General features: G+C 38.7%; 1 long non-coding RNA gene, 1 pseudogene and 3 gene segments (V, D, J or C); 4 read left to right on the forward strand and 1 right to left on the reverse strand.

Annotated features, from left to right (window-relative positions):
* Window positions 1-17,928: 17,928 nt before the first annotated feature.
* On the forward strand, window positions 17,929-18,534 carry LOC138822038 (T cell receptor alpha variable 9-1-like). The segment is given in 2 exon segments: window positions 17,929-18,000; window positions 18,149-18,534. Coding segments are annotated over 2 exon segments (432 nt in total).
* A 1,719-nt stretch (window positions 18,535-20,253) lies between these two features.
* Window positions 20,254-23,094, forward strand: LOC138840956 (uncharacterized). Its single transcript, XR_011376292.1, has 3 exons — window positions 20,254-20,437; window positions 20,541-20,797; window positions 23,011-23,094. It is a non-coding gene; the product is annotated as an uncharacterized lncRNA (long non-coding RNA).
* Window positions 23,095-32,058: 8,964 nt separating this feature from the next.
* Window positions 32,059-32,777, forward strand: LOC138841024 (T cell receptor alpha variable 13-1-like). The segment is given in 2 exon segments: window positions 32,059-32,182; window positions 32,339-32,777. Coding segments are annotated over 2 exon segments (456 nt in total).
* Window positions 32,778-55,271: 22,494 nt separating this feature from the next.
* On the reverse strand, window positions 55,272-56,925 carry LOC138822224 (mitochondrial nicotinamide adenine dinucleotide transporter SLC25A51-like; annotated as a pseudogene).
* Window positions 56,926-62,095: 5,170 nt separating this feature from the next.
* LOC138822275 (T cell receptor alpha variable 9-2-like) lies at window positions 62,096-62,658 on the forward strand. The segment is given in 2 exon segments: window positions 62,096-62,141; window positions 62,261-62,658. Coding segments are annotated over 2 exon segments (444 nt in total).
* Window positions 62,659-72,089: the final 9,431 nt, after the last annotated feature.

The following is a 72,089-nucleotide window of genomic DNA, read 5'->3' on the forward strand; positions in this document are numbered from 1 at the left end:
AGGGGAAAAACAAGTCACTTAAATAAGAATACAGGTGGACCTGTTGCAACAAGGAGAAGTACAAGTTGTCATGTGGAAAACGAACTTTACAACTTTGGTGTGGGGGAGGGGAGGAGTGGGTTGGGGAGAGGGGGGAGAGGCTGGGAAGGGATGGGAAGGGGAAACAAAGGAGGAGGCTACAATGCTTGATAAGAAATGTACTCATTATCTTGCCCATGTACTTGTAACCCCTCTGTACAGTATTTTCACAATAAAAAATAAACAAAAATTAAAAAAAAAAAAAAAAAGAATTTAACCTAAAAAAAAAAAGTCAGGGTCAGCCATACTGTCTTGCAGTTTTCCAGAAAATCACCAGAAGGCGCTGCACTCTCAAATGTAGGTCGCATTTGCATTCAGGTGGTATAACACCCCTATTCCTTTTGTGGTCACAAGTCAGAGTGATGTGCAGAAAGAAGGTCTTATTCATGAGTGAGGAGTTTCAATACAATCCTGCTAGAAAAGAGCTCTGTATGACTGGGTGTATCACAAGGAGCAAGAATCATTTCCTTCTAACAACATGCTTTCTGTCACCTGCTCAGTTCTTGTGATCCTTTTAATGTACAGTAAGTAATAGTTTATACTACATATTAATAATATGTCCTTGTCCTACAATTACGATAATATTTAGCCTTTTTCCTCATATAACAATGTTACTTATTTTTTCAGGGAGGACCAGTGGAGACTCAGTGACCCAGTCAGAAGGCTTGGTTACTTTCACAGAGGGGGCACCTCTGATCCTCAACTGTACTTACCAGAGCACTTACTCAATTGCCTTTATTTTCTGGTATGTCCAATATCTCAATAAAGCCCCTCAGCTACTTCTGAAGAGCTCAACACAAAGCCCGAGGTCAGAGAACCAGGGTTTCCAGGCAACTCTTGTTAAGAGTGACAACACCTTCCACCTGCAGAAATCTTCACTCCAGCTGTCAGACTCAGCTCTGTACTACTGTGCTCTGGGAGACACAGTGAGAAAGCTGTAGGTTCAGCTGTTCACAAACCAGGGTGCTGATAGGCACAGTCCTGGGAAGAGAAAACTCTCCCCAGGCAGAGTTGATGTAGCTTCCTCCAGAATGAGATCCAATCTCAGGTGGAATTCATAGACTCCTAGGAGCTTATGAATCACACTGAGGCAAGATAGGATGACTGTCACAAGCTTGTGATCTCCAGAAGTGTCAATGCTCAGTCCAAAAGGCCCCACTCCTTCCCAAGGAAGAGGAAATCCCAGCCAACATTTCCCATGACATGGGTCAAATCACCAAAGTGAACTATTTCAAATATCCAGATATTTTGTGATCTTCATGCAGGCATTAATAAACTGAATGAGGTATTCAGAATCTGGTCTGTCTTCTACAGACAACACAAATGAATTTTGCATTGCTTCTTTTTGGTCCATGCTTCTAATAGCTCATCACAACTCCTCACCAGCCCTATGTTTCATGGAGCCACTCAGGGGACACTGCAGTAGGAACATTTCAAGATCATGTCCTGCGGGGAAGCTCCATGCTCTTGCTCAGGACATGCAGGCAGGAAGAAAGGCACTTAGTAAGGAAAGACAGAGTCCAAGAAGTCCCTCTTCTCTGCTATCATGTGACATTAACACCCCAGAGGGAGAGGAAGGCACAGGAAGAGCAAGGGAAGGAGGGAGAGAAAGAAAAAGAAGAAAGAAAGAAAGGAAGGAAGAAAGAAAGAAAGAAAGAAGGAAAGAAAGAAGGAAAGAAAGAAAGAAAGAAAGAAAGAAAGAAAGAAAGAAAGAAAGAAAGAAAGAAAGAAAGAAAGAAAGAAAGAAAGACAGGAAGGAAGGAAGGAAGGAAGGAAGGAAGGAAGGAAGGAAGGAAGGAAGGAAGGAAGGAAGGAAGGAAGGGAGAGATGAGAGATAGAAAAGGAGAAAGAAAGAGAAAGAGGAGAGGGAAAATTGAAATAAAGGAGAAGAACTCTCCGGATCTCCAATTCTAATGTTCAAGTATGCTTCTCTCTCTCTCTCTCTCTCTCTCTCTCTCTCTCTCTCTCTCTCTCTCTCTCTCTCTCTCTCTCTCTCTCTCTCTCTCTCTCTTTCTCTCTCTGTCTCTGTCTCTCTCTGTCTCTCTCTCTTTCTCTCTCTCTCTCTCTGTCTCTCTCTCTCTCTGTCTCTCTCTCTCTCTCTCTCTGTGTGTGTGTGTGTGTGTGTGTGTGTGTGTGTGTGTGTGTGTGTGATGTCTCCCTTGTAATTTTAAAGTCATAGAAGGCAAGCAAGAGGCATTCTTGGCTATACCACCCCTGCCAGAACCTATCCCATATTTTTACATGCAGGAGCCTGAGAATGGAGCATAAGAGGTAGAGGCCAGCCAACACAGAAATGTTCAGAGACTCTATCTCAGTGGAAGAACCTGGGCACATAAGTGCATACCATCATGTCAGGAACAGTAGGAATCATTGATAGACTCGAACTCAAGACCCCCCAAAGACCACCAGAGACCAAGATCAATGTAAGTGACAGTAGAGTCGTTTATTTGCAAGTTCAGGCTTGGACTCACAATCGTTGCCGATGCAGTGGGTCAGAGTTGTGAGCCCCGACCACATGTTCAACAGTGTTTTTATGTAGCAGTGGGAAGGATGTCAAGCTCATTGGTTAGGGGTATGATCATTTCCAGTATGGGCAGGAACTTTCTAGCTTAGTGGCTACAGGATAGGTTAAATCATACATCATTGGATGGATAAGTGGGGCTAACCACAGAAATGCTGAATTATATCTTGTCCTAACTGTTTTCTTGACAGAGTTTTGGGGGAGAGACTGCCCAAATTCCTGGACTGGTCAGGGAAGCCTGATTCCTTAATAATTCTACTGTTATCTTGCTTTGGTGCAGGATCTAATTTTTACTGGAAAGTAAGACAAATGTTTTAGTTTTGTCTTAAATTACTGCTAAACTTATTTTTGGTCTCTCAGTCATAAAGTAGGAGGATTCCAAATATAACCACTGCCAAAAAAGCCTAGTCATGTACCTGAATGCCTGCCTACCATATGTCAAAAACGAACTTTACAACTTTGGTGTGTGTGTGGGCAGGATTGGGGGGGGGGGGGTTGGGGGGGCTGGGGGAGGCTGGGAAGGGATGGTAAGGGGAAACAAAGGAGGAGGCTACAATGCTTGATAAAAATGTACTCATTATCTTGCCCATGTAATTGTAACCCCTCTGTGCAGTATTTTCACAATAAAAAATAAATAAAAATTAAAAAAATAAAAATGGCTATTCACCCAAAATCAATGTTAAAATGTGTTGCATTGCCAATAAGTATCCCTCTATCATTCCTCACAAATAACAGTTATCAATCCGAAAGTTTGTATGGTAGAAAAGGGGAGTTTGAATCCCAAAAGTAAGTCTAAGTAGTAAGAGCACCACTTGAGATATCACAGTATCATATTTCAAATTATATTATAGAGACATAATAACAAAAACACCATGGTCCTGGCACACAGACCAGACCAATGAATAGCCTAGAATATTCAGTAACAAAACCACATACCTACAGCCAACTAATTTGCAACAAAGGAACCAAGAACATTCAATAAGAAAAAAAATAGCAATTTCAACTAATTGTGCTGGGGAAACAAGGTATCCAGATACATAAAACCAAAACTGGATATCTGTTTGTCACCTACAAATGGATTACAATCTTGTTCACAATAGCCAAATAATGAAATCAAACTAGCTCTTCCTCAACAGATAAGTGGATAAAGAAGCTGTGATGTGATATATATATATATATATATATATATATATATATACACACATATGTAATGACATATTACCCAGTCATAAAGAAAATGATTATGTAATTTTCAGAAAAATGGATGTTACTAGAGGATGTCATACTGAGTGAGAATAGCAAGTTCTAAAAAATAGTGTTTTTTAACTCATATATAGAAGCTACATCTAAAGATATACAAACTCACAGACATGTACATAAGCATACATATAAATAATTACTTAGACAGGTAAAGATAGAACAAGCTAAAAGACTACTCAGGATAAAAGGGGAGAGAATAGGAAAAGAAAGAGGCTAAATAACTATGTAAGACATTGCAAGGATATATGAGGACAGCATAGAGAAACTAAGCAAAATATATGATGAATAATGGAATGGATAGAGAGAAATAGATTGCAGTTGGGTGGAAAAAAGTGGAGAAGGTTTATACTGGCCTTTTTCATCTCTTAAATTAAGACAGGAAAGTTACTAAGGTAATATGTTGAAGAGGGAGTGGCGAGGTGAACACTGACACATTTGTTCAATTATAAATGCATTATGTCATCTGTCATAGTTTTTATACAGAAGGCTATTGTTTTGTACACTAGTAAGGCTATATCATTGGATTAATCTGCTTTCATGAAGCTTATATTTCATGGGGAAACAGAATGAACAAACCTGAAACAAGTAATTCATTGCACAGTGTTATGAACTTCATGCAAATTAGATCAGGGTAATTGAATGGGAGCTGGAGTGCCGTTGGCTGCACTTGTAATGTTAAACATGGGGAAAGAATTCTATGTACACATTGTAAATACTTCAGGAAGCCCAGAAGGCTCCATACACTGGCCTGGAGGAGGTGTCAACCACGGCAGAGGGGAGTGACATTGGGATTTTGGAAAAGATTACTTCCTATCACTTATTTTATTTTATTTATTTCCATTAAAGATATGCAAACCTTTAACAACTCTCAATTTTTCACAATTTCTCAATTTCTCTGTGAGGCATATTTTCACAAAAGTAACTGACAATACAGCAATTTAAACACAAATGCCAATGACTCGGGACTGGCTGAAAGTTGTTCCACACCAAGTGAGTTGTGTAATAAGCATGAGAGGTTAAATTTTTTGTTTCCAAAATTTCATTTTTGTTATTTATTATTTTTAGTTGCTGTTGATCAAAACCGTGTGCTATAAATCTTACTGTAATAAAGCTTACTGTACAGTTGTTGTTCCCAGGAGCCACCATTCTAACAAAATATATAGCCAATGGAGAGCCTTTTATTAGCCAGAAGGCAACCACAGTCAGGTGTTGGGTACCCAACACCTGACTCTCAACCAAGTCAGGGTAACATACCTCTCACCCCAAGTTTGGAAGTTCCCTTTTTCCTAATCTACAGGTACAAGTAAGCAAACAGGAACCAACAGAACCAGAAGTCAGCATTAGGCAAGTAGCACCTTCCCTAATTTATTGGTACACTGTGCATTGTGTTCATCCACCTGAGTCAAGCCATCTTCTGATACTAGACTCTTTCTGAAGCAAACAGCAACTAGACTCTCTCTGAAGTTTATCAGTCCCAAGCAAATGGAAGCTAAACTAACTATTTCCTGAAGCTTATGGTCCCCGAGCAAGCAGGAACTAGTTGGGGAGGAAGAAGCAACATATATGTGACAGGATGCGGAAGAAGCCTACCAGGGAAACGCTCGATAGGGATGGTGCTGGGGAGGAAGTAAAGTGTATGGGACCGAATGGGAAGGGTGCCTGCCAGGAAGGCAATGGGGATGGGGCCCTGGAGGCACTCTAGTTAGATACCCTATTATGTTGAAATGGAGATTTAGAATGTAAATGTGCGGGTATCAAATTGAGAATGCTAGTGATGACACTCAAAATAGACCTGTAGCCCACTGACAGCCACAGTTGAGGCTCCCAGCATGGAGTCCCATAACTTCCAACACACTCCCCTGCAGATTTCCATTCATGTTGTGGGGAGAGTGGAGTCTAAGGAGATAAGGTCCTGGTGCAGGCTGCAGGTGCTCAGAAAAACCACAAGAGGGGGCGACGTCTTTAAAATGAAGTTTATTCTCCCATTGACCCTATTTTTCCTTGGCATGTCATGGTTTCTTTTCACTTACTCTTCAGTTGCTGCATGACCCGAAGGCACTCTTTCAAAGGATCAAGGCTCTTCAGAAGGTCCTGACCAGAACCCAGATCTAAGACAGGACATCAGCCTGTGTATCTTGATGAATACAACTTAGTTGTCATGCTCTCTTCTTTCTGTTCAATGTTGATTCTGGTCCTGCTGCTAATTCTCCATAAGTGATATTTCAATTTTTAATGACTCTCTTCTAGTCTGGATGTTGATAATTTGAGGACTTGTGTCTCTGATGTCTGTTTCTTTCTATTTTCCAAAAAAGAACCCACAAAATAAGAACAACAAAACCCACCTTAATTATTTCAGGAAGAACCAGTAGAGATCCAGTGACTGAGGCAAAAAGCATAATTGTTCTTCCCAAAGGAGCTCTGACCCTGAACTCTCCAGCTACTCAGTTTTGTTTTTGTTTTTTAATTGTGAAAATACCATACAGAGGGGTTACAATTACATGGACAAGGTAATGAGTACATTTCTTATCAAGCATTGTTGCCTCCTCCTGTTTCCCTTTCACATCCCTTCCCATCCTTTCCCATCTCCCTCCTCCCCTCCTCCCATCCCCCAGTCCCCCTTCACACCCCCAACCAAAATTGTAAAGTTCGTTTTTCTACATAACGTTTTGTACATCTCATTGTTGCAATGGGTCCACTAGTATCCCTATCTAAACAATGTTTTTCCCTTCCCCTCCACAAATTATACTAACATCAAATACAGTGAAAGCAGGGGTTATACCGTGGGGAGGGAAATACAAAGCAACAAAGAAATCACCTTATAAATATGTTAGAAACAATCAGAAGAAAGGAAAAACATTTGAGTCTTTATCTTGGGATTCATTTAGCCTAACATCAACTTATCTGACCATTTCTGCTTGTCTCAGACATATACTAGTAATTGCAAATAAGGGAAACCATGGGACCTATGTTTCTTTGGGCCTGGTTTACTTGTTAGGAAATGGAAAGACTCAGCTACTCAGCTTTGTTATCTGGTATATTCAGTATCCTGATAAATCTCATCTTCTCCTGAATAGCTCAGAGGAAAGCCAGAAGACAGAGCACCCAGATTGCTAGGCCAGTGATTTTAAGGGTTACCTCCTTCCGGTTGAAGAAATGCTCAGCAAAAATGTCAGATTCATCTGTGTACTACTATGCTTCGCAAAGTAGAGTGATGGGGCTGCAGGGATGCCCAGCACAGTCCCAGAGGGGTGAAGGTGCCACTCCCAGCGAGCAGCCCAAGGAGCTTCAACTAGCTTCATTTCCCAGTATTGGAGACCACATTAAATAAAGTGCCACATGGCTGTCTCTTAAGAGAATCTGTGGATTTGTCTTTCTGGATACACCTCCACTTCTGTGTCAGGGAAAATATCTTAAGGATTAATGAGAAATGAGGGATCCAGCTTCACTGATTTTTACACGTGTAGCTCCAAATTCTCCTGGGTATTGTCATCCTCATAGCTCATGGTTTGAGACCCCAGCTCTTGGTCTCTATTTCTTTGTTCCGTTTCTTCACTATTTCCATCTCTCCTGTACAGGCATTCAAAAACACTGTAGGAAAGGAGAGCTTTCAGGAAAGGACTTTTCAGAGTCTTCCTATATTCTAGTTGTTACAGCCAATGAGGAAAGGAGATGAGGGAAGTCACTCATGACTCTTTCTTTGAATTCCAAATATGCCTTGTGCCTGGAGATGTGGATTCTTGGATTGAGGCTCAAATGTATTCACAATGATTTCCAATAGAAAGTCTTAGTCTGGAGACAATTTTTGTACACTTCTCTGTATAACAAGAAAAAATGATCCCTTTTAGAGTGCTGTTCAAATCCAACTGTGAGTGCTTCTCCAAGGAAAGAAGCTTTGGTGTCTAGGTAAATAAGAAACATATAGTATGAACTTTCATAGTGGGTAATGAGGCCAATAAATATGATGATTCTGTTTCCTAACACCTGGAAATTGAGAAGTAAGAGTCCCTTACTTGCCACATGTAAGTGAAACCAGAAAAGATTCTGGGGGCTGCAGGAGTCCTATGATTTCAGCTGGAGTATGAAATGCTGTAACGAGCAGTATGAAGAAAATGAGAGAATTACTTCTCACTACACCCCACAATGTTTTATATGCAAACTTTGAAGGCTTCAGGGTGCCACCAGGGAGCTATAGTAAATTCTAGAGACTCTACAATGTTTCCAGTCTTGATGTTATGAACATCATTATGTTGATGACTTAATTCCAAAAGTGATTGCATTTGGAGGCCAGCCTCTACAGATATAATAAAGGTGAAATAAAGGTCAAAAGAGGGATTCTTACAGTGAAAAAACTTATTAATAAAAAAGGGACTCTAATCCAATCGTACTAGTTCACTTGTAGTAATAGGATTTCTAAAGATAGGCCTCTGTGTGTTTCTCTCTTTCTCTCCCTCCCTGCCTCCCCTTTTTCTTTTCTTCCTTTCCTTCCTTTCCTTCCTCCCTCCTCCTCCCTTACTGGGTGATCTGAGAGGAAATGATATATAAGGCTTCAGGAAGAAGGTTGCTGTTTACAAGTCAAAAGTGAGCCATCACCAGAAATACATTTCACTGCACTTTGATTATGGGCTTCTTTCCAGAAACAAGTCTGATGTTGGACTAGTTAGTAATAGCATAGTTCTGTTATCTGATTAAGCCTTTATGAAGATAAAGAGAAAGGTACTTCAGGATGGGACTTTTGGGATCAAAGAGTGGAAAGGAGGGTTGCCTTCTAAATTAGTTTATGCACTAAACTGTAGTACAACTTTCAGAGGTATAAATAAAGCTACAAGACTTGAATATTTCCTTTCTCTGTCAAACCTATGGTTTCTCCAGGGTATAGTCTTTGTATCTAAATTTAATACAGAAAAAGGAATGATTGTAAGTCACAGATGCCCTCCATTTTTATAAATAAGGACCTGGCTTGATTTCTGCCTTTAAACCTTTCCTATTGAGACCAAATAAGTGGAGACATAGATTTCTCATTAATACTGCATTCTTGATTGAGTAAAATGTATTTTCATATTTTACTTCCCTCATATGAATTTCTATTTGTCTTTAGCACCACCAAGACTCATCCTGTAGAAAGGAGTTTATGACTTATAAGAAAATAATATAATGAATATTATTGAATATTGATTCTTTTCAGTTCTTGGACATATTTAGGTAAACCTGTGTGTGTGTGTGAGTGTGTGTGTGTGTGTTTAGTACCTATGAGCCTCTCTGTTCGTCCTTGTTTGTCATCATCAGCTATGATTATGGTTACCTTTTGTAAAAATTCTTGCCTAATTCTTCCTGTTTTGCCCACCTGTTCTGTCAATCCTTCTGAGGGCTTTGCTCTAAGTCCAGTTTCATGGAATGGATTAGTAAAAGAAAAATAAAAACAAGAAAGTTTTGAGGATCATATTTTAAAGGCTTATCAGACTTAAAATCCACCAGTAGGAGTAGGAATCCCCTTCCATTTCCACATCACATGTCATGGAAGAGACCCACATCAGGTAGTTTCTGGTAATCTGTTGTGGCCGCTAGGTGGCAGAAGTTTTCATTCCCTTTATAAACTGGCCCTCCCTTACATGAAAGTAACTAGAAAATAAGTTTCTATGAGAGGAGCTTATCCTATGTCCCTCCCCCACAGTATAACTCAGATTTTCTGATCCTCCTATCATGTTTTTTGTGCTTCCACACGAGCCGATAAACAGAATGTTGAATTCATCAGTTAATCACCTATGTTAGGTGGCCTGAGGTCTGGTCAAGATATAATTTTATAGGACAAAATCCCTAGATGGGAATATCTTAATGAATTTTGGAATTATTAAAAGTAAAAACAGCTGGGCTTATGTTCGTTTAGTTACTTTTTTTAATTTTTATTTTTTTTTATTGTGAAAATACTGTACAGAGGGGTTACAATTAGATGGGCAAGATAATGCATACATTTCTTATCAAGCATTGTAGCCTCCTCCTTTGTTTCCCCTTCCCATCCCTTCCCAGCCTCCACCAGCCCCCCCCCCAATCCTCCCCCACCCCCTATCAAAGTTGTAAAGTTCGTTTTCGACATGATAACTTGTACTTCTCATTGTTGCAACGGGTGTTTAGTTACTTTTATTCTCTGTGTTGCTCTTGGAACTTGAACTTAGGGTCTAGGCACTGTACCTGAGATTATTTGCTAAAGGCTAACACTCAACCACTGAGTGACAGCTCCACTTCTGGCTTTTTGGTAGTTAATTAGAAATATGAGTCTAACAGAGTTTCCCCTCCAGGCTTGTGATCCTTCTGGCTTTGAATTGCAATCCAGAGATCTTAGCCTTTTGAGTAACTAGAATTACAGATTAGAACCACCATGCTCTTGCATGATAACCATTATTAAGCACATACTCAAGAGAAGCATGGTAAATGTCTTTAGGTCACCAAATCAGTCCTTGTTCAGTGAGGCAAATATTATTAACTTACTTGACTTAATGAGAAGTATGTCCATGATAAGTCCTTGCCTAGGGCCAAGGACTTGCAAATGGAAGAGGTGATATCAGAACCTATGTCATTTCATGGTCCAGGTGGTATAAACACGTCTCAAAGCTTTGCAGGCCATAGGGGTTTGTAGTATGCTCCTCACACACAGGTTTTTGTTTATATTTCCCAATGAAACGTCTGCTTAGAATAAAAATGGACTAATGGCAAACCCCTCAAAACCTATTTCTATTAATAGCATTTCAGTCTATTTTAATTTCTGTTGTGTTTTCATAGGAATTTTTTCTGTACACAGTTTCTCATTTTTCAATATAAATTTAAGAGTTACCATGTGTTGTTGTGTTTTATAAAACCTCAAATGCAAGCCTGGTGTGGTCTACACACTTTTAATCCCAGAACTTGACATTATAAGGCAGAAGGATCACAAGTTTAAAACCAGGTTGGGTTACATAGTGAGTACTAGGTCAGTCTGAGATTGTGTCTAGCTCTAACCTGAGATTCTCTTATAAAACCAAAATTAACAACCTCAGACCGCAATTGTATTGCCATTGGAATCATGATAAATGTTAGATTCACAACAGAGGATGATCTTTCCCCATAATTTATGGTTTGTTCTTTACATAACTTTTTCCTCTCCTTCTCCCATATCAAGTGTTCAGATGTGAGAAATCAAGACAAATAGGACACCCAGACTAAGAAGTGACAAGTCCCAAATAGGATCCAGCATATGTCATAATAGTTACAAAATCACAGCTCCAAACCTATGAATCTTACTATATCACTCAGGTATCTTGTGTTAGTGTTATACCTTTATGCAAGGCCCTAGAGCTATTTCCTGTTAAAGCTTATGCATAGATGTGGGGCCATTTATCTGCCCTCTCAGCCTTCATGAAGGATGACATTTCCAGAAAGCATTGAAAAAGGTGTTTATGTTCAAGGAGAAACATTAGTAAGGCTTGTTCAGAAAAACCCATCCTTTGTACACACTATGTCCATTGGTTACGTTGCCTTGCAATAACATTACCTTTTCAATGAGAAGGTTTCTACAAACACCTGAACCCGACAATGTGTCATTGTGCTCACTGCTTGGTCTTTCAAGGAAAATCTTTATTTTGTAATTATTACATTCTGTGACAATAAAATTATATTGAATTATGTTTATCAATAATACTGCCAGAAGGAAATATGTACAGATAACATGTAGTAAAGCAAAATTTTAGAAAGTCTTGTACCAGAAAAGCAACCAAAGAAGAATTACTCTGAGAAAGAAGATGGAAGGTTAGAGACAGGGCAATATCAGAGATCTGTTTGCTCAACCAAAAATACAACAATTTTTATTGGGAAACATTTTTTTATTTTTTTAGAGCTCAAAAATGCACATGAGGAAGATCCTGGCTTCATTAAAACTTATACCTCAGAAGGAGGAGAAAAAGCAACTAAATATACTGCTGCAAGGTCTGCAGCAGCTAGGTGTACTGCTCCACTTGGCACAGCATGTCACAAGAGACAGGCCTCTTTTAGGCACAGTGAACTGCTCACAGCTGATCATCACAAAGGACAAACAGGCAGAACCAATGCACCCCTCACCACTGTAGTTTCAGTGAAGCACAGAAAGTTCCTTTGCAGGAGAAACTTAGAAAGAAGGCCACCCCAGCACCACATACCATGAGTCACACAGACAACTACCAGGTGACCTGGAAGAAGGGTGGGGATAGAACCAAGTCTCAAGCTCAGAAGCAGGCACAGAACATAGGAAGGCGTGTGCGGGTGCAGAAGCAAGGAACAAAATTCTGTGCTCAGAACTTAAAAGGACACAAATCTCAGCCTTCACAGGAAAGAGGGAACCTTGCCTCCTGCTGACCACATCATAGATCGGCACTTAAGAAAACCTGGGACAAGGGACAAAGATTTGTGCTCAAGACCCAAAGATTGCTGATCTCAGACCACAATGGTAACTAGAGGGCCCCACTTTCCATCAGTCCTGGACATAGAAGTAGGATATGGTTTCCAGCAAGCCTAACACAGAGACAGACAAGAACTGATTGAGTTAGGAACCAAAGGGAGGGGCTCCAAATCAGAGTTTCACCTCAACAGCTTAGCCCTCAGTACTGAATTAGTGCTGACCTGTAACCAAGTCTCATACTAACAGGGACAAGGACTAAACGGTGCCTCAAACGAGAGCCCCACACCTACTGTAGTCCCCAGCACTGAGTGAGAGCCAACCTGTAGCCAAGACCTATGCCAACAGGGACAGGGACTGAATGGTTCTCTAAACCATACTCTAGGTACCACCTTAGCACTCAGTGCTGAGTGAAGGCCAGCCTCCAATGGAGCTTTATGCACACAGGGATTGAAGGACTCAAACTTCAGTGTCCCAACCCTGATCTCAGGGCCTAGACAGAGCTATTTGAAGCATAAGCTTCCAGCCTCCAGCCTTGTGGTGCACATTACAGGGACAGGAACCAAAGGCAGTGCCAAAATCAGAGACCTGTCTGGGACACAGAAGAGAATTAGAGACCTTTTCCAGCTGTGATCCATGCAAGCAGGTGCAGAGGCTAATGGTCTGATTTTCATCCATCAAGTGACTGACTCTCCCCCACTCATAAAGAAGTAGGAGAACTCCTCCAATCCTAGAAACATACAAGACTGGTGATATAGAAAAGGTGAACCAAGACACTTTAGGATATGTAAGATTTCAACCATTTAGGCTGGGATGAGATACCAAAGCTGACATATATGCTACACCAGTAAAGAGACACACCCCATAAAAACATTGACTGCCTTGCTAATCAAGAATACAAAGACCAGGGCTGGGAAGGTGGCTCAGTGGTAGAGCACTTGCCTTGCATGCTCAAGGCCCTGGGTTCGATTCCTCAGCACCACATAAGAAAAAAGCCAGAAGTGGCGCTGTGGCTCAAGTGGTAGAGTGCTAGCCTTGAGCTGAAGAGCTGAGGGACAGCACACAGGTCCAGAGTTCAGGCCCCATGACCGGACCCAAAAAAAAGAAAAAAGAATACAAAGACCAATCTGTTTGGAAGATATTAGATATCTCCAAATGTGCAAAGCCCATCACAGAAATATGAGAAATCAAGGAAGCACAACACCCCCAGAAAACAACAACTATTTAACAATAGAATACAAATATAATAATCTAGAAAAACCTCTACACATAGGGCTAAAAGATCTACTGGTAAAAATGGTACACAAAATGTCAGCAAATCTATATGACATTTTGTGAATGCAACAAGACTAACCCAAAATAATGAAAGAATTCATGGGGAATACAATAGAAAGCTAAATGGATTCAAAGCGATGGCAAGGGAGTCCAGTGGTTAAAAATGACCACTTAGTTAAAATAGATGAAAGAAGGCACAGATAAATCAGTGAAGAAAAGAAGTCAATATAAGAGGTAAACAAAGACTTCCATAAACATATAGAAACCTTTTAAATGACCAAAAAGAAAGCAGAGAAATAAAAACTAAAGTTGAAAATCTCTATGGCAGTATAGATGTTGTAGATCAGAGTCTTAGGGGGTGAAGATAAAGTAGATAGAATAAAGGAGAGGAGATAATCATACAGAACAAATCCAAGATATAGGAAGGGAGCTTGCAAGAACTTCAAGACTCAATTAGAAGATTTAATTTGCAGCTAATAGGTATTGAGGAAATAGAAAAGGCAGCAGCTTAGTGACTATAAAATATATTTGATAGAATTTAGCAGAGAATTTCCAAAATGAGAACTTCAAAAAGAGAACTTTCCAAAACTTCCAAAAAGAGTGATATTCAGATACAAGAGATCTTAAGAACCCCAGCAGACCAGACTAGAAAAGCACCTCATACTACTGCCACATCATGACCCAAACTGGATCAATAGAGAACAAGGAGAGGATATTTAAAGTTGTCAGAGTGAAAAGATTTGATTATTTATAAAGGAAAACCTGTCAGAATAACTGCATCTTTCTCACTAAAAACAAGGAAGGCTTGACATGATGTATGTCAAGTATTGAAATCAAACAATTAACACCTAAGAATACTGTATCCAGCCAAGCTTTCCTCCATTACTGAAGGGCAAATAAAAAATCATTTTATAAAAATTAAAACTAAAACAATTTTTCTCCACTGAACCAACAGAGATATTCAAAGGCATCTGGTTTCCCTGCCTAGTTCATGTCAATTTCATGTTTCAGACCCTGCCAGATAAGCAGATAGATATGGTAAGAATAGCATAGGCACAACTTCTAAAAATGGGAGTTAAAACTACAGGAGCTATCACTTACCTCTCAGTTCTAATACTCAATATCAACAGGATGAATTCTCTTATCAAAAGACATAGAATGGCTGATTGGATAAAGAAACACCCATTCACATCTTCTGCCTACAGGAGAAACATAGAACTGACAAAAAAAAATCCCACAAATGTCTACTTAAGGTGAAAGGCTGGAACAAAGGTTTTCAAGCAAATGATCTTCATAAACAGGTCACACTGCAGTACTAAATAATAAGCACTACAATAATAATATCAAATAAAATAGATAAATTTCATTGGAAATGACACAGGATATTACATATTTATAAAGGGAACTTTCTAACAGAAGGATGTAGCAATTCTAATTATCGATATACTGAATGCTGGCAACCCCAACTTCATCAAACAAATACTAAATGACCTAAAAACACACATAAATCCAAACTAATTAATTATTGGTGACTTCAACACATCATTATCACCTTTGGATAGATCATCCATGCAGAAATTCAGGAAAGAAACCTCAGACCTATGTAACCATAGTGAACAGGTAGATCTAACAGGTATCTACAGAATCTTTCACCCAGCAGTGTCACATTCTCCTTGGTCACAAAACAAATCTGTATAAATTCAAAAAAAATTGAGATTACTCCCTGCATCCTGTTAGACAACAGCAGAATACAATTAGAGCTCAACAACAAAAGCGATCACAGAAAATTCCTAAACTCAGAGAAATGCAGTACTATATTGTTATTCAACAATTAGAGGGTCATTGAAGAGATAAGAACAAAATTCAAATATTTCTAGAATTCAATATAAAATAACATGAAATATTAGCTCCTCTGAGACACAGCAAAGACAGTACTCAGAGGAGAGTGTATAACTACGAGTGTAACATCAACCAATGACAGAAATCTCAAATCAATACTCAAACAATGCACATCAAGCTCCTAGAAGAATAAGAACAAGCTAAACCTAAAAACTAATAGATGGAAAGAAATATAAAACTTTGATCAGAAATAAATGAATTAGAGACTATTAATAAAAACACACAAAAAATCAACAAAATAATTAAGCTGGTTCTTTAAAAAAAAAAAAAGAAAATTTATAGTTCCATGGAAAATTGTCTAAAAGAATGAGAAATCAAATAAATAATATCAGAAATGAAAGAGGAAGCATCACAACAGATTAAAGCAATATTCAGAATATTATCAGGGAATACTTGAAAAACCTTTGCCTATTGGAGAATCTAGTAGAAATGTTTATATTCCTAAATAACATAAATATATCTAAATTGAGACAAGAAGATATAAACCAATACACTCATAACAAGCAATGAAATTTAAATATATTAAAAGATTTTCTATTCAAGAAAATCCCAAGGACTTGATGATGGCTTTATAGAAGTCTATAAGCTCTTTAAGGGAAAACTAACACCAGTATTCCTCAAAATCTCCAATTGAAGTAGAAAAGGGACATTACTCCCAAATTCACTCTATAAAACCAGCATTACACTCATCCATCATTCTCTGGCCATAAAGCAAATGCAAATTTAAGCAACACAGATTCTACCTCAGTCCAGTTAGATGGCCAGATGCCCCTCAATGGATGAATGTTGTATATATACAAAATGGAATTTTACTCATTCATTAGAATGATATTGTACCATTTGTAAAGAAATGGGAAGACTTGGGGGAAAAAACTTACACTAAGTGAAGTAAATCAGACCCAGAAAGACAAATTTTGCAAATTTTCCTCATATATAGCAGCTAGAATTAGCTTATAAACTAATCAGAAAATACATTAGGTGGGATGCAATATATTCAAATAATATAACTCCTTAGAATGGCAAAGTAAAAGTTCCACAAAATCAACACCAGGAAACAGGTACTTGAAAGTGGTGAGGTAAGATCATGGGGAGAGGAGCAGAAAAAAAAGAGGTGAGCAGTAGAATGCAGTCAACAATTCAATGTGCATTCTACAAAATTAAGAAAAGTGGAGGAAGGGTCATTTGGGAGGGATGAGTGAGTATGTTGAAAGGTGTGACATTAATCAATATGCATTATATTCATAAATTGCTTTATTGAATGGTAATTCCTCGTACAACTACTTATAGATATTTTTTAAAAAATTATTCTGAGTGCAATATATCAGTTTCACTATCCAGAAATCATTTAAAGTCCTAGATCAAAAGATACTGATTCCTGGCAATTTTGTAAAGGTTTAATAACATTAATTAATGTGTTCTTTGAACTAAGAGTTACATTATCTGTGGTGCTAAACTCAGGGTCTCTTGCATATTAGGCAGTCACTCTATCCATGACCCATCTCCCAGTTATATGAAAAGTTTTAATAATTATACCTACCCACAATATAAATGTTTCCTTTTTTTTAAGAATCTTTATTAAATTATGTCTCTCATAAATGATGTCTTAAATGTGAATCTGTATGATATTAAAAGCAGTGGTATTTTCTCAACCAAAGACTAATTGTTTATTCTGAAGAGTGTTTAAAAACAAATGTATTCATTACCTGTCTTATGTAACTGTAACTCCCTGCTCATCACCTTTTCAATAAAGATTATTATTTTTTAAAAAAAGAAGGAAACATTTGTTAACCATTTCCTAGGATTTAGGTGGGAAAATAGTGAAAAAGGGGGAAAAAACCCTGTAAGACTGTGTAACACAAAGTCTTCTAATAATGATTAAACATGCATTAGCATTCCTATGACTGTATGCCAGAGTAGATTCTTATGACATTTCCATGGGTCAGAATGGTCAAAAATGTCTAATCAAGAAAAAGTAAATTAAATGCTTCTTAGATATGTTATGACATGGAGTTTCCCAAACAGGCCACATTCACGGAAAAAATAAACACAAGAAAAAGATCAAGTTTCCTTTAGAATTTCAAAGTACAATCAGTAGACTGTCAGATATCTTAGTAAAAGAGAGAAGTGGATGCTCAATCCACTTTTTTTGCTGGTCCTGGAGCCTGAACTCTGGGCCTGGGGGCTGTCCCTCAGCATTTCAGTTCAAGGCTAGTGCTCTACCACTTGAGCCACAGTGCCACTTCTGGCTTTTTCTGTCTATGTGGTGCTGAGGAATCAAACCCAGGGCCTCATGTATGCAAGACAAGCGCTCTGCCACTGAGCCACCTTCTGTGCCCCTCAACATAGACTTCTGAGAAAAAAGATAACCATCATCTAACTTTATTTCCTGTCCTCAAGGGGGAGGCACATCTTCCTAACACACCCACTTCCTGTTGTCATCTTCATCTCACCTTTATCTTTTCCCTGTGAACTTCACCTTTCCTTACAGTAAGAAGTTAAGATTCACAGACTGCAGAAGCTCTAGAAATGAGCTGTTCTCAAGGACCAGTGATTGCACTGCTCTTAATGCTTGGTGAGGAAAATTGCATATCAGCTTTGATTCTTCCACCATTAATTTTTGACAAAAATCTCTAACCAGTTTGTTCTAAGAGACAGAACCCAGATCATACCAAGGAGACCAAGATAACTCACACTGGATTCTCATATTTTTGTGTTTTCAGGGGGAAGCCATGGAGACTCGGTGACCCAGACACAAGGCCATGTGACCCTCTCTGAAGGGGCTTCCCTGACTGTGAACTGTTCCTATGAAGCAACATATTACCCAACTCTCTTCTGGTACATCCAGTATCCTGGAGAAGGTCCCCAGCTCCTCTTTAAAGTCGCCAAGGCCAATGACAAGGGAAACCACAAAGGATTTGAAGCCATATATGACAGAGAAAGCACCTCCTTCCACTTGAAGAAAGCTGCAGTCCTAGAGTCAGACACAGCTGTGTACTACTGTGCTCTGAGAGACACAGTGGCAGAAACCACAGAGGAAGCTGAGCACAAACTGAGTAACAACAGGGGCTTGGCTGCTGAGCTTCTGCTTCTCAGATGGCTCTCTTGAGGAAGAACCAGAAAACCCAGCACTTTTGTGGTATAACAACCAACCAAAGCAACAACTAGGAACACAGTAGGAAGACTTGAAGTAAATGTGCTTCACTCAAGTGCTTTTACAATGGGAGTGTAACAGCACGAGCTCTAGTTCCCCAACAAGGCCTAATGTTTGTGATATTAAAAGTATAAAACTTCAAGATTAATGAACTGGTCCTTATATTCACCTTACATAGAGTTTTATCCTCTTAACCATGAAACAGTTCATGCAAGGAAATTTGTTTTGAGAGACAGAGACACAGTTATAACATATTGTAGGTGAAATGCTTACTGTACAGTCCCTGATAAGTTGATGATGAAAAATGTCACATATTCCTGCAAAATATTTTATTTTGAAATAGAAAAGAATGACAAATTGACAAACCAAAATACACTTAAACATGGATGAACTCTGAATTAACAGAAATAAGTGAAAGATGTACCCAAAAATTATCAGGTGATGCAGGACTTTATATGCACTGGTCAGGTAAGTGACTTACAAAGACACCAGTTTGTCTGTCTACCTGGATTTCTTTTTTTTATTGACACATCAGAAGGCTTTCATTACTAAATCCATCATGTATCATGTTGTTAGAGGTACACAAAATGCATGATTGAAGAGCCACTAAAAATAGTCCAAGAAATGTGACATTATTTGAAATAATAAAACATATCCATGAAAAATATAAAATGTTGCATATGTATATATACACAACGTATTTATAATATATATAACATACATGAAAACAGTAAATAGGAAATTCAAACTCTTAATCTGATTTTTCACTCATTGTCTAATATTCTACCACCTACGCCATGCTTCTAGACCCTCTAATCTGGATTTTTATTTGCCTAGGTTGGAGGGAAATATTGGCGATTTTTTATGGATACAGAGTTTCTTTCTGTGATGATGAGAATGTTTAAATGTTGATTTGGGTGATGTTGTCAGGAATCAGAAATACACATCTACAAAATACACAGTCACAATTTAATAGTAGCCATAAATCTTCCACCAGCAAGACAATCTTTCCAGGAAGAACAATGAAAGAAGGTGATTTCATCTCCTGGAATCAAAGGAAAGAAGTTTTCTAACTTTGTCAATCATTTCACTAGCTGCAGAGGAAGCTGTGAATTTCTCTGTTTTCTTTTCAAATTCCTCTCTTTGGGATGTCAGTTTCTTGGATTCAGATGTCATAGCACATTTATTTCATCCTCCTTTAGAAACAAAGTCTTCTTGTCCACAGTTACATCTTGTAGTTAAAGCACAGAGGCACTACTCTTTTCAGAGTCCCTTCCTCAGCCATGGGAAATACATCCACCAGCATCTATCACCACCATGGCTGTACTGGGCCATCCAAACTCAGCCTGAAGCAGCAAATCTGAATCAAGATATTTGTGAACTAAGACCAGATATTTGATGTACTTTTCATAAACTGGCTTCTCCATGAAGTAACATATATTTCAATATATCTCAATATTCACTAGAGTTCAACTTGAACTCTAGGACTAAAATACCATCACAGATTTGGGAATAAAGAGTGTTGTGTGAACTTGAGTATACATCCTGTAACCTACACACAGTAAGGGGCAACTACTGGCATGCATAACCTGTGGTTCCTAATCTGGCCTCCAGAGGGCGGTGCTACCTACCCCAGAAAACATATCTGTTAGAGAGCATCTGCTTAGTTTTTCCTTCCTGCAGCTTACAGATAAGAATAAGAGGGGGTAAAAAGCCTCCAGGGTGATTGCAGCCGTCCAGCCGAACTTTCCACACACCTCCCTTTTCCAAGTTCTTGCTTTCTGTAGCCACTTGCAACATCTCGACTGCTCAGCCATGCTTGTGCTCCTTTCAGCACTAGGGATGCATTTATTCCTGAGTGAGTACTTTTCCTATTGTATTCCACCCTCAAGGTCTAAGTAAGTATGCTTAAGTTCCATAGTCAAGTTTGTGCTGATTTAAAGACCTGTCTGATTTTCCAGGACATGCTACAGCCCAGTCGGTGACCCAGCCTGATGTCCACATCACTGTCTCAGAAGGAAATTCTCTGGAGCTGAGGTGCAACTATTCCTATGGTGCTCCAGTTTTTCTCTTCTGGTTCATCCAGTATCCCAGCCAGGGCCTCCAGCTTCTTCTCAAGTATAATTCAGGAGACCACCTGGTTCAAGGCCTCAAAGGCTTTGAGGCTGAATTTAAGAGGAGCGACTCTTCCTTCCACCTGAGGAAACACTCTGCGCATGTGAGTGACTCAGCTGCATACTTCTGTGCCTTGAGTGTCACAGTGCCTGGGGCTGCAGTAGCAGCTGAACAAAAACCAGCCACAGAGAGGACATTCCACAAGCTCAAGGTCTCTCTGTGGTGTTTTGAACACTTGCTTTGTAAAGGTCAATGAGGAAAGGGGGGATGAGCAGAAACCACTCCCTTTTACAGGATTCTGCAATTCTTGCTGCAATATCCCATGTCTGGTGAGCCTTCTTAGACAATTTAACTTGCACACATTCCATACACCGTAGTCTATGATGAAAAACACACAATGTAAATTGCGTAGTCATAATGCTCTGCTACACTGATTCTTGCTGGGTGAAGATACTCCACAACTTATAGGTTATAGTTCTTGCAAGGTTTCAAATTGTTATAAACAATGATTATTAAAATATAAGAAGCCTTGGTAGGCAACACTAAAACATTCACTAATTTGTTATTTAATATCAAATTTGTTATTTAATATCATTATATATCACACAGTCCATATATTTGTAAGTCATTATACATACATGTATATGTATATTTCTAGTCATCTGAATGTTGGGAAGATAATTAGACATCATTTTGGTAGAATATCAAAGGTAAGGGAATGCTTTTATTTGGGAAACAGACTAGAACATGAATTTAAAAAGTAAAATTTAGAAGTTGAAGATTTTTTCATTTATAGTTATGACTCCAAATTGTTTTTGTGATTGATTTCATATACATCTTGTGTTAGTTTTCTTATGGTGACATAATAAACTATGACTGGATGACTTAAACTTAGCAGACATGTACTTTCTCATTACTAAGGAGCCTGGAAACCATGGTCAAAGAGTCAACAGGATTCTCCTGAAGCCTCACTTTGGCTTGCAGATGGCTGCATTTTCGATCAGTTCCACTCATTCTTTCTGAGGATATACATGATTATGTCCATATAAGACTAGATGTATTTAGTAAGAGCCCATTAATTGCCTTTTTATGCCCTATATTCAAATACAGTCATATTCTCAGATTCTCAGTGTCAGTGCTACAACATATAAATTTTGGGTGGGTGTATGCAGCCCTCCAACTAAATAAATGCAATGTTCATAAAGACCCTGGAAGTCTTCATCAGCCTACATGCTATGGGTTTCCAGAGTATCCAAGGCTCCTTTTTTGTAATTCTGATGATGGATTTTTCACATTTTCCCTACAAGGCTTTTAAGGGGGATGAGAGCCATGTTATCACAAGTAATTCCTAAATATTCCAAACTGTAGAGCAAAGAATAAAAAAATTTTACTTTGTGGTTATACTTGTATTCTTTCTCCTTAGCTATACCAGAGTATGAAATGTTCTCATGTTTAGTTTTATCCTTTTGTAAAGACAAATCATCATTCATTTTTGGCATTTCATCTCTGCACCTTTTTCCTTTCCCAATTTTCTTTTCTATCAGAAGGTTATTTATTTATTTATTTGCCTTGGGACCCCTTCTATTCATCTCTCAGTTCTCCTGTGCATGAGCTGATTCAACTAGCATGCTATTCTCCTTTTGCCTACCATCTTTCTGCACTCCTGGCTCTTACTAGAGCTAAGAATTCTCTTTGAAGGGTGCAATGTGCTTGATGTTGAGGGAGGGGTTGAAGAAGCAGGCTCAGCTTTAAATATATTTTTATATATGTAAATATACAAAAGTCATTTGCATATATCCACAAACTTGTTGACTGGAGTGTAGTATATGCAGAGAAAGATTCAAACTGTGACCAACATACACTTTGACAAAAATGAATAGTAAGAGGCTGGAATATAGGATATGCAAGACGAGGGAAGATGACTGAAGAGGGTGAACAAATGCACTCATAATATTCAGTGTATATATGTTAAGAGGAAACTAGAAGTGATTTTTTGAGGATCCCAGAGGATTGAATAGTTGAGAGGTCAGACAATAAGGTGAAGCACACACACACACACACACACACACACACACACACACACACACACACACATGTAAATCAGTAATTTTCATGTTAGTTCATCCTTTCTGTCATTCATTATGAAACCTCAGAATGCTGCCTGAATCTCTATTCATTGGACCCCATAAGTTTTAAAAGAATTCCAAAAATGATTCTAAATGGAAATAATGAAAGTGGGATTGTGCTGGGATTGTAAGCAGGGAAGTTCAAAAGAAAGTGTCTTAATTACATTTTTTAATTTTTTTTATGTTCTAGAACTATATTATGCAAAGTTCACTGACCTGGATATTCTTCAATAGCATCAGTACTCAAGCTTTCACATATCTTCTCTAAGACTGAAAGGAAAAATGAATAAAAGAAGAAAATGAGGTATAAAAATAGAAAAAGAACAGGTTGAGGGCTGTACTCAACATGTCCAGCAATGTGAGGCCTGGGAAGAGTTGCTGTGTGGCCTGCAGACAGTAGGACAAAGGGCTGGACAGAAAAGAGGAGAGGAGAGTAGGAAATCAGACGGAACAGCTTATGTCTGTCCTAATTTCTCTTAATCAACCAAACTAATGTTGAAACAATTTATGTGCAGTCAGTGTCCTCGTAATTTTACACAACTGTGTTTATATTAAGGCACATTGCATGTTATCAAAACTGTCCTTTTTCAGGATTTTCATGTGAATTATTTCTCAACTTCTCTGACAATCTTGTATTAAAGAAATGGGATTGCTATTCCTGTAACTCCTCAAGGCCCTACTCAACAGAGTTTTCCAGAGGTCCTTCCCCGAGGCATCAACCTCCAGCACACAGCCTTCCCCACAAGCTTCTCTCTAGGTGGACTCTGTCAAGATAAGACCAATCCTTTCCTCCTCACACATTGGAAGCTCTGACTGGGACCCTTACACTGCCCTCACAGCAGGGGCTGCTGTGCATCTTCAGGCTGTGAGGCTAGTTTCCTGTTAGATGAAGGTCAGAGCTCAGAGTTGACTGGCTCTGGTGAGTCAGGTGGAACCGGTTGCCTGTGGGAAGAAGTGTGTGTGGGCTGACGACTTGGCTGCCTCCAGAGCTGGGGAAATCACCCCAGCAAACATTTCAGGATCCATGGGGAAGAGGCTGAGGACTGCTCTGGGACTACTGTGGGTGCAGATTTGCTGTGAGTTGAGGCCATCACAAGCGGGGTCAGGGAGCTCCAGAGCTGACAGGGGGACAGCTGCCACATAGCTCCTATGCTGTCCTCCCCATCCTGGGCATTTCCTGGGGTGTCCTCAGGCTTGGCAGCTGCCTTGGTGATTTCCCTGTGACACATCTGTGCCTGCTGTCCTCTTTCCACCAGGGTTGAGAGGGCTACAGGTGGAGCAAAGCCCTTCAGTCCAGAGACTCCAGGATGGAGCCAGCTCGACCCTGAGGTGCAATTTCTCTACCACGGTGTCCAATGTGCAGTGGCTCCGACAGAATCCTGGCGGCGGCCTCCTCAGCCTGTTCTTCATGACTCCAGGGACAAAGCAGAAGGGAAGGCTGCAGTCAACACTGGATTCTAAGGAATGCTACAGCAGCCTGCACATCTCTGTCTCCCAGCTGGAAGACTCGGGCACCTACCTGTGTGCAGCAGAGGCACAGTGCTCCCAGACACCCTGCAGCCTGGCCCAAAGTGCAGCTGGGCTGCAGCCCCAGCCTCTGCCTCAGGGAGGGTGCACAGCAGCATTCCCCAGCTGTGGGTTCCTGATTCACCTCGAGTCGCTGTCAGCTCTTCTGATCTGAGGACTGTCATTCATTTGATTCATTCCATTTACCATCCGGGAATTCTTTTATAAGAAAAATCCCTCATGGAACCAGTGACTGAAAGTAATGGGAAAATAGGTCTCCTGACAGACTTCATCAATTACACAGGAATTACTGTTATGGAACACTTTTTAAAAATAGATGATTATCCAGGACCCAGTGGCACACACCTATAATCCTTGCTACTGAAGAGGCTGAAATCTGTGCACCACCAATTGAGCCTGCTGAGATTAGAAAGTTCATGAGACTTGCCTCCAATTAATCACCAAAGAGCCAGAAATGAAGCTCTAGTTCAAGTGTTCGAGGGCTAACCTTAATTTAAAAAAAAATACTCAAGGGACTGCAGGCAGGCCCTGACTTCAATCCCTAGTACCAGCACTGAATATGAGGGTGGGGGGGGAAGGTTCTTTTTGCCAGTCATGTGACATGAACTTGGAGCCTGGGTGTTGTCTCTCAGCTTTTCCACTTAGGGTAGCACTCTACCACTTTGAACCACAGCACAACTTCCAGTTTTCTAGTGATTATTTGGAGATAATTATCTCACAGATTCTCCTTTCCCAGTCTGGCTTTGAATCACTATCCTCAGATCTCAGTCTCCTGAGTAGCTAAGATTGTAGGTCTGAGCTACTGCATCCATCAATATATATGTAATATACAATACATGTACATCACATATAGTATCTTTGATCTAGTATTTCAGCTCATTATCGGTATATTTTTAATATTACCCAGAAATGAAAACATTATACCACATCATCCACACTTTTTATTCAGATTTTTTCAGCCATGGACCCATAACAGATGTATTGATATATACAATATATACACTGATACACACTCTTGTGTGTTTATATACATATATATATATATATACACATACATACAGATATGCTATCATTAAGTGTTAAGACTTCAGGTGATTACATACATGACTTATGCACTGACAATATTTCACACTTTGCACAAGAAGATACTGAGGAATGCAGAGTAAAGGATCTTCCCTAAGAAGTTATTGTTCTATCTAGGAGGGCTGGATTTGTAAAACCAGAGCTGGACACTGAGTCAGGCTTGTAGAACATGCCAGAATATAAATGATACTTTTTGGTAACTTTCTATAATGTGATTATATATATATGTATATATAATCACATTATATATATATAATGTGATTTCTATAATGTGATTATATATATATTATATAATATATATTATATATATATTATATATATATGATTAAATATATATATTATATATATGCACACACATATATATAATATCCATTTTGTCCTTTTCTTTTTTTCAAGCACCATCAACACCCTATTATGATTTTTTCAGATTTTTTATTGTTATTATAAATGTGATATATAGAGGGATTACAGTTATGTAAGTCAGTTCATGAGTACATTTCTTTTGAGACAATGTCACTCTGTCCCTCACTGTTTCCCAGTTTTTCCTTCCCATTCCTACCCATAAGTTATATAGTTCATGTTCAACATACTATCTAGTGAGTACCACTGCTGCATTTGTTCACTCTTTGTCCCTCCACTTCTTTGCCCTCCCTTATCCTCCCAAAACAGATAAACGCACAAACAAGACAAACAGAAAATAAAACAAAAATAGTAATAAAGGGAAAAAACCTCATTTCTAAGTCGTGGAGTTAATTTCTATAAATATTATTTTATATGATCAGATGTACATAAGCATTGCATCTTTGTGATCCCCAATTGAGTACCCTCTTTTGCTCTCACTGTGTGTGAATGTCTACAGTTTTGTATAATTCATCATTTCCAGCATATATTAGTTCTAGCATCCACATATGAGAGAAAAATGCAAGCTTTCAATCTCTGAGGTGGGCTTACCTCATTTAACATGATTATTGTAGGTCTATCCATTTCCCTGAAAATGACATAACATTATTCTTTCTAATTACTGCGTAAAATTTAATTGTGTACAGATACTACACTTTTTATCCATTTGTCTATTTAAGGCACGTGAACAGTTACCATGACATGGCAATTGTGAATAGTGTTGCAATGAACATGGGTGTACAAGTGTCTTTACAATATCCTGGTTTGTGATGTTCTGGGTAGATGCCCAGGAGTGGTATGGTGGGTGGTAGGGAAGATCTAAGTTTAGTTTTTTGAGGAACCTCCAGACTGCTGTCCAGAGTGGTTGTAGTAGATTTCATTCCCACCATCATTGCAATAGGGTTTCTTTTTTCCCACATTTCACCAACATTTGTTATTGTTCCAATTCAGTGTTGGAAGGTGGAACAAGCAAATGAGCAGAGAAGATTCACAGGCTTGAAGACAGGAACAAGGGCAAGCTCAGGTTCAATGGCACGAGGTGAATTCAATGAATTGAGTAGTTGTGTGGACCAGTCCAAGTGCATAGGCGAGGAGGGACATAAAACACATATATGGACATTACACTAAATAATTTGGAATAATTAATAGAATCCATAGAAGAAAACCTTCAAGTTTTAATCCTGAAAATAGATATGATGTAGCACAGCAGAGTGCCTAGTAGCAGGCATAAATTAGTAATTGATAATAAAAATAGCAATTTGATAGGAAAGACCACTATTTTTATGTGAAGTTCAAATGAACAAATTGTTAACACAGAGGAGAATTTAATTTTAATTTTCCTTGCAACTGAAGGCATAGTAAGAAGATACTTGCATCAGAATTCTGAATTATATGCAAATGATGACACCATTGTCAGTTGATCAAATCTTGAGAAGTAAAAGAAAATGTTATAGGAATTAAAATAATGCTGTGAATTACATTTATTTAATTAGTTATTTTACTTGTTTATTTATTTATTTATTTGCTTGACTGTTATCCCTTAATGTTTTTGCTCTAGGTTGATGCCATACCATTTGAACTGCTCCACCTCTGGCTTTTTAAAATTATTATTGTAGAGTTAATATACAGAAGGGTTACAGTTACCTGAATCAGGTAATGAGTATGAGTACAATTATTTTCTAACCCTGTGTCTCCTTCCATTGCTCTTTCCCAGCCTTTCCCTCCCATCTCCACCCACAACATATCCAGTTCATTTTCCACATAGTGTCTAGTGAATATCAATGTTGTATTTGTCATCATTGTTCCACTTTTATGTGCCTTCTTTTACCCTCCCAAATACAAACACACAAACAAGATAAAAGTAAAATAAAGCAAAAACAGCAACAATGGCAATTAAAATGTCTCCTGTTCCCTTTTCTTTGATTTTATTTCATACAATATTATTTCATATGATCATCTGTTCATAGCTACTGAGCCTTTCTCCACCAGTCTTATGCATATCCTCCTTTGGCATCTGTATGTTAATGACTATGGTCCTATACAATTTATCATGTCCCAGAATGTGTGCATATTTATTTATTTACTTATTTATTTATTTTAGTCATTCTGTGTATGTACTTGTAGATTGATAGGCACATTCCAGATGCCACAAATGAGAAAAGAACATGCAGCCTACGTTTATTTGGCTATGGCTTACTTTGCCTGCTATGATTTTTTTTCCCAAGCCTTTCTTTTCCTTACAAATGGTACAATATCATTCTTTTTGAAGGATGAATAGAATTCCATTGTGTGTGGGGGGGGGTTATCACATTGTCTTGATTCATTCATCCACTGAGGTAGGTGGATTCCATATTTTGGCTATGGTAAACAGTGCTGCAATGAACATGACTGTGATGGTGGCTTTAGTTTGGCCTGGTTTGTTGGTCATTGGATAAATGCACAGGAGTTGAGTTGCTGGGTCATAGGAAAGCTCTATGTTTAGTCTTTTAAGAAAGTTTCATACTGCTTTCCAGAGTAGTCTAACAAGTTTATATTCCCACCAATAGTGTAATAGGGTTCCCTTTTGCCCACATCATTTGTTAGTGTTAGTTTTCCTAATAATGGCCATTCTAACTGGAACGAGATGGAATCTCAATATTGTTTTGATTTGCACTTCTTTTAGGGCCAGAGATGTTGAACATCTCTGCATGTGTTGATTGGCCCTTCTTATTTCTTCCTCAGAGATGTCTCTTTAAGTCTGTAGCACATTTATTAACTGATTTTTTGTTTCTTTGATGATTTGTTTTGGGAAGCTTTAATTTTTCAAGCTCTTTCTTAAGTATATTTTAGATATGAGGCCCTTATCTAAATTACAGATTCCCCTTCCTGTAATATTTTCACAGTATCTGGCCTGACATTGAGGGCTTCAATCTATTTAGAGTTGATTCTGGTGCAAGGTGATATATGGGTAACTAGCTTCAGTTTTCTATACTTAGACAGACAATTTTTCCAAAACCCTTTATTGAAGAGTCTATTCCAACCTTTTGTTTCATTTGTGGGCTCATTTATGGATCTTCTATTCTGTCTCATTGGTCCTCAGACCTATTCTTGTGCCAGTATCAAGCTCTCTTTATTATTATGGCTTTGCAATAAAACTTGAAGTTCAGTATTGTTATTCCTACATTGCTGTTCTTCCTGCTAAGGATTGTTTTTGCTATTCTGGGTCTTTGATTATTCCATATGAATTTTTGCATTGATTTCTCTATTTCTTTGAAGAATGTTGTTGGGATTTTTATCGGTACTGCATTGAATTTGTATATTGCTCTGGGCGGCATTACCATTTTAATATGTTAATTCTTCCCAACCAGGAGCATGGAATGTTTTTTTTTTTCCATTTCCTTAAGTCTGCTTCAATTTCTTTTTTCAGAGTTTTAAAGTTTTCACAATAGAGATCCTTCATATCTTGGATTAAATTAATTCCCAAGTATTTAATTTTTTGAGGCTATTACAAATGGAATTGACTTCTTGATTTCAGCATTGCTCTTCTCATTGTTGGCATCCAAGATTATGTAGTTCTTGTCCTCGTTTCTGTTAATGTGTTGAATTACATTAATTGACTTGTGTATATTGAACCAACCTTACAAACCTGGAATGAATCCTGTTGGATTGTAATATATGGTCTTTTGTTAGCTGTTGAATTTGGTTGTCCAGAATTTTGTTGAGGAGTTTTTCATTAACGTTGATCAAAGAGGTGGGTCTATAGTTTTCTTTCTTTGATGGGTCCCTATGTGGTTTCGAGCATTATGCTCATTTCATAGAATAAGTCTGGTAGTGATCTTTCCCTTTACATTTCATTAAAGAGTTTCAAAAAGTTCTTAGCCCCAAAGGACATAACATTACATATATTTAAATCATTGTGAGATCTGCTGAATGTTTCCTGCCCTTAATATTGTGTAAATCTGCTCCCTGTATTCAAATAGTACCATGAAACAAGGCAAAGGCCATGGCAGCATTATGCTGAACACTGTGCATTCTGAAATTTTATGCTTTTCCACAATGACAGTCTGCTTGAAACCACAGACCTGCAGAGGTCAAGGGTCTGCTGTAATGTGGATACACCAATAAAATAAATACATCATCACAATAGAGCATTCTACTGACCCATGCTCAGACTGTGGAGTCCACCCATATATTACTAGTTGTGATGACCTTTATTACTTAGTAATGTAGTATTTTTAAATTTTTTTTATTGTAAAGGTGATATACAGTTACATGTTAGATAATGAGTACATTATCTTCATTTTCTTCCAGTTTTTTCAGTCCCAACTCCTCTCCCTTCCCAAGTTGTATAGTACATTTCCAACATAGTGTCTAGTGAGTATCACTGCTGATTCAGTTCATACTTTGTCACACTAATTCTGTGCAGAGTTTTATTTTTTTTTGTTTTTTCTACTGTTTAGAGATCTACACCACCCATTATTTATATTAGAGAAAGATGAAACCAGGAAAAATCACACCCTGATTATTTATTTCTGCTTCTGAAGAAGCATTAAAAATTGATTAGAGAGAATTCACACACACACTGGCTCATAGATGAAAATGAAATGATGTTAGATGTCCATGATGTAGTACAATTTCACCCAGCCCTTATACTACTCCACATTTCACACAGCGCTCAAACAGCATTATTCTCTGTTAAACAGTATAAAAGATGGTTATAAATGATCAGATCTTGCTCAGTGTTCAGTTTACAAAGGTAGAAGGAAAGTACAAGATACTGGTATGAAATAACTAGTAATTAGGGGTCCATAGAAAGAAATTCCATTTCCTCACTTCCTCCTCAGAATTTTCTTCCTGCCTCATTCTTTCTGAGCCATTTACTGAGTGAGGAGAAACTGTGATAATGAAACCCCCAAAACTGAGCTCTGCTGCTTGAATGTGGAATAGTCTTAGTCCATTGAGCTTCCACAATGGAGTTCCAGTTTGTGTAAATGTGTGACACAGTTGTCAGGAAAGGAGACTTGGGTGAGCTAAGGATATTCTACTAGCTACTGGAGAGTGAGCCAAAGGGGACAGTGTTGTCCTCTCCACCCTATAATTTATAAGGACTTTTCAAAAAGTAATAATGTTATTCATTATCCCAGTGACTGTGCTTTGAAGGCAGGAAAGCGACATAATAAACCTCAATCCAACATTGTCAGTCAAATGGTGAAGGAAACTGAGATGACAGTATGTATTGGCTTCCTGAAACTTAGTCCATCAAAGTGTTAAAAAATATCCTTACCTAGATGCCATGACTCAACAGTATGATACTGTCCTAAAGTATCTCTCTCAAAGCAGAGAAAACATTCTCCAGTGATTGATTTGAGAATTCCATTATAGGACATGAGAAGGAGAACAAGAGCCTTTGAAAGGGAAATGTTATACACTCACAACAATCATCTCATGCATGTACTTTTCTATATATTTCATATAGGTATGTGTGTGGTGTGTGCACACGGGAATGTGAATTCTAAACTGAGTTGAATTTAAGGCTTATCACAGCTATTCTAAAATATTTAAGTCTGTGAATCATGAATAAGGGATTAGATTCATTTCCCACAACTCATGGGACTCTAAGCATAACATCGCTTCCTGAAATGAGGTCATCTTGGTTTTTCTGATATTATTGATTATGGTCAGTTCTTTAGGATCAATATATTTTTGCAGACACAGACAATATTAGGTTTCCCTAAAATTATTCTCACAAACACAATGAAATAGCATAAATGTGAATGGTTTTTGATGGAAAAAGAGAAAAACCTATAAATTTGTAAGATTAAAGGACCTTATAATGTTTGATGTAAACACACATACACACACACACACTCACACACACACACATTTCAGTGGAAGTATGAGGCCTTGAGTTCAAATCTTAATTCTACCAAAAAGTGATTCAACTGCGACAAAATATCAGTGTTGATCTCTACATACTTACTGTACATGTACTCCTTTATCAAGACACTTTATTTAGCTTTACTTAACCTATTGCTGTTTTGTGTTGTTGGCTTGGCTTAGGTACCCATACATTTAACCAGAGTTCAGTAGTTAGGGGTGTGACCACAAGGTGGCAGTGAAACTCAGCAGATAACCAATATGTTCATTTTAGTGGATTCTAAATGAATAGGCCAAAGGCAAAAGCAAATCTTTTTCTTATTGGCTATGTAGGCATCTCAGGAAATACTACAACTGAAAGAGAGAAAGGGAGACAACTTGGTAACAGAAGTGACATCCAGATAGGAGATCTTAAGTCTTCAACTGATCCTACTTGGGAAGAAAAATGAAGAGATTGATTCATGATTTATTCCTGCTCCTGTGGCTGCAACTGCACTGTGAGTTGAGGATTAAGGGAAACCATATATTAGTGGATTTCTTTAGATATCCAGGAGAAAATCAGTTTATCCAAACTGTCTATAGCTACTGTAGGAAAAGACCATTCTGAAGAGTACTGACCTAACTGTCTCCTTTCTGTCTTTCTCTCCCTATAGTGCTGAGCCAAGGAGAGAAGGTGGAGCAGAGTCCTGTCCTGAGTGTGCAGGAGGGAGACGGCTGTGTCATCAATTGTACTTACACCGACAGTGCCTCAGTCTACTTCCCTTGGTACAAGCAAGAACCAGGACAGGGTCCCCAGCTTATTATAGACATCCGTTCAAATCGGGACAGAAATGAAAATGGAAAACTCCTGGTCTTATTGAAGAAGAATGACAAGCACCTTTCTCTGCACATCAAAGATACCCAGCCTGAGGACTCAGCTGTCTACTACTGTGCAGCAAGTACACATTGCTCCCCAGGCACCTGCAGCCCGTCCTCAAACCTGCCACCATGGTTGCAGCCAGCCATTTTCTTCACCACAGATCTTCCAGCACAGCATTTGCTTAATGTCTGTCTATAAGTAGCAGAACACGCCGGGCACTGGTGGCTCATGCCTGTAATCCTAGCTACTCAAGGCCTGACATCTGAGTATAGCCGTTTAAAGCCTGCCTGGGCAGGAAAGTCCATGAGACTCTTAACTCCAATAAACCACTAGAAAGCCGGAAGTGGCGCTGTGGCTCAAGTGGTAGAGTACTCACCTTGAGCTGAAAGCAAAAGAACAGCGCCCAAGCCCAGAGTTTAAGCCCCACAACCAACAACAACAACAAAAAAGTAGCAGAACACACAGAAATTAAGGATTTATAAGAATATTAGGTTGAAGGAGACACTGGCAGTTGAGAACCTTTTGTAGGGTGAATGTTTGTGAAGAGATTACTTCTCTATTTATTCAGTATTTTTATATGAGGTAAAAAAAATGGGTAGAGCTAAGTTTAGTGACGGAACATAAGGTCTCATTTCCCAACCTCTCTGGGCATGCCAAATCCAGGCTCATCCTCAGGTTCAGCAGTCTTAAAGCTGCACTTAATGGATTGTTAAAAGGAACTAATGATATTATCTTTTCTTTTTTCTTTTGCAAGTACTTGGATTTGAACTCAGGGCCTGAGCACCCACTTTGAACTTTGTGCTCAAAGCTAGTGCTCTACCACTGAACCCCAGTTCAATATCCAGCTTTGTGGTAGGTAATTCAAAATAAGAGACTCATGGACTCTCTTCATTGGGTTGACTTCAAACCATGGTCCTCAGATTTCAGCCTTTTGCATAGCTAGGAAAACAAGTGTGAGCCAATAGCACCTAGCATGATAGTTTCTTGAAATCCATTTATTAGTTTCACAATTAAACTTCTCCATATGAAAAATTCTAGTTTAAATATTGTCTGTCTCTTGTGCATGGAATTGGAGTCTTTTGAATGTTTCATGTTACTTTCTCTAATGCACTATTATACAAAATCTGTTAATTAAATGAAATATCAAAATTTAAAATTGACAGTTCTGTGTCCAGATTATCTCAAATAAGTGTTTTTTGTGTTCCTAATATTCTCAAACCATCAAAAAACTAACTTAGTAAAAGGATAGACATCTATAGTATTCGATTTATTATTTATGTTCACTCAATACTGTAATGTTGTAATCCTTGATTCACAGTACAATTTAGTTAAAAAATATTTTTATTCTCATTCTCAATAAATCTCCATTATTTCAAGATAGTTAAATTTACTCCTTGCATACCATTTATTGTCACCTTATATTTCTAGAGTTATATAAAAAGTTATATGTATCATTTATCATCTACATTACTCATCACATAGTAGTGGATTACTTTATCCTCAATTTTTGATTAAGCTATTTATTTTATCCTAATTTTTTGTCGGTCATGGGGCTTGAACTCTGGGCCTGAGCACCGTCCCTCAGCTCTTCAGCTTAAGGCAAGCACTCTACTAATTGTACCATAGCACCACTTCCAGTTTTCTGGTGGTTAATTGGAGATAAGAGTCTCATGGACTTTCCTGCCTGGGCTGGTTTTGAACCACGATCCTCAGATCTCAGCCAACTTAGTAGCTAGGATTATAGGTGTCCCCCACCAACACCTGGCTTTATCCTAAATTTTTTTAAGAACACATCCTCTAGTGTTGTTGACAATTCAATAAAAAATTATCTTGTAAATGATTGATCCTCTGTTCTTTCCATCTCTGTCTAAGGATGAATGTAATTAAAGATTCTTTTAGGGAGAACAGTTTCTGCTAGCTGAATTGTAGATGTTAGTTATCAGCCAATTGACTTGCTCTTATAGGCAGTGTAATTGAAATATACTAGTTTTCAACAAGAAAGATCAATATTGTAGCCCAATCCCCCTCCCAGCTTTTCTCATTTCCCTCACCACAAAACTAGCTCCTGGTCCACAGAAGCAAGTCTACTCTTGGTCAGTCTAATTCTCCCAAGATTGATTGTGAGTAGGAAGGAAACCAGGGCTTATATTTTATTGCTTTATTTCTTGGTTATAAAATAGTTGATATAAATCATTTAAATAGGGATACAGGTGGACCCATTGCAACAATGAGATATACAAGTCGTTATGTCGAAAACGAACTTTACAACTTTGGTGTGGGGGGGGGGGGGACAGTGGGAGGATGAGAAAGGATGGGAAGGGGAAACAAAGGAGGAGGCTACAATGCTTGATAAGAAATGTACTCATTATCTTGCCCATGTAATTGTAACCCCTCTATACAGTATTTTCACAATAAAAAAATAAAAAAATATAGTTGATATAATTTCATTGGATTAACAGCTGTATTTTCTTAAGGTGATAAGAAAACAAACCAGGGGCTGGGAAGTTGGCTCAGAGGTAGAGTGCTTGCCTTGCATGCCTGAGGCCCTGGGTTCGATTCCTCAGCACCACATAAGCAAAAAGAAAAAAGCTGGAAGTGGCACTGTGGCTCAAGTGGTAGAGTGCTAGCCTTGAGCTAAAGAGCTGAGGGACAGCACTCAGGCCTAGAGTTCACGACAAGACTAAAAAGAAAAAAGAAAAAGAAAACAAACCACAATTATGTACCCAGAGTGTGCAGAGTCCAAACTCAGAGTCTGATATAGTAGAGAGTCTGTATTTCAGACTCATACACATTTAAGCTTTAGATCTTGGTCATACTTGTCTGCTTTCTTCTTTTTCTTCTCCATTTTAAAATATGAAAATACATTTTTGTTCTTCACAGTTCTGAAAGTGTGAGGTTGGAATTAATTTTCCAGGGCTGGAATCAAGATGTCAGCAGAAAAGAATTTGTTTGCTATCTCGTCTAGCTCTGATGAATGCTGCCTTTTCTCAACCTGTGGCTGCATCATTCCTGACTCTGCCTCCTTGGTTGCACTGGAATCTCTTCTTTTCTTGTCAATCTCTCTTTAACCATATGTGTGATTGCACTAAGCTCTGATAATCAATGACACTCTTCCCATCTCAGGACCCTTAGCTGAATTATATCTACCTATAACTGTCAGGGATTTGGTGAAATAGAATCTGATGTGGAGAGAGAGCTCCTTTTGCTTCTCATTTTAATATGGCCTTGGTTTTTATTTCTACATTGAGAACATAATAATAAATTAGGCAGAGCTCCAACAGAGAAAAACAGAAAGCATAATTATCTTATTTTCTCAGTCTTAATTTTGTTTTAAAATTAATATAAAGAACAACAAACATGTTTTGTGCATATCTGTTCACGAATATTGAATTCTAATACACTGCATAAATTCATGTACTCATTTTTGTTCTACAAAACCATGACAACTGGTTGGCACAGTTGAGGATTATACCATTTTATACATTCAGTTTGAATTGTGTTCTGTGTAATTTTAGTGGCCCCAGCTCTAGCTTAAATTTTCATCAATTGATTTTTTATAACAATTAACCAGGCTGATTTTATTGATCAAAATTCACTTTGTCTATTCTAGTTGGGACCATCTACTTCTTTGGAATTCCCAAGCAGTAGCACTGAATTATAAATGGAACAGATTTTTTACTTTGTAGCACAACAGTGGCTGTGAATTATGCCAGTGTGATCACTAACTCAAGCAAAGCCTATACCAAGGTCTATACCTAAGTAAAGGCTATAAATAGAAACATGATTCTGTTATTAACATGACAAAATAACCTTAAAAGGAGAAAACAAGGTACTACAAAGATAGTGGTTCCGGTCATGTCCACAATGCTGTTGAGAAAATGCTGTTCATGAAAATATAGGTTTGGTCCATGGATCCTGGACCAGCTCTCATTTATTTCCTTTTGGCATTCTGGTCTTGAACTCAGGACCTCATGCTTGTTAGGCAAGCACACTACAACCCAATCACACCTCCAGCATTTTGCATCAGTTTGTTTTTTAAATAGAATCTCATGTTTCTGCCTAGACTGACCTCAGACTATAATCCTCCTATATTTACAATCTAAGACTGATATTACAGGTGTGATCCATTATGCCATGGTACGAGTATTCATTTTCTATGGAGAGTCTGCCTTGGACATTTCTGGAGATCTCTTAATTAAATGTCATTTAGGAATGAATTATGTCAAACTAACTCTCAAATGCAATCAAAGGTAAATCTTTGTACTTTTCTTGGAAAACTTTTGGTGAACAGTACCTAATGAGGTCATTTGACAGGGCTCAAAAGAGATTTTCTCCAGAATAGTTTCCAGAATGCCAAGTCATTCAGGTTTACATAACATACAATCTGATTTATGAATGCCCAAGTGGCAGTTTTCATAAGGCCTACTCATCAGAGTTTGTTTGTAACTGGTATGGAATGGTGTGATTTTTTTTTCTAGATAGTCAGCAGATGGAGAGATTTAAAATATAAACAAAATTTCTAAGTGAAGCAAAAGTCTTCCATTACTGTCCAAGTATATATTCTTTCTTATGAATGCACAAATTGTTGAGAATATCTCCCTTTACTTTTGTTAATATTGCCTTATTGTTAATGTTCACAGAAAAGGGTTTCTGGGGCTGGGAAGGTGGCTCAGTGGTATAGTGATTGCCTTGCATGCATGAGGCCATGGGGTCCATTGCTCAACACCACATAAATAGAAAAAGTGGTACTGTGGCTCAAGTGGTAGAGCTCTAGCCTTGAGCTGCAGAGCTAAGGGAAAGCTCTCAGGCCGAGAGTTCAGGCCCCACAATGACCAAAAAAGAAAGCGGTTTCTGACAGTGAGAGATACTATAATCAGGGCAATCAGGGCAATCAGGGCCCTAGGGAATGATCCCGTAACTTGTTGTCAATCATCCAGATGCCAGTTAAAGCAAAGAGGAAAATATTCAAGAGTTCAAACCTAAAGATCAGATTCTGATCTCTAATGTGGCCTTTATGACCACAGTGTGGTTAAAATGAAATACAGAATGCAAACTTGTTTATAGTACTAAGTTTCTGAGAACTTCATTGTGAAATCCTTAGCAAATACAGGTTAAAATTTTCTGATGTTTGCCCCAAAACAGGTAACTGAACAGACATTGGAAATGAGGAGAAATATTACTCTATCAAAAATCAACTTTGTTCTATGTTGATGAAGTGATTGACTTTTACTGAAGGAAACAGTATCCAGAGGTGTGAGGATAACTGATTTTTACATATTTTACCTGCAGTATTTATTAATATTACAGCTCCCACTTGTCTCTATCACAAGTGTAAAGACTGAGATTATGGGTAAATCAGATAGGCCTGAGATTTAGTAGATTATTTCATACATTATTTGCAAGGAAATAGATGGACCTAGAAAAAATTCTGTTAAATGTAATAACTCAGGTTGAAAGAAACAAAGGTTGCTTGTTTTCTCCCATTCGAAAAAGTTAGATTACAATTAAAACTATATGTAGATACATATGGGATCATATCTTTATATAAACAAATTAACTAAAGGACAGCTGGTATATGCAGATTCCAATGGTGTAACTCCTTCAAGCAATTATCTTACTGTGTAAGAAAATGAACACCACAAATCTGGGAATTGTGTTGCAGAATTTGAGGGTGTGATGTCAAAGGGAAGCAGGAAAGAAAATGGTGGAAGGAAAGTGGGAAAATGTAGTCATACTTGTCAATGTGGGTATATGACAATGAAACTATATAACTTGAGGTAACAGATGGAGTTGGAAGAGATGGGAGGAATTACAAAAAGGTTTATATTGATCAAGATGTATTATACATAGGAGCTGTCAAGATGAATTTGTACAACCAATTAAAGATAATGGGAAAAAATTGTTAGAGTGTTTAATTCTAAAGGAAGTTGGATTGGTTGAGACTTTCAGCCAGTACAAAGAGGCTAGACATAATAAACAACTACTAAACCAAGAAGACTTTCTTTCCCATTCTACTACAACAGAAAGAGCCCACAAACTTGCTTAATCTGTGAGGGTCACTAAGAACTCCAGCCCTGAAAGTAAAAGAAGACTCATGTCACATCTCTGGGAGAACACAGCATGCAGTTCTCCAGATGATGAACCTGGTCTTGGCTTCAGTGAGGTTGTGTGAGGCCTGGGCTGAGTTGCTGTGTGGCCTGCAGACAGTAGGAGAAAGGGCTGGACAGAAAAGAGGAGAGGAGAGGAGGGCAGGGAAGGTGGCTCAGTGGTAGAGCGCTTGCCTTGCATGCCTGAGGCCCTGGGTTCGATTCCTCAGCACCACATAAGCAAAAAAGAAAAAAGCTAGAAGTGGTGATGTGGCTCAAGTGGTAGAGCACTAGCCTTGAGCTGAAGTGCAGAGGGACAGGGCCCAGGCCCAGAGTTCAGGACCCACGACCAGACTAAAAAGAAAAGAAAAGAAAAGAGGAGAGAAGGAAATCAGAACAGCTTATGTCTGTCCTATTTTCTCTTAATCAACCAAACTAATGTTGAAACAATTTATGTGCATTCAGTGTCCTAGTAATTTTACACAACTGTGTTTATATTAAGGCACATTTCATATTATCAAAACTGTACTTTCTCAGGATTTTCATGTGAATTATTTCTCAACTTCTCTGACAATCTTGTATTAAAGAAATGGGATTGCTATTTCTGTAACTCCTCAAGGCCCTACTCAACACAGTTTTCCAGAGGTCCTTCCCTGAGGCATCAACCTCCAGCACACAGCCTTCTCCACAAGCTTCTCTCTAGGTGGACTCTGTCAAGATAAAACCAATCCTTTCCTCCTCACACATTGGAAGCTCTGACTGGGACCCTTACAATGCCCTCACAGCAGGGGCTGCTGTGCATCTTCAGGCAGTGAGGCTGGTTTCCTGTTAGATGAAGGTCAGAGCTCAGAGTTGACTGGCTCTGGTGAGTCAGGTGGAACTGGTTGCCTGTGGGAAGAAGTGTGTGTGGGCTGACGACTTGGCTGCCTCCAGAGCTGGGGAAATTACCCCAGCAAACATCCCGGGAGCCATGGGGAGGAGGCTGGGGACTGCTCTGGGACTTCTGTGGGTGCAGATTTGCTGTGAGTTGGGGCCATCACGAGCAGGTCAGGGAGCTCCAGAGCTGACAGGGGGACAGCTGCCACAAAGCTCCTATGCTGTCCTCCCCATCCTGGGCATTTCCTGGGGTGTCCTCAGGCTTGGCAGCTGCCTTGGTGATTTCCCTGTGACACATCTGTGCCTGCTGTCCTCTTTCCACCAGGGTTGAGAGGGCTACAGGTGGAGCAAAGCCCTTCAGTCCAGAGACTCCAGGATGGAGCCAGCTCGACCCTGAGGTGCAATTTCTCTACCACGGTGTCCAATGTGCAGTGGCTCCGACAGAATCCTGGCGGCGGCCTCCTCAGCCTGTTCTTCATGACTCCAGGGACAAAGCAGAAGGGAAGGCTGCAGTCAACACTGGATTCTAAGGAACGCTACAACAGCCTGCACATCTCTGTCTCCCAGCTGGAAGACTCGGGCACCTACCTGTGTGCAGCAGAGGCACAGTGCTCCCAGACACCCTGCAGCCTGGCCCAAAGTGCAGCTGGGCTGCAGCCCCAGCCTCTGCCTCAGGGAGGGTGCACAGCAGCATTCCCCAGCTGTGGGTTCCTGATTCACCTCAAGTCGCTGTCAGCTCTTCTGATCTGAGGACTGTCATTCATTTGATTTGTTCCATTTACCATCCGGGAATTCTTTTATAAGAAAAATCCCTCATGGAACCAGTGACTGAAAGTAATAGGGAAACAGGTCTCCTTACAGACTCCATCAATTACACAGGAATTACTGTTATGGAACACTTTTTAAAAATAGATGATTATCCAGGACCCAGTGACACACACCTATAATCCTTGCTACTTGAGGCTGAGATCTGAGCACCATCGATTTAGCCAACAGAACAAGTTCGTGAGACTCTGCCAGGGTCCAGCCACAGCATGAACAGGGGCTCCTGCGCGGTCAAAGAGACTGATGGAGGTGGAGAGAAGGCTGAAAGCACAACTCTGTTTATTTCAGCAAAAGCCTAAGCTATATACACTTTCTATATTTGTAAAATGCTTGCATCACATTGTTTCAGGAACCACCGCACCAACAAGTGTAGACAGTACACATCCTTCCTCATTCTATTTCAAACAATCTTTGTCTACCATACTCTCTCATATAAGCCCCCAGGCCCAAAACCAAGAAAAACACTTCCTCAAATAAAAGGGCAAAGTACTTGCAACCCAGAGAATTGGAGTCAATGTCCTGGAGGCTTTGTTCACACGTTGCCAGCTGCTGGCACCTCAGCTTCTGCTACATTTCCCCCTCTTTTATTTTTTAAATTGAGCAACTATATATATCCTAGACCTGGGCAAAGGAGTGGATCATACATCTTAGGACGAATTGCAGAGAAAGTAACATCAAAACAACAAATAGCAAAATGTCCAAGAAATACCAAAAGGAGTGTTGTAGCACATTTCCAGAGTGAATCCCTGCAGGGAATGAAGAACTGATGCAGCCAGGTCTTCAGGGTCTGCTACCTTTAGGGTGGAGTGGCCAATACCACATATCTGCCCCTGAAGCTGCATAATATCAAAGCTCAAATTATCATGGGCCCAAATTCCTTGAATATGATGCTGGATATTGGCCAAATCACATTTCCATGATGTTTAAAAGGGGTAGCAAATGTACTGATAAATAGCATGGAATGTCATTTTTAACTGAGTCTTCAGCAATTATACCTGATTATTAATATATATCATGGCTGTTTCCAAAGCATTTAGATGTTCTGCCATCTTTTTCCCCACTCACACTTGGGTCCCATGGACACTAGAAACATTTTGAGCCAAAGTATTAACATGTTTAACATGTTGTGCTGTATATATGGTTTGGGTTAGGGCCACAGCACTGGCAATCAGAGTTATGGTAGCAATAATGCTGGCAACCAATATTTCCAAAAATTTGTGGGAGCAGCTAAGAGCCCTTTGAACCTCAATAGCAAACTGAAGCCCAAAATCATTATACCATGGTTCCATCACCTTAACAGGCAACATAAGATAAGGAGTTGTATTGTAACAAACACTGTATGTGCTCCAAAATGTCCAGAATTACTTATATAGTTAGTAAGAACACAATTATTTTGTCAAGAGGCATGAAATGCCTCCCCATCCTTAACCACCACACCCTGCCTAACCACCAGCATATATGGATGCATAACACAAGCTTGCACAGTAAATGATACAAATCCATGGAGCGGAATAGGTCTCTAGAACAGTGGTACGGGAAGGTAGAGGTATTAGTCCAAGTGGGCCTTAAGGCAGTAGCCAGTCTCCAGATGTCAGGGTGAGCTTGTCCATGTGGGTTGACCAACAGCATAGCTGGCAAAACACTGTTGATCACATCACTCCTCTGAGACCAGTCCTGCAATGCATAGTGGGAAACTCCCACCACTGGAACAGTAAACAAGATGTTGAATTCATAGGCTCTCCATGGTGGTTGATCAGCAGCAGCTGCAGGAACTTCCTGGCATAATGGAATCCATTGGGGTGCACACCATGTCCTGCCAAAGCAACTCTATTAGTGTTATACATAAGCACCATCTTTTTCCATCCATACACCTTTTTCTCACAGAAGAACTCAGAGCCATAATCTACCCCTGAATACCTTACTACACATGTATGTTCTACCACGCTAACACATCCATGTATGCAAATAGGTGAGCTAACAGACAGCCCAGTCCATTCTAGTGTCCTAGAATATGGCTCCAGAAATCCAGCTGTCTCTCCCCCAAAGAGCCTGTGGCATTAGTATACACTCTCATGGATAGTTCCTCCCATGACACTGAGCAGGCAATGGGGGGAGTCAGGCAAATAAGGTCAGTGTACCTCAGCTGAAATTTGGGCACAGGGTAGTAATGCTAGCATAGCCACAAATAGGGTTTCCAGGGTGAGAGCCCTTCTGGCCCCTTCAACTATCTCTTGACCACTGGAATAAGGGAATAGTTCTTGGTGAGGGAAAGCCAGGTTGCAAGGCACCCACAGGGGATACAGCACTATTAGCTTCTTGCAAGTCCTGGAGAAGTCTCCATTTCCCTGATTTCTTTTTAATAACAAAGATAGGGGTATTCCAGGAACTAGTGGAAGGCTTCATATTGTCTTGTTTCAATTGCTCATGAACCAGAGCCTTGGCAGCTTCAAGTTTTTCCTTACACAAGGGCCACTGATATACCCATAGAGGAGTTGAGGTCTTCCAACATATAGATTCTGCATGTAAAGTTGCCATTATCAGTGGCCCTGTGGAAAACCCAAGCCCTGTCCGTTTGGGTTTGCAACAGGCTGGTAAGTTTCCAACCTTCCTTTTCCTTGTGTCCCAGACCTGACATCCATCATACCCTTGATTAAGCATTTGTTGAGTAACAACTGGGCTGGGACTGTGGATATAAGCACCCATCTGAGCCCCACAAATTTACTGGAAGGTCAGGTAGAACAAAAGGTTGAAAAAGATGCCCGAATAACCTTCCTTGGTCAGCCACCTGAGCATGGCAGAACTTTTTTGAGTAACTTTGGACATGCCTGCGCAGGGTGAGGATATCTTCTTTTGCATAGGAGGGAGGCTAGTATAAGCCAGATACAACAGAAACATCAGCTTTGGTGTCTATAAAAAGCTTCCCGCTTATTTGAGTTCTAACTCAGGTAGCTCTTGCCCAATTCTCTGAAGCCAAAAGGCTTTATCTTTGGAGCCAAAGCCTCTATTTCCCTGGTTAGATTGAAGAGACTTATTAGGAAGAGGAACTAAAAAAAGCAAAATCAATTGAGCAATGGGAGTATGGGCAGGCACAAGCAAGGTTCATTTTTTCAACCCAGCCATAATTTTAATCTCTCCTGTATAATCATTATCAATGATACTTGGGTAATCAATCAGTCCTTTCATAGTCCCGCTTGACTGCTCAACACCAGCCCTAGGGTCCTAGGTGGCAAAGGACCCCAGACCCATGTAGGAACGGCAACTGGATGAAGATCTCCTTCCAAATATATCCTCTCTGCTGTTGGCCTCAGTCTTGTAAGACAGGAAAAAGTTGGAAGTCCCCAGTATCCTCATGCCACTCCTTAGCAGTCAGGATAGCCTTTTGGGCTGCAGACATAGGTGGCAGAGTCTGAATTAAGAGCTGTGGTAATTGCATTCCTCTTTTATCACAGGGAAGAGGGCAGCTCTCACAGGGCTGGCCTGGGGTAGGGCCACTACCCTGGAAGGTCTTTGTCTTCTTTACTGAGAGGGTTGAAAACCTGACACAGACTTTCAATGCTTCTGAAATTCCAACACTCAAGACTGACAGTCCTCTGCTTCCACATCTGATGTACAAAGGAAGGTCTCTTTATTTTTTTCCTCAGACAAGGATTTTATAGAAATTGGGTGATTAGGGTCAAGACTCTCTTGACTCATATTCCAAATAGGAAATGTCTGAGTGGGGATAGCATGTTTTCCTGTAAATTTAATCTGATTTTTTAATTCTTGACCCACCTTTTGCCAGATAGCCAAATCCACTGCTCTCTCATCGGGGAACCAGGAGCAGAGATTCTCCACAACCTCAAAAAATTCCTCTAGCCCCTTTGGACTAATCTTGCAGCCCTTTTGCCTTACAAGGGCTAAGAAGGCCATCAGAAACAATCGCCTTCCTTTGCTCAGCCCCCCCCCCATCCCACCTCCTCCCCATATTACGTCTCCTTTCCTTTTCCGCTACTGCACTTCATGGTTCCCTTACCTTGATACTCCTGTGCTCGAGGAGTCCTCACTGTGACTTCCTTGGGTCCCTGTTTAGGTGCCAGTTGCCCCAGCCCAGCTGCAGCACGAACAGGGTTTCGCCCGGGGATAGGGCATTGATGAAGGAGAGGAGAAGGTTGAAAGCACAACTCTGTTTATTTCAACAAAAGCCTCAGCTATATAGACTTTCTATGTTTCTCAAATGCTTGCATCACATTGTTTCAGGACCCACCGTGCCAACAAGTGCAGACAGTAGGTATACTTCCTCATTCAAACAATCTTTGTCTACCATACTCTCCCAGATAAGCGCCAGGCACAAAGCCAAGAAGAACAAAATAAAATAAAAGGGGAAGTACTTGCAGCCCAGAGGGTTGAGGTCAATGGTGGGAAGCTTTTGATCACACTTTGCCAGCAGGGTCTGCAACAAAACTCACCTCCAGTTAGCCACCAAAGAGCCGGAAGTGAAACTCTAGTTCAAGTGGTAGAAGGCTTTCCTAAACTCAAGGGGCTACACTCAGGCCCTGGCTTCAAGCCCCTGTACTAGCACTGAATGTGTGTGTGTGTGTGTGTGTGTGTGTGTGTGTGTGTGTGTGTGTGTGTGTGTATGTGTGTGTGTGTGTGTGTGTATGTGTGTGTATACTCTAGTGATCCAACTCATTACAGTTCATTTTTAATATATGTCAAAAAATAGAAAATATATTCTAGTTTTCAGTTCATTACAGTTCTTTTTAATTTTCCAAGAAACAAAACAATGGAAAGTTTACATAAACACACATACACATTTTATATTTAGATTTTTCTTCAAATATAGGCCCATAACAGATACACTGAAAGAACATTTCTTGTCATCAAATGTTAGGACTCTAGGTGATTATATGCATTATTTATGTACTGATAATATTTCACCACTTTGCACAGGAAGATACTAAGGATTGCAGAGTGAAGGTGACTTCCCAGAGTGGTTTCTAGCTAGGAGTGCTGGATCCAAAACCAGAGCTTGTACTCTGAGTGAACCTTTTAGAACATTTCAGAATGTAAATAATACCTTTTGGTAAATTTATATAGTGTAATTTGGTAAATTTCTATAGTGTGATTTCAGTGATATATCACTGAAAAATATCCATTCTGTTTTTTCTTAACAGCCCCTTATAATGAAGAACTCCTTAAACCTTTCTCTTCATTAATGTTAATGTAAGGTGCAAGAAAACAAGGATACAGCCCTAAAATTACAAGGAAGAGAAATGGACAATCCTAGTGAAGCTGAGAGCAGGCAGGGTTAGCTTCCTTGCTTGTGATTTGTGCTGTCCCAGGGCCCAGCTTTCAGGAAGGGCCTGGGTCTTTAATTAATACTGTTCATCTAATGCTGTCTTGAAATACTGCTTTATTCTTGAATGATTTGTCTTCATTTTTATAAGTGAAGTTGGATAAGAAGATTGAACAGGTTCATGAGCAGAGAAGATTTACAGGCTTGAGGACAGAAGCAATGGCAAGCTCAGGTTCAAGGACATAGGGTAAAATCAAAGAGCTGAGCAGTTGTGTGGACCAGTCCAAGTGCATGTGATGGTGTAAACTCAAACTGGAGATCAGTAAGTATCATTATTACATTACTGCAACATGAAAGCACATAGGTAGACATTGCAATAAAGCATTCTATGTGATTAATAGACTCTTTACAAAGCTTCAACTTTCAATCTTGAAAATAGATATCACATAGCACAGCAGAGTGCCTGATAACAGACATAAATTATTGATAATAAAAATAGCAGTTTGATAGAGAACATTCTTTTCTTGTGAAGTTTCAAGAGCATATTATAAGAAACATTAAAATAAAGCTGTGTGAATTTACCTTGTTTAATTTTTATTTAGTTATTTACTTATGGCAGTAGTGGTACCTAGAATCTTGGCTTGGATGCAGTCTCTTAACCTTTTTCTCTAGATGAAAGCTCTACTACTTGAACAATAGCTTCACTTCTGGCTCTTTGATGGCTAATTGGAAATAATAATCCCCTAGACTTTTCTACCCCAGCTGGCTCTGAACTATGACCCTCAGATCTCAGCCTCCTGAGTAGCAAGGATTGCAAGCATGAGGCAGGTTTATTGTCAAATACTTTATTTCAAATATTATTTTTATCATTAATATTTTATATTATCATAGCATATAAAATGTATACTACATATAAAAGAGCTCCAATATCTTGTGCATCATTTTTCAAATTAAGAATGATCAAACCTTCAGATTCCAATATTGAATTGATGATGGGAACCTGATATCTTTTTGAAAATGAACTGTGAACAAGGTTATTTGTGAAAACCTTCATCAAATTACAGAAATTCGAGCCAGAAAAGTCTTATAATGAAATCATCATATCATTTTCAAAAGGCAATGTGAATTTATATATATATTTCTATTGCTAATCTTTTGCATTCTGCATCTGTTTTGTTACTTATGGGTCAGTATGAATATTGTGTTTTATAAGGAGTGTTATTCTTTTACTTAGTGATACATTCTCTGCTCCTGAATAAGGACCCCGAAATTCATTTTGCATTGAGTCCATGAATTTTGTAGCCAATTCTATTGGAAACTGGAATTTAGAAAGTACACTTGGAATGAGAATGACTTAATTCAGAATCCTTCAAGGTATTCAACAACATGTTTTGGTTTAATATATTAATAAATCACTCTGGCATCTCCAAGATGGTAAATTGAGTGAATAAGTGGGATAATGTGTGTGTGTGTGTGTTTCTGTGTGTGTGTTTGTGGATGCGTGTTTCCTGTATGAAGATAGACAGCAAGGTAAACTTACTATGAAGTGTTTTGATTAAGCAGAATAAAAATGATTAACTAAAAACCACAAAAGAAAATACAGAACTGGAAATTTAAAAATACTACACATATCTTATGCAGCTCAGTAGATGCAAAAAAGTTCTCAGCACTGAAGAACATAACACCACATGCATTTTTTAATTATTGTGTGATCTGTTGAGTGTTTCCCTGCCCTTAATTTTGTAAAAATCTGTTTCATGTATTTAAACAGTGTCCCCAAACATCGCCAATGTCATGGTAGCATTGTAATGAAGATGAACTAAGCATCCACAATGCTGAACTCAATGCAGCCTGAGAATTTATGTTTTTCCACAATGACAGTCTGCTTGAAACCAAAGATTTGCAGATGTCAAGGGTCTGCTGTAATTTGGATACAAATTATTTATTTTCTTACAAATGATTCATTTATCCAATAAAATAAATAGATCTTCCTAATAGACAATTCTGCTAACTCATGCTCAGACTGGAGTTTATTTAATTTTCTATTGATTTAGTGATCTACTATCCATCATTTATGTTAAAGAAGGATGGACCAGCAAAGATAACATCCTGAATATTTGTTTCTGCTTCTGAAGAAGCCTAGAAGCTGGTTAGAGTGACCTCACACACACTGGTTCACAGATGGACATGAAATGGTATTGGATGTCCAAGATGCTATGCAATTTCACGCCACTATTATACTACTCCACATTTCACATGGCCCTCCAAAGCAATTTTCTCTGATAAACATTGTAAAAGACAGTTGATGTTCAGTTTACAATGATAGAAAGGATATTCAAGATGCCACTATGAAACAGCTAGTAAATGGGGGTATATAGAAAGAAATTCCATTTCCTCACTTCCTCCTGAGAATTCTCTACCTGCCCATTCTTGCTGGTCCAGTTGCTGAGTGAGGAGAAACTGTTATAATGAAACCCCCAAAACTGAGCTCTGCTGTTTGTGGAACAGTCTTGGACCACTGAGCTTCCACTATGGAGTTCCAGTTTGTGTAAATGTGTGACACAGTAGTCAAGAAAGGAAACTTGGATGAGCTGAGGATATTCTACTGGCTGCTGGAGAGTGAGCCAAAGGGACAGTACTGTCCTCTCCACCCCATGATTTCTAAGGTCTTTTCTAAAGTAACAATGCATATTCATTATCCCAAATAGATATCTTTTGTTGTTGTTTTTGTTGGTACTAAGGTTTGAATAGCCTGGGCACTGTCCCTCAGCTCTTCAGTTCAAGGTGAGTGTTCTACCACTTGAGCCACAGCACCACTTTTGGTTTTGTGGTAGTTGATTGGAAATGAGAGTTTCATAGACTTTCCTGCCTGGGCTGGCTTTGAACCATGTCCCTCAGATCTCAGAGTAGCTAGAATTACAGGCATGAGTCCTCAGCACCCAATTCCAACGAATGTCCTTTAAAGGCAGGAAAGCAACATAATAAACCTCAATCAAACATTGTCAGTCAACTGGTGAATGAAACTGAGGTGAAGGTATGTATTGGCTCCCTGAAACTCACAGTCCATCAAAGTGTTAAAAACATCCTTACCTGGATGCCATGACTCAACAGGATGGCACTGTCATAAAGTATCTGTTTCAAAGCAGAGAAAACATTGCCCAGTGATTGATTTGAGAATTCCATTATAGGACATGAGAAGGAGAACAAAGCCCTTGAAAGGGAAATGTTATACATTCACAATATACATCTCATGCATGTATTTTCTATATATTTCATGTATGTATGTGTATGTATGTATATGTATGTATATGAATTCTAAATTGAGTTGGGTTTGAGGGTCATTATTACAGCTTTCTAAAATCTTTAAGTCTGTGAATCATGAATAAGGAATTAGATTAATTCCCCACAACTCCTGGAACTCTAAGCATAAAATCACTTCCTGAAATAAGATCATCTTGGTTTTTCTCAAATTATTGATTGTGGTCAGTTCTCTAAGATCAATTTCTTTTTGCAGACACACACAGTATTAAGGTTTCACTTGAAATATTCTTGCAAAAGTAGGCAGAAAGTATCAAGACATTAAAGTAGATGGGAAAGCCTCTTTTTTCTTGTCAGTTGTGAGGCTTGAACTCAGGGCCTGGGTGCCGTCCCTGAACTCTTTTGTGCAAGGCTAGTACTTTACCACTTTTAGCCACTGCACAACTTCTGGTTTTCTGATGATTAATTGGAGATAAGAGTCTCTGTCTTTCCTGCCTAGGCTAGCTTTGAACCTCAATCCTCAGATCTCAGCCTCTTGAGTAGCTAGAATTAAAGTCATGAGCCAATAGCAAATGCCTTTGGGAAAGGCTTTTTGACAAAAAAGGAAATCCTAGAAATTTGGAAGATTAAAACACTTTTTATGTTGGAAATGAACCATACAACTTTGTCGGGAAGGAATTTAAGAGGGGAAAAACTGGAAAAGAATGAAGGATGAGGTAATACTGTTCAAAAGGAAATGTATCATTACCTGACTTATGTAACTATAACCTCTAGGTAAAATACATTTACAATAAAATTTTAAGAAAAAAGATTAAAGCAATTTTTAAAGTTGGTGTTAAACACACACACACACACACACACACACACACACACACACACACACACACACACACACATACACACACACTACAGTGGAGGAAGTGTGAGGCCTTGAGTTCAAACTTTATATTACCAAAAAGTGACTTGTGACAAAATGTCAGCCTTGATCTCTACATACTTACTGTATACTTACTGTTTAATCAAGACACATTTTATTTAACTTATTGCAGTTTTGTGCTTTGTAGTTCACACAGTTAAGTGAACTTTTAACCAGAGTTCAGTAGTTAGTTGTGACCACAAGGTGGCAGTGAAACTCAGCAGATATCCAATATGTTCATTTTAGTGGATTCTAAATGAATAGGCCAAAGGCAAAAGCAAATCTTTTTCTTATTGGCTATGTAGGCATCTCAGGAAACACTACAACTGAAAGAGAGAAAGGGAGACAAATTGGTAACAGAAGTGACATCCAGATAGGAGATCTTAAGTCTTCAACTGATCCTACTTGGGAAGAAAAATGAAGAGATTGATTCATGATTTATTCCTGCTCCTGTGGCTGCAGCTGCACTGTGAGTTGAGGATCAGGGAAACCATATATTAGTGGATTTCTTTAGATATCCAGGAGAAGATCAGTTTATCCAAACTGTCTATAGTTACTGTAGGAAAAGACCATTCTGAAGAGTACTGACCTAACTGTCTCCTTTCTGTCTTTCTCTCCCTATAGTGCTGAGCCAAGGAGAGAAGGTGGAGCAGAGTCCTTCTGTCCTGAGTGTGCAGGAGAGAGACAGCTGTGTCATCAACTGTACTTACACAGACAGTACCTCAGTCTACTTCCCTTGGTACAAGCAAGAGCCAGGACAGGGTCCCCAGCTTATTATAGACATCCGTTCAAATCGGGACAGAAATGAAAATGGAAAACTCCTGGTCTTATTGAAGAAGAATGACAAACACCTTTCCCTGCACATTAAAGATACCCAGCCTGAGGACTCAGCTGTCTACTACTGTGCAGCAAGTACACATTGTTCCCCAGGCACCTGCAGCCTGTCCTCAAACCTGCCACTAGGATTGCAGCCCACATCTTTCCTTGCCATAGCCCTTCCAGTACAGCATTTGTCTATTGTTTGCAAGTGGCAGCTAACACAGAGATACTGAGAATAAATACTAAGAATAAATATTACGTTTAGGGGACATGGCTGTTGATAACCTCTTATAGGTGGATTATTTGTAAGAGACAATGTTTCTATTTTATTTGGTATTATTTATAGGAAGGATGTGTGCTTTGAGGTGAAAGAAAAATCGGTAGAGCTAGGTTTAGGGATGGAACACAAGGTCTCATTTCCCAACCTCTCTGGGCATGCAGAATCCAGGCTCATCCTCAGATTCAACATTTGTTAAGCTGCACTTAACAACTTGTTAGAAGCAACTAATGGTGGGTTCTTTTCTTTTTGTCTTGTGCCAGTATGTAGACTTGAACTCAGGGCTTGGTCCCTGCCCTTGAGCTTTTGTGTTCAAAGCTAGTGCTCTAGCACTTAAGCCAAAGCTAAATTCCAGCTTTTGATGAGTAACTGGAAAGAATCTCATGGGTTCTTGTGGGCAATTGGAAATAAGGGTCTTATAGACTCTCCTGCCTGGGCTGGCTTCCAACCATAGTCCTCAGATTGTAACCTTTGAGTAGTTCGGATTGCAGGCATGAGCCAATGGCATCCAGCATGATGGTTTCTTAACTCAGTACTTATGAATTTATGCTATCAAATTTCTCCATATGAATGACTTCAATATAAATATTGCCTCTCTATTGTGCATGGTGTTTGTGTCTTTTGAAAGTCATGATTAACTATTATATACTGTTAACTAAATAAAACATCAAAAGATAAAATTGATAATTCTTTACTCAGACTATTTGTTGGGAACACTTAGTCAAAGGATACAAAGAAACTGATATGATGATCAACAAGTGTACAGGTCTAATGTACAATATAAGTACTGTAGTTAATAAAATTATACACTATTACATTTTTCTCAAATAAGTATTTTCTTGCATTTAACCTTCTCAAATGCTCAAAACTGTAACTAAGTAAAATGATAGACATTTGTAGTATGCAACTTATGTTCACCTAATAATGTCATGTTGTAGACAGCAAATAATTCACAATAAATTTAGTTAAATTCATCTTTCATTCATATTTCTCAATAAAGGTCCATTGTTTCAAGAAAATTAAATTTACTCCTAGGATACAATTTTTATTGCTACCTTAAATTTCTCTAGTATTTGAAGAGTTTTATGTAAGCATTTATCATCTACATTAATCATCTCATACTAGTGAGTTACAAAAGGAAGGTGGACTAATAGTTAACAGTTCACCACTAATTTTTGCTTTATCTTAACTTTTGATTGAATTATATATTTTATTTTAAATGTCTTTAAAAACATATTTCTACTTTTGTCAGCAAATCAGCAGAAATAAATACCCTATGTAAATGTTTGATTCTCTAATTATCCAAACTCTAGACAAGGGTAGCAAAAGATCAAGAGCTCCCATATTTATCTAAGGATGAAAGTAATTGGAGACTAGGTTGGTGAGAATGATCTCTTGTAGCTGAGTTGTGGATGTTACTTATCAGCCAATTGATTTGCTCTAATAGGCAATGTTAATCAAATATATTAGTTTTCAACAACAGAGTTCTATATTGTAGCCCAGCCATCATCTGGCTTTTCTCATTTCCCTCATTACACAATTAACTCCTGGTCCACAGAAGCAAGTCTGCTCTTGGTTGGTCTAATTCTCCCTAGAAATCAGTATAGGGTGGGGAGACAACAAGGGCTTACACTTTATTGCTTTATTTCTTGGTTATAAAAGAGAAATGATGTGGTATTCATTTGGCTTACTTGATGTATTTTATTAAGATGACAATGGATCAAATATAAGAAAACAAACCATAATTATGTACCCAGAGTGTTCAGGCAAAGTCAATACCCAGAATACAGAGTCTGCATCTCAGATCCATACACATTTAAGCGTTAGATCTGGCTATAGTGGTATGTTTCCTCATTTTACTTCTGTAACATATTTGATAGCTTAAAAGGATAGGAATATATAAGAATAACAACATGTATTTCCCCCCACAGTTCTGAAAGTGTGAGGTTGAAATTTGTGTTCCTGGGTCTGAATCAAGATGTCATCAGACTACATCTGGCAGCAGAACAGAATTTGATGGTTGCTACCATTTCTCAGCCTGTGACTCCATCATTCCTCACTCTGCCTCCTTGGTTGCATTGGAATCTCTTCTTTTCTTGTCAATCTCTCTCTAACCATATGTGTGATTGCACTAAGCTCTGATAATGACACTCTTCCCATCTCAGGACCCTTAGCTGAATTATATTTGTCTGTAACTGTCAGGGATTTGGTAGAAAAGAATTTGATACAGAGAGCTCTCCTTTTACCTCACATTTTGACATGTCTTAGGCTTTTATTTCTAAACTGAGAACATAATAAATTAGGCAGAGTTCCATCAAAGAAAAACAGAAAGTATAATTATCTTATTTTCTCAACGATCCCAATTTTTAAAGTATTCTTAAAAAAAACAAATGTTTTGTGTATTTCTGTTTGTGCCTATTGAATTCTAATACACTGCATATATTCAAAGACTTTTCTTTGTTCTACAAAATCATGGCAACTGGTTGATACTATTTTATATATTCAGTTTGAATTATGTTCTGTATAATTTTAGTTGCCCCAGCTCTAGCTTAAATTTTCATCAATAGATTTTTATAACATTTACAAGGCTGATTTTATTGATCAAAATTTACATTATCTATTCTAGTTGAGACTGTCTACTTATTGGGAATTTTCAAACGATAGCATTGAATAAAAAATGCAACAAAATTTTCACTTTGTTGCATAGTAGTGACTTTGTAGAGTAAAATACCACTGATGCAAGCAAAGTCTACTCCAAGGTCTATATTTAAGTAAAGTTTAAAAATAGAAGTGAGGAATATTACTGTGTCCATAGGTAGGCTGAAATCCAACTTTGTCCTGTGTTGATAAAGTGATTGATTTCTACTTTAAGAAGCAGTATAGGTGTTAGAACATCCATTTATTGTATCTTAGGTTGGTCCTTAGTAACAAATAACAACAGGTATTGTTACTATTACCCCCTTCCAGTCATATCAGAGATGTAAGGACTGAGATTATGAGATCAAAGTAATTTCCTTTTGATTTGCTTTAGATTATTTTCACCTTAGATTAATGGTTACAAGATTGAGTGGGTTAATGCTTACATCATTTGCATGTAAATGGATAACCTGGAAAAAAATATGTTAAGTGAAATAACTCAGGTTCACAGAAACAAAAGATTCTTGTTTCATCTCACATGTAAAAAATTAATATTTAGATTAATAATATATACTTAAACATATACAGGGCCATATGCATATATACATAAATAACTAAAGTAGTGTATGCAAGGAAAGATTGCAATGATATTTCCTTCAAACAATTAAGTTAGTATGTATTAAAATGAACACGAGAAAGTTAGAACTTGTGTTGTCCAAAGTGAGGGGATGATGTCAAAGGAAGGTGGAGCAGACAGTGGTGGAAGAAAGGTAGGCAAATGTACATAATATTCAATGCTCATATGTGAAAATGGAACTATGTAACTTGAGGGATGGGTAGAGTTGGAAGAGATGGGCGGCATTATGGAAGGGTGGCATTGATCAAGATGCATTATATCCATAAACTGGCAGGTTGAATTAGTACAACTATTTAAAGATAATGAAAAAAATTCTAAAAAGTAGGATTGAGTGAAAGTCTCAGCCAGCACAGAAAGGTTAGACATGATATACAAGTCGTACACCAGTTATTCTATGTTTCACATTCTCCTGCAGCAGCAACACAGAACTCATGAACTCCTTCACCCTGGGAGGGCCCCTCAGAGCTCAGAGCTCAGAAAGTAGAGGTAGCATATATTTCACATCAAAGGAAGAACACACATGCAGGTCTCCAGACGCTGCATGGTTTCAATGTGGCTGGTAGGGGTGGGCCATTGCAAATGCGTATCCTGTGTGACCTGAGCACTCGGAATAGGAATGTCTTATGGGGACCTGGGAAAGGGGGCAACAGGAGGTAAAAGTGGGGTTTCTTTGATCTACACCACTCAACACTAAATTTTCTTTTCTCTTTTCTGTTTTCCCTTTCCTTTGCTTTTCTATTCATTGATGAGTATGTGTATGTGTGTGTGTGTGGTGTGTGTTTGTGTGTGTGTGTGTGTGTGTGTGTGTGTGTGTGTGTGTGTGTGTGCGTGTACACGTGCATACATGGGCTACTGGGCTTTAACTCAGAGCCTTACTCTCTCCCTTGGCTATTTTTTTCAAGGCTGGCACACTATCACTTGAGCCACACCTCTAGTTCTGGCTTATTTAAGTTCTCATGGATTTATCTGCCTGGACTGGTTTAGAAGCACAATCCTCAGATCTCAGCCTCTTGGGGGACTAGGATTACAGGAGTGAGCTACTGGTGACATGCTCCCTTACACTTTCTGATTCTATCTTGTCCATCATGATCCAGTTTATCCAGAAGGTAGCTCAGATGCAACTAGCAGTGTGGGTTCAGGGGAAAGAGGATGTACTCCTGCACTGCACCTATGACACCAGTGTTAGACACATGGTCTCTTCTGGTACAAGGAGCCCAGCAGTGGGGATATGGCATTCCTTGTTCTCCAGAACTCTCAGAACCAGAAAAATGAAAGAGCAAGTTACTGCTGACTGGAATTACAGAAGACAAAGAAGTTTTTCACTCTTCTTATCTCAGCTTCACAGCTGAGGGACTCAGGTGTTCGCAAAACACAAGAGTTCTGGAGAGAGGCACACTACAGAACTCGGGGATTGCCTGACATCCACCTGCTATAGGGACCAAAGCAAAGAATCACTTTTTCAGGTAGAAAGTGGCCAGGTCTGTGGCACAAATGTTGTATTTGAGGGAAAATGTTTCCTCTGAGAAAATACATCTCTAGGTTCATAGGTCACATCTAGAATTATGACTAATTTTTTAAAATCCATGAATCTTTGAAGCTAAACACAGACTTTTCAACAGAGGATTGAAAGGGAAGAATACCCATAATAAACAATGTGCTACTTGGCCTTCAGATTAATCTTGAAATAAATTCAGAACTGTGACCAAAATGTGAGCAAAACTTTGCAAGAAGTCTTGAATTTTCAATTGATCCACTGCTAATACTGAATAAATGATATATTATATCTAGTGTTTTAAATAAGAATGGGTTTTCAATATGTCATTGTATTTTCTATTTTAACAGAATTATGTAAATCTCAGGTGCTCAGAAAATAGAGCCAGAGTGATCATCAGTTCAAAAAAAAATTAGTGAGAGTCTGTCTCAGAAACATACAAAAGCAAAAGGGCTGGGCACCTAGATTGAGACATAAATGTTTTGCCTAGCATGAGCAACAAAGACACAAACAGGTATACTATATGACCTGCCTCATGCTTGAGTACAAATTCAGACTCCTTACTAACTCTAGCACCAAAGAGCTTCAGTTCCCCTGTGGAATTCACCAGATAGAAACGGACTCTGTATTTATGTGTAAGTAAAGTATCCCTCACAGAAGAAGCCACTGACTAAATGAGCACTGCGAGTTGTTGCAGTAGGGAGATGATCCTTAATGGGACCCCGAAGGCCAAAAAAAGGACATTGCTGCAACTGTTATGGAACAGAATAGGAACCAAACCTTGATAATATTCTCCAATCCCATGGCATTTCAGTGCCCAGAAAACCTGATATGTGTTTGTGAATTTGTCATGATGTTTGTGGTCTTAAAGTAATGTCTGAACTCTTTCCAATGGAGTGAAAATGGCTTCTGTGGTCCCTGCAAGCACTTGCAGCCACACTACGAGTTGCAAACTCGGGAGCACTAGAATGCAAGATAAATCCTCATACAGACCAAACATAAGGGCCAGTGTCGTTGTTTTCTGCATTAATGGGGGAAGGATTCCACGATACAAGTTTCAAAATCCCTCCTTTCTCAACCGAAGTACCACATCCAGGGTTTTGATTCCATACAGCTGCTGCCTAAACAGGAGCTTCTGAATGGGAAATGTGACTGTTGTTGAAAGCTGCACAACAGCTACAGAAGTAATGCTTCATTTCACCAACATTTGTAACGTGAGGTGATAGTTCTTGTTTTGAAGATGTTAAAATTGGTGACTCCTTTTCATGAGCTTCTGAATCCATGATGTTGCTTAAGATTGTTCCTTTTCATGAAGAAGTTGTTTTTTAACCTGAGATGCCAGCTGAGCCTGGTGTTATGGAGGATGACTGCTTTTTGGTGACTTTCCAAATTTCTTCCATTGTTACTGGTCCGGCCAGGTTATCTCTTCTGGAGTCAATTCTGATAACTTGATTTCCCATGGCTGCAGGCACCGGCCCTACGCCCCGAGCCGCCAGCCCGCCCTCAAGACGGCGGGCTAGCGAGCCCCTGAAGCCTGATTGTTAATTTTTTTAATTATTTTTATTGTGAAAATACCATACAGAGGGGTTAGAATTACATGGGCAAGATTAACGAGTACATTTTTTTGGGGGGGGGGGGGGGGGCGGGTTCGGTCGTGGGTCGTAAACTCTGGGCCTGGGCATTGTCCTCAGCTCTTCAGCTCAAGGCTTTACCACTTGAGCCACAGCACCACTTCCAGCTTTTTTCTTTTTGTTTATGTGGTGCTGAGAATCGAACCCAGGGCCTCATGCATGCAAGGCAAGCGCTCTACCAATGAACCACCTTCCCAGCCCACTAGTACATTTCTTATCAAGCATTGTTGCCTTCTCCTTTGTTTCCCCTTCCCATTCCTTCCCATTTCTCTCGTCCCCACCCCGTCCCCCCAGCCAAAGTTGTAAAGTTCGTTTGTCGACATAGACTTGTACATCTCATTGTTGCAATGGGTCCACCTGTATCCCTAGTTAAACAATTTTTTTTCCTTTCCTTCCACAAATTATACCAACATCAAATACAGTGAAAGCAGGGTTATACGGTGGGGGAGGGACATACAAAGCAACAAAGAAATAATCTTATAAATATGTTAGAAAAAATCACATGAAAGAAAAAACATTTGAATATTTATCTTGGGTTCATTTCACCTAACATCAACTTATCTGACCTTTTCTTCTTGTCTCAGACATATACTAGTTATGTTTCTTTGGGCCTGGCTCACTTCACTTAATATAATTTTTTCCAAGTCTTTCCGTTTCCTAACAAATGGGCAATGTCATTCTGATGGAGGCACAGAATTCCATCATTTATATATACCACATTTTCTTGATCATTCATCAACTGAGGGGCATCTGGGTTGGTTCCATATCTTAGCTATGGTAAATAATACTGCAACAAACATAGATGTGCTGGTATCTTTAGTATACTCCTGTTTGTGATCATTCACGTAAATGCTCAAAGGTGGAATTGCTGGGTCATAGGGGAGCTCTATGTGGAGTCTTTTGAGGAACCTCCATACTACTTTTCAAAGTGGTTGCCCAAGTTTACATTCCCATCAACAATGCAGTAGTGTTCCCTTCTGTCCACATCCCCTCCAGCATCTGTTGTTATTAGAGTTCTTGGTTATAGCCATTCTAACTGGGGTGAAGTCGTATCTCAATGTTGTTTTGATTGGCATTTTTTTATGGCTAGGGAGAGTGAGCATTTCTGCATGTGTCTATTGGCCATCCTTCTTTCCTCTTCAGAGAAGTTTCTCTTTAAGTCATTATCCCACTTATTTATTGGGCAGTTGTTTCTTTGAGGATTTGTTGTTGGGGGATTTAATTTTTTGAGTTCCAGGTATATTTTAGATATGAGACCCTTGTCCGTTGTATGGCTAGTGAAGATCTTCTCCCAATCTGTGGGCTTTCTATTGATCTTGCTAACTAATTCCTTTGCCATGCAGAAGCTCTGCAGCTTCATGCAATCCCATTTGTCCAACCTTTTTTTGATTTGTTGTGTTTCTGGGTCTGTATTAAGAAAATTTTGGCCTGTGCCAAGGAGACCTATCCTGTAATGTTTTCAGAGTGTCTGTTTTGACTCCAAGGTCTTTGGTCCATTTGGAGTTGATTCTGGTACAGGATGATATATAAAGATCTAGCTTTAGTTTTCTACAAGTGATTAACCAATTTTGCCAGCACCATTTACTGAAGAGGCTGTCTTGCTTCCATTCTATTTTTTTAGCTCCCGTATCAAAGATTAGATGGCTATAGGTCTTTAGGTTCATTTCTGGGTTTTCAATTCTATTCCATTGGTTCTGAGGTCTGTTTTTGTGCCAGTACCAGGCTGTTTAGATTACTATGGCTTTGTGGTAGAGTTTGAAATTTGGTATTGATATTCCTCCAGGAATGTTCTTTCTGTTAAGGATCATTTTTGCTATTCGGGTCTTTTATTGTTCCATAAGAATTTTTGGATTGCCTCTTCTATTTCCTTGAAGAAGAGGTTGGAATATTGATAGGTATCACATTGAATTTGTAGATAGCCTTGGGAAGTGTTGATCCTTCTAATCCAGGAGCATGGGAGGTTTTGTCACTTTCTAAGTTCTGTTTTGATTTCCTTTTTCAGGTTTTTAAAGTTTTCATCATAGAGGTCCTTCACTTCTTTTGTTAAGTTAATTCCTAGGTATTTTATGAACATTGATGCAAAACTTCTCAACAAAATGTTGGCCAATTGATTCAACAATTCATCCAAAAAATCATGCACCACGATCAAACAGGACTCAGTTCAGGGATGCAAAGCTGGTTCAATATACGCAAATCAATTAATATAATTCATCACATCAACAAGAGAAAGGATAAGAACCACATGGTTAATAGATGCAGAAAAAGCATTTGACAAGATCCAACACCTCTTTAGGATGAAGGTTCTGGAAAAATTAGGAATCCATGGAACATTCCACAATACAATAAAGGCTGTGTATGACAAACCTACAGCCAGCCTTATACTTAATGGTGAAAAACTAAAGCCATTGCCTCTTAACTCAGGAACTAGACAAGGATGTGCACTCTCTCCGCTTCTCTTCAATCTAGTATTAGAATGCCTAGCTACAGCAATAAGACAAGATGCACACATAATAGGGATCCAAATAGGGAAAGAAGAAGTAAAACTCTCCCTCTTTGCAGATTACATGATCTTGTACTTCAAAAATCCCACGGACTCCTCTCCCACGGTACTCAAGCTAATTCAAAATTTTAGCAAAATAGCAGGGTATAAAATTAGCCCTCGAGCGGCTGGGAAGGTGGCTAAGTGGTAGAGCGCTTGCCTTGCATGCATGAGGCCCTGGGTCCGATTCCTCAGCACCACATAAGCAAAAAGAAAAAAGCTGGAAGTGGCGCTGTGGCTCAAGAGGTAGAGTGCTAGCCTTGAGCTGAAGAGCTGCGGCACCCAGGCCCAGAGTTTAGGCCCCACAATTGGACCCAAAAAAAAATTAGCCCTCAAAAATCAGTGGCTTTTCTATATGCCAACAATGAGAAAAGTGTGGCTGAAATCAGGAAAGCAACCCCATCCGTAATAGCCCTACAAAAAATAAAATACCTAGGAAGCTTGGTTTTTTAAAAAAAATTGTATTTGTATGTATATTCATCTATTCAAAAAATGTAGAGTGCCTACAATGAATGGAAAACTCATGAGATTTAATGACATTGCTGCAACCCACAGTATAAAAGAGAATAATTTCTATATGATAAGTTTGTCTGAAACATACTATTCTACCCATAAAATGACCATTAAATATTTAGTCTGAAGGTAATGGCACAGATTGTATACTATTAGTCTTTCATTTCTTTTACAAGAAATTTTATGTCAGCATGTGGACCATTTTACCAGCAGCCTGTTTTACTCTATGAGCACTCTTTAATTCAGTCTTCACTCTCTACAGTTCTCCCTCCAATTCCTGAAAAAGGAATTGCAGTGGTTGGTTGATGCCTGACTTTCATTTTAAGTTCCTCAGTATTTGCAGTATGACAGCTGAGAGTAAAAATATCAAAAGAAAACTTCTACTACATTTCATTTAGCTCATTTTAAATTGTGGGGAAAGATCATGGCATTAACTTTATCCCCTAATCATGTTAAAGTGTACTGTTTGGTAGTATTGAGTACGTGACCAATTTTACAAACCTCTTCAGAGTACCATTATTAACTCTGTAAAATCAAAACTGTGCTTCTTTTTATTAGTAAGCACCATCCCAACCTACTCTACATTCTCCCAGAAAAATCTGGGACTGACTTCCCCCATTTTCTCTGTAGTATAGTTCTGTGTCATGTCGGGGCACTGTGATTTAGAAGGTAGAGGAGAGGGAAAGGAATATGTGAATCCTATGCTATCTAGGCCTGAGATTTTTACTTGTCTTTGTCTAAGAATTTATTCACAGTCCACCTGTAAAGTCATAAATTTCTTTATCTGAATCTATGGGAAGTGAACCCCAGGAAACAGTCTACAGTTAGCTTCCATCCACATTACAAGAATACTTCAGGCTCAAGTTCCATTGCAGTATTCACAATTTGGAATCAATGAAACTGAAAGAAGACACTGATGTCACACCATTCTATAGAGATTCAGCAGCTTAAATTACAGCCTTTTTTCCACACTTTGTCACACATTTTCACTTTTCAATGCTTAGATATTCAGGAATATCTGAGTTATTGTTTTGATAGTATACATTTTCTTCAGAAAAGTGATAGAATAGATTTTTTAATCCTTATGATTTGAAACAATTTTAAAACAGAGGAAATATCATTTTTCAATACTGATGCCTCAGCCAAAGACCACCCATTCAACTTTTTGTTTCACTTAACAAATATACATTGGGTACCTGGGAAGTCAGTTGCTCTTCTCTGTGTAGGAAAACAGTACTGAAAACTGAGAATCACTCAATACTAACTTGTCCTCTTGTCACTTAATATGATTTCAGTGAAAAACACTTCTATGATATTACAATGGTTAGTACAGTGGCTCACAATTAACACATGAAAATATTTAGTCTTGTGTTAAAATGTTTGAGGCAATGGATGTCTTCTCAGCCACATACACACACACACACACATACACACACACACACACACGCACACACACACACACACGCACACACAACTGGGTTGGTCTTCAAATGTACATTAATATCAACTAAAGACCTAAAAATATCATTGCTGTCCCATAGAGTGATAGAGAACACTTGAAGACTGGCTTAAGGCTTACTCATAAATGAGGTCAGGAGGAGGACATACTTCTGACTTTGGGAGAAAACCAGGAAAACTTTCATCCCAGTTCAGTCCCTGTCCACCAGAGGGAGCAGCTCCCTAATACAAACTCATTTCCTGTCTGAGCTAAAGGTTTAGACTCATCCATTCTACATCACTTCAACATTTCTTCCTGTGAAGAGTTTAAAGATGAGAACTTCTCCAGGCTTAGTGACTGTGATAATCTTAATGTTTGGTAAGTAAAATCAATTTTAAAACTTGGATACTTTCTTCTATAAATTCAGCAAGATATTTAACCATAAATATACTTGAAAGCTTTATTCCCAAAGTGCCACCATTCTCTTTTTCCTCCAGGAAGGACTTGTGGAGACTCTGTGACCCAGAAAGAAGGCCACGTGACTGTGTCAGAAGGAGCTTCTATGATCATAGACTGCACTTATTCAGCCACATGGTACCCTTCTCTCTTCTGGTATGTCCAGTATCCTGGAGAAGGTCCCCAGCTCCTCTTTAGCATCTCCAAGGCCAATGACAAGGGAAGCTACAACGGATTTGAAGCCGTGTACAATAGAGAAAATACCTCCTTCCACTTGGAGAAAGCTGCAGTCCTAGAGTCAGACTCGGCTGTGTACTACTGTGCTCTGAGTGACACAGTGGCAGAAACCACAGGGGAAGCTGAGCACAAACTGAGTGACAGCAAGGGTCTGGCTGCTGAACTTCTTCTCTGGCATCTGTGTGGTTTCAGCACAGTCTGATGCATACACCCCTCAACTTCTCTGCTGATATAAAGTCATTCAAATGTTAGAGCAGGTGAACAAGAAGTGAACATCACCATGTTCAGCTGTTCATTACTGAATCTGAAACAGGTTCTTATGGTGGTCTAGTAATACCAATGTGAGCCAGGTAAAATTGAAATGGTCTCTGTAGTCATTCCTGCAAAGACCAGCCCCATATCTTGTTCCAGGTCACCTTGGTCCACATTGCTGCATCCTATTGCTTTTTAAGGGGCCACTCGTGACAAAGAAAGTGGAATCTGCATGATAGCCCAATAACAGTGCATGGAAGGAAAGGTCACAGAAAGGCCACAGCTCTTTCCCTACTAGGAATTCTTCTTAGGGACAGGAAGAGAAGGAATAAGGAGAAAGAAAATCTTCTCATCGAGAAAAAAAGGACTTCCATCATGTAAAAGAAAGGTTGCTTGGTTAGTAAATCAGAAAGACACAACGCCAATGCTCAAAAGAAAGACAAAAAGTAAAAGTATAATTGCAGAAATAATTAAAGTCAAAGTGATGAATGTCCCTGTGCAGTTCCCCATATCAGCTGGCCTTCTTACATAGCATAAACAAGGTAGCTTAACTTAACCAGTGGAAGGTTAAGCACATGTTTCATCCTTAATACCAAAACCCTATGTAAAGGATAGTAAAGGGTCAGAAATGGTGGCAAATACCTACCATTCCAGAGTGATTTTCAAGATCAGCCAGAATAAATTTTAATGGCAGTCTATCCAAGCAATGTGTGGTGATACAGGCCTGTCACCTCAGCTCTGCATGATGGGTAGGTACTACCCAATATTGTAGTCTGAGCTTAACTCCAGGGAAAAGAGGATGACATCTAAAGATAAATCAAGTATAAAATTGCTGGGAGAGTAGAGACTATCACATAAAAGTCCCTAAATTCAAACTTCAGCATGAGAAAGTTTTTAAAGTAAAAAATTTAGAGTAAGAACTGGAAAGAGCATGAGCCTCTGAAGTGTAAGGCAAAGGCGATGACTGCAGAATAGTGTCTTCTATATCTGTACCTGGGGACCCACTCTGTATTCATATTGCTATGAATTTTTTCATTGCTTCACCCAACTATCTCTACATTTATTGTGATGATTCGTTAATGCGATTGTGCAACTTGTAAGTCTAACTTTTTCAGTGGGCTGCTATGCTCCACACTCATGGAAGAGTGGCTTTTCAGTTCAAGTTTCAAGTTTGCATCCATATGGGGGCAAAACTTCCTCCTTTGTCTCTTAAAACTCACACGGTTTGGATGAGTTCCGTGCATAATATAGGGGACAAAGTATTTTGCTTGAAACATACTGGCTTAAGTATTAATCTTCTAAAAAGAAACCTCAGGGCTGGGAAGGTGGCTCAGTGGTAGAGCGCTTGCCTTGCATGCATGAGGCCCTGGGTTTGATTCCCCAGCACCACAAAGCAGAAAAAGCCGGAAGTGGCACTGTGGCTCAAGTGGTAGAGTGCTAGCCTTGAGCTGAAGCGCTGAGGGACAGCACCCAGGCCCAGAGTTCAGGCCCCATGACCAGAACCCCCCCCCCAAAAAAGAAAGAAACCTCAAAGTGACATGGGGAATAAATTTACAAATACCTGGATACAGTAGCATATCCCGGTGGGCACATAAAATCTCACCATCTTCAGCTTTAATAATTTTTTTCTGAATGCCTACTTTGTCCTTTATAACTAAATTATACAGCTCTCTTTTGATTTTGAATACTATATATCTTTCCATTCCCTTTCAACCTCACTGTATATTTCATCTTGTCTTACACTAAGTCCCCATATGTCTATACTTTTCAGATTTACTGATTGTCCATATCACTGAGAAAATAGTGGTAATAAAAATATTTCATAAGCATGAGTATTTACTCCTTCCCGGCATCCAAGCTCCAGTACTTCTCATTTCCTCTCATTCAATAAGTTCTCAAATCAGGGCTTTGTTGACCCTGAGCACATGTCACCACATCTGACAAACACACACTTGAAAAATAACTGTAGGACTAATGAGTTATTAAAGTACTATTGTCACTACCTGAGCAAAATCACCAGCTATTCACTCATAAAATTTACTATGTAAGTTTTTTGCACAATCCACCTTGTAAAGATTCAGTAGCCAATAGAAAATATAATTTTATACACATGAGCTACTTTACTTGAAGATTTAAATTCATTCTAACCTCTTCCATAGACCTTTTAAGTGAATTATTTCAATTTTTCAAAAATTGCAAGATGTTAAAAACCTACTTTCCTATCAGAAAGCTAAAGCTTAATTTATGTATCTGATGTCAGATAAAGCCAGATTTCAAACTGTGGTCCTCAAATATATGTCTTAATTACAAATCTGCTATCGTTATATAGACCCTATGGGCTTATATTCTATATGCCATTGTGAGGAGAGAAGAGGAAAATCATCCAAAAGCTTAATGAGAAACCCTAGCTCTGGCCCCAAGATGTCTCTGTCTCCACTGTTTCTGGGCTAGTATGTACTGAGTCTGGTCTCTGACTGACCATATTCTTTTCAAATCCTTCTGTTTGACCTTACAGAAAAGAGAAGATGTTGAATTGTCAAATCAGCTTTCAAGACCTCTCTGCAGAATCAGAATGGAGAAATACTTGAGTTCCTCATTAGTGGCTTGTTGGCTTTGTTTTTATGAAAACTTAATGAAAAGGGGTCACCAGGTTGGATGAAGATGCCCACAGAAGTATTTCTTAGATTCTGGGATAAAGGTGAGTATCTTGTGGTGGGAGGAGGCAAAAAAATTAGGTACATTATCTACCTTACTAGAGATTCATTATGGACTGTAAAGAAGGAATGCCAATTAGAAAACGTTAAGATAATTGGACAACTGAAGTCTTAACTCTCACATTACAGAACTTTCTGAATGGGAGTGAGTGGTCAAACTGACATGGAGTAGAGGCCTGAGTCCCTGACCATCCTGGAGGGAGAGAATTGCACTCTCAGTACAATTACACCATGAGCCACTTTCACAACCATAAGGTGGCAAAAATGACACAAGGAGAGGCCCTGTTTCCCTAACAAGGATGAATTTCATGGAAAGCAAAAAGTGGAATGGAAGGTACACAGCAACTATGGATGTGGCCACCAAGCACAGCTCCCTGCACATAACAGCCTCCTAGTCAGCCTCCTCCATCGTGGATGCACGATGTTCTTCTACAGCCAGTACATGATCCTGTCCCTGGAGGCTGACAAGGATGCCTACAGGTGGAGCAGGGTTATTGTATTTATGTTGTTTATTGTTTTTATAAAGAAGCTGCTGTTTTTTTCCAGACACAACAGAGTTTGAGAGTGAACCTGGAATTCTATAGTCTAAAATATCCTCAGTCAACACATAAAGTTAACCAGGGTTTCTGTTTCTGTGAGTAAAATCGTCATACTTCATCACAGTTTGAAAGCTCAGTGTAAAGTCCAACTACAGACAGAAGGCTGAATGCAATGTCTTGACCTGTCTCTTTCTCCTGATTAGCTACTCAGGCTTTTTCTCCTAGTTGTTCAGCTTCTCAGCAAGCTCACTGTAGAGGGAGAGACCTGCTCCACTAATTTAGTCAGGATCAACATCTTGAACACTCTTCTGTCATATTCTGTAACTGTTCCAGAGAAGGTCTTTTTGCTCCAACAACTTGGCAGTGTGACTGGTAAGTGCAGCCAAGGCTATCCTGGGCTTTTCAGCTGCTGGTATCTAAAAAAAAAAAAAAAAAAAAAAAAAAAAAAAAAAAAAACACTTAAGAGATAAGCAGCCTACATGCAATTGAGAGCACTGTTTGCACAAGCTAGGAACAATTAGAAACATTTAAATATGGTATAAAAATTAAGTAAATACTTATGTGAAAGGCAAACACCAACTAAAGAAACCACAAAAAAACATGTATTAAAAATGATTGTCTTTGGGTGGTAGGACTATGACTTTTTGTGTGTGCCAATCCTGGGGCTTGAACTCAGGATCTGAGAAGTGTCTCTGAGCTCATTTTGCTAAAGGCTAGTACTCTACCACTTGAACCACAGCTTCACTTTTAACTTTTTGTGGTTAATTGGAGATAAGGGTCTCATCAACTTTCCTACCAAGGTTGATTTTGAATTGTGACCCTCAGCACTGTACCTCCTGAGTTCCTATTATTACAAGCATGAGCCACTGGTTCCTGGAAGGGGAATATGACTTTTTAAATCTTACATATTTAAAGTGATTACATATTCCAATATATTATTTAATCAATTTAATAACATTTTTATTGTATATACAGATTCATTTCTGAGGTTAGTAAATGGATATTTCATGATTGTTTGATACCAGGCCCTGCACAGTTCATTGTAACTATTCTGGAGATAAATTGAATGCCAACGCTTCAAAATTCTTTCAATACTTTCAAATACTTCAAGGCTGAGCACCAGTGGCTTATCTCTATAATCCTAGCTACTCATATGGCTGACACAAGAGGATCACAGTTAGAAGCAAGCCAGGCCAAAAGAAAAATCTAAGAAATTCCATGTCACTTTTATCAGCAAAATGCCAAACTGGAGGCATTACTCAAGTAGTACAGAGACAGTTGTAAGAAAGTTGTCTTAGAGCAAAGGTCCTGAGTGTCACACACACACACACAACACACACACACAACACACACACACACACACACACACACACACACACACACACACACACAGAGCAAATTTAAAGGTATGTATCCATCAAATACATCTTTTTTTCAGTTAGGAAATTAAATTAGATTTAAGCTAAATTAGATAGTTCAGATTTCTTCTTTATATTTTTTCTTCTGTATAATTACTAATTCATCAAAAAATGCAAATTTCTATATGCATTAAAAGTGGAAGCAACAAGTCCTCTTCTCAGTGTGGTTTCCATTTAAACAGGATGAGCAGCTGTTTGTGTGCAGCAGAGTCCATCACTCATGAAGACCCATAGAGAGCACCTGCCATTCTCAACTGCACATCTCAAAACAGAAACATCTCCAACTTCTACTGATTCCTTTAATACCTTGAGAAAGATCTCTGTCTTTGGCCTTAATTCTACCTAACCAGCCAAGAGTAGTAAAGTTAAATTAAATCATTTATTGAAAAGAAGTTCCACAGCCTCCCTCTTGTACATTCATTCACCTCCTTCTGTGCTTTGTGACTCAGTGTTCCCCAAACACCTGAAACCTGAATCCCAGCTCTGCAGTTTTCAGCCTGGCTTTATGGGTGGGAAGGAAAAGTCTTTTGTATTTATTAATGGAGTTTCCTTTATAATATTACCTCAAAAATGATGGTATATCATACCATATTTCTTAGGTGAAGAATCTGAATTTAAGCTGACTTAAATTTCCTTTCGTTAGTATTCCATTTCTTAGTGTAAATAGCTCTGGTCTTGGGCCTGTTGCTGACAGGTTGTGTCCACTGCTCCTCCTTTCTTTAAGGAAAAACTCCTTTGAGACTCAGGCTCTCCATAAAGAAAGCCAAATTTTACAAACTATATACCCTGATAGAATTTTATATGTGTCCGATATAAATTAATTTGCTTATTTCCACATTATATTTAGTTATCTCCATGCCAGAGAAAAAAAGCATTAAGGGCATAACCTCTAATTATCACCTTTTTATTTGTGTAGATATGCATTTTTAAATCAATCACATTTATACTGTTTCTAATTATCCATAATTATAGAAAATTATTTAATGAACATACTTAAATAGTACTTTTAAAAATAGGCACAACTACAAGATATGGGAAAATATGAGTATTTTCATGTTAAGTAGTTGTAAGTATTTGTTCATGTTTTATTCTATTCTAGAAACAAATTCAAGTAATTATCCCTGGTAGAGATTTTATAAGTGATTAGATTATAAAGGGTTAAAGGTCATGATTGCAGTGAGTGGATTGTTACAAACTCTCCTACTCCTACTATGTGTGCAGTGGCTCTTAGGCTTCTCACAAGTCATCTTAGTGTACTGCACTAATATGGCAGATGAGTCTTCATTTCATTAACATAGATTTTTAAAAATGCTTATTCATTTTATCAGAGGTTTATTATAGGTTTATTTTATCAGAGGTATATTATATCCTTTAAAAAAAAAGGTCCACTTTAAACTTATTTTGGGAAACATAGTTTTTCATAAGCAATTCAAGGCTTTATTATGGTTGTGAGGGGGATTATCAGCTCTTGGATTTCATGTTTTCAAGCTAATGTGTATTTTTGTTATTATTACACTGGTATTGTCATTAATAATCAAAGACAACTGGGTCAAAGATGAAGAACTTACTCTTGGCACCGCAAATAGCATAAATACTGGTACATTTGCTTCCATTCCCCTTTTTCTTCCATTATGTTCACAGAGGCCCTGGTTTGTACTGGTGGATATATGCCTGTAATAGTATTGTGTCACAGCTGAGGCACTAAGCTTCATGCTTCCCTATTTAATAGAAATAGGAATAAACATTGCTGTTAGTGTCAGAGCAAGACTCATTGTGGACAAGCTTCAACAATATCTGCTCCTGGTCCTGCATACTGGATTGTCCTAAAAATATTTCTCCTGAGTATGGTACTTCACTAGCCACTCTGATTAATCTGAACTAAATATATTCAATTTGTCTCAATAATAGTTAATTAAAGCTATTTATGCAGAATTCTAAGCAGTGAAATAGAAATAATCTTTTTTAACCAAATTCATTTGTCCCACGATGAGAAATTTATTCAGTTGTGAGAAAGCTCCAGAATATAGATATCTAGTGTATTATGTGTTCCCCATTGTGGCCTATGAAAGGGAGTTTAGATGAATTTGCTGATTTTTGGTTTAATTGTCAAACTGACTGAAGCCTAAATACGATTCCCAGTTGAAAAATTTCAATGGACTTCACTCAGTAGACACAACATAGTAAGAAGGGTAGTTTTGTACTGTTTGTTATTCAAACTAAACTGTATTAATATTGGCATTACATCACTTTGAACCACTGGAATGATGTTACTGAGCATTTGGAATCTCTGTAGACATTCTAAGACTACCCCTGAACTAAGATGTGATGATGTAAGTGTTGGTAAAGGTTTATGGAGAAAAGCTTATGCTGATTCATGCATCTATATTGTAAGCAGAATTGAAAAAGAGAAGCCATGTTCACATTAGCTTCTTGTTCCCAAGGAATGGAGAAGAGATGACAGCCCAGGATAGATTGACAGCTGCAGGTGCTGCTTGAGTTCAGCAGGATATACTACTGTTTTGCAGGTCTATCATTCTTGATCTGGAACACAAACAGAATTATTTCTCATCCTCTTTTCTTTCTGACAGTTCATGTTTTCGCTTGCTAGAAATCATGTTGTTACTTTCACTAAAAAAAAAAAAGGAACTGATTGCATAATTGTATCTTCTTTACTTCCTGGCTGAGCACCTAGCTCCAACTCAGGCCTTGGAAGAAAACAAAAGAGTCATTTAGCAGGTCACAGGAACCTGACCTGACTTTCCAGGCTCAGCTACACCCAGGGGAAAGCCACCCAGCCCAGGCAGAGAAAACTCTGCCCCCAGAGAAGTGGCTTTCTTTACTGGGTAAACAGAGCCAGAGGCTGCCCCTCCCTACAGCAGCCTAGACAATCAATTGAAATTCAATAAACATAAACCCTGAGAATGGCTCCAGAATGGGTTCTGTGAGTGTCTCAGAAGCTACCCCCTCAGGAAAAAGCTACTATTTGCTGAAAGGCCTCAACTCTACCCAGAAACTAGCCCCATCATAGCATCTCTAAACTAGAGGAAACAGCCATCTCCCTCTTTTGTGATACTCAAAGCAGATCTCCCTCCCACTGAAGTAGCCTGGAAGGAGGAGCACAAAATCCTGGGTAAAGCAGAGCATTTTTCTGCCTGCTCAAACAAACTAACTTAAGAAACCAATCAAGCCTCAGAAAAACCAAACACAATAAGCAGACCAGAGACTCCACCAAAAGACTGGTTACGGACACAGGGGAGATACAGGATCTTCCCATTAGCCCCCCCCATAATATTTATTTTATGTGTATATGTATGTGTGAGTTATTAAATCACTTTTAAACTTTTAGTCCTTATTTTTTTTAATTCTTTTCATTTTTTCTCTTTCTTTCTTTTTTTCATTACTTTAATTGCTGTTCTGCTCATCCCCAAATATATACCTGTGGTGGATTATTAGACCTTATCCCCATTGTGTACATACTTAATCCAGAAATTTATTACTTAATTCACAACCTCTTAGACTTAACTTCTTTAATACCATTATTATCTCTTTATACCTATATAATTGTCAAGTAACTAATTTTAAGAATTTTTATTTTTTAGTTTTTCATGTCTCCTTTCTATCCTTCCCCTCCTCTCATCCTATCCTTTCATTCTCTCAATATTATTTCTTTAAACTTACATAATTTTAAGTGTTTCACTTTTTAAATTTAAATTTTGGTTTTTCCATTTTTTTTAATCCCTCTCCTATCATTCTGTCTAATCCATTTCCCTCTCTGAGATTAGGACTTGTTTAAATTCATACTCCTTTTAACTCTCCATATCCCTCTAATCCTATTTATCCCCACATTTCTCCCTAAACCTAATAATTTCTGCTTTGCCAGATTCTTCTTTGCTGTAATTAGCCCATTAATCCATAGTTGTTTGATATTGAGTAGATTGTATCTGTTGAATTAGATAGTATCTGCAGTCATTTTGACTGTGAAACTACAGGAATCTGGTTGATGCTTGCCTTAAAATAGTATTCTAGCACAAAATGGGTGTTACTTCATGAAAATAGTATTCTAGCACAAAATGGGTGTTACTTTCATACCAAATGGGCAAAACAAGCCAGAAAAACACAAGAAAAATGGCAAGTCCGGGTATCTCAACTCCTACTCAGGATAATCAGATGACAGAACAGTTAATGAATAATCCAGAGGAGAGTTCACAAAAACCTCTACAAATACTACTGGTGTACATAGTGAATGAAAAGACTGAAAACCTGCAAAGAACTCAGTGTGAGTGTGATAGGGAGAGAGAAGAGGCAAACCAAAGATTAATACAAGAATCTCGTGAACCTGAGGAAGCTATTCAAAGATTAATACAGGAATTGCATGAGCAGGCTGAGAATAGTCAAAGAGAAACTCAGAAATTGTGTGAGTAGGCTGAGAACAGTCAAAGAGAATTACAGGAATTGTGTGAACATGAGGAAGTTAATCAAAGAATAATACAGGAATTGTGAGAGCAGGATGAGAATAGAAAAACATCAATAGAGGCATTTATGAATCCATAAGCAGACAGCTGAAAGAATTCAGGAAGAGCACAAAGGGAATGCTGAATGGAGCCTGACAGAAGGCATGGGAGTCCAAGGAAACAATAACCAATCAACTAAGTTATTTGAGAATAAAAACTGGACACCAAATTAAGAAAGTAAATAAGTTCATACAAGATC

Source organism: Dipodomys merriami, unplaced genomic scaffold, assembly GCF_024711535.1.
Source record: "Dipodomys merriami isolate MVZ:Mamm:240054 unplaced genomic scaffold, mDipMer1.0.p SCAF_1, whole genome shotgun sequence".
Lineage (NCBI taxonomy): Eukaryota > Metazoa > Chordata > Mammalia > Rodentia > Heteromyidae > Dipodomys > Dipodomys merriami.